General features: G+C 34.8%; 2 protein-coding genes across 2 annotated transcripts; one reads left to right on the forward strand and one right to left on the reverse strand.

The window, feature by feature from the left end:
* The first annotated feature begins 18,920 nt into the window (after nt 1-18,920).
* Nucleotides 18,921-48,892, forward strand: LOC123715377 (actin-histidine N-methyltransferase). The gene is made up of 9 exons (XM_045670363.1): nt 18,921-19,383; nt 20,008-20,229; nt 20,711-20,799; nt 21,311-21,450; nt 43,150-43,258; nt 44,160-44,287; nt 47,597-47,796; nt 48,222-48,405; nt 48,682-48,892. Exons 1-9 carry the CDS (start codon nt 19,098-19,100, stop codon nt 48,779-48,781), a joined length of 1,458 nt encoding a protein of 485 aa, XP_045526319.1. The 5' UTR covers nt 18,921-19,097; the 3' UTR covers nt 48,782-48,892.
* LOC123715376 lies at nt 21,662-31,829 on the reverse strand. The gene is made up of 5 exons (XM_045670362.1): nt 31,483-31,829; nt 25,017-25,751; nt 23,166-24,429; nt 22,539-23,093; nt 21,662-22,468 (listed from the first exon to the last, which is right to left on the reverse strand). The coding sequence occupies exons 1-5, from the start codon at nt 31,621-31,623 to the stop codon at nt 21,975-21,977; spliced, it is 3,189 nt and encodes a 1,062-aa protein (XP_045526318.1). The 5' UTR covers nt 31,624-31,829; the 3' UTR covers nt 21,662-21,974.
* Nucleotides 48,893-72,089: the final 23,197 nt, after the last annotated feature.

Genomic DNA, 72,089 nt, shown 5'->3' on the forward strand with positions numbered 1-72,089 from the left:
AATACGAGATTTAAGTTGACCTGGTAGATAGTATTGGTGACCCCAGAGTAATAATTTTTATTATTACTATTAAGTAAATTGTAAATACTGTATATTAGATTGTTATGTTTTAAACGAAATATTATTATTTGACGCCCAAAGTGTTCTACCGACATGAACAAATGAATTTTAGAAAAGATAGCTTATAACATACTGTACATACAGCATTATGTATGATGTGGTTAACTCCAATAAATACATAGCTTCTATTTCATATATATATATATAATTATAAATGTAATTATTATATTTTTCAATGTTTCTAACAACATTAAACTTTTCAACGACATGCAATTAGCCCTTTGTGGTGCCATACTAGTGTTATTTCTATGTAGCTATGACATAATGTCATCAGCAAAATGTCATTTGACACATTGACAAGACAAAGCTGCGCCATACAATTTATCTCAAAATGTGCGACAGAATAATGGAGATACGGCTTCTATTTAGACTATGAACTTTGCGTTTGAATTTTCTACTCTATCACATTTAATGAAGGTTTATTATTCATTGATTGTGTGGTTAAATGGCAATGATCATGCCACGCCCCTGAGGTCGTGACAATTCATTGATAATGTATGAATGATTTATAATTAAACAAGTTCTCTTATGAGGTAAGATTCGTGTTATAATCTTTACATTTAATACATGACTATATCCCGAAGAGATTAAAGCACATACACAGGAAATTCTGGATCCTATCTGTGCCTCCGAAGCGAAAAGTTATTCCCCTAAAAACTCTATTTTCGGAATCCCGTTGCTTCAATAAATTTTCGTGAATACTTGTTTCAATTGTTTTACATTCGCTTTTCCCATAAAACCTCCATCTTGCAAGCTACATACATTGTATATTGCGGTTACGCATGGAAACAATTGCTTGTGGTTGGAAAACAGTTGAAAAAACTTTGAAACGGACGGAGAAAGTTTGATATAATCTATGATTTAATTAAATTCCCCTATTGCTAAAAGCATACTCCTGGGAGGGCAACACCCAGAAGGAATCAACCCCCTGGACTATGTGGAACATGGTGTAATGGTTGCAGCTCCTTACAAACGTTGTGTTATACAAATAAAATCTTGGCGATTAAAAAGAGTGGCGGAGAGTTTATTGCCAGTTCTTCTCTTCCGTTCTACGCCCTTGATTTGAGAACTGGCAGAAAATGTAGAATTAGAAGCATTTAGTGTATATTTCTTCGTTGACTTTCATATGTATACATTGTGAATAAATGATTTTTGACTTCGGCTATTTGGTATTTACACATAAGTATTTATAATACATATATATCTTAATTACTAAATATTTATCGCTTCCGGTTGATAAGAATGTTATGATATTATTATTCATTTATCTTTGTATCGGATATTTGAAATCTTAATCCTATATAAAGGCATATATGCCAAACAATAATTATATTATATAGATTAACTACTAAAAAATTCTACTGATATAAAACAACTTACCAGTCTCTTTGTCTCAGTCTTCCCAAACCTGTCACAAATGTATCCAGTTCTGGTTCAGAACTGAGATTTACTTCATAGGCGGTATAGGTGACTCCTGACGGAAGACAGTTCGTATTATTTATAACAATATTATAGCGAATTTTAAAGATAGTATGTATAATCTGCATCATGGGCAAACACAGGATGTGTGTGACTGTGACACTTTCACCATGACACACACCCGAATTAGGTACCTATCTAAAGGTAAATCTTAGAAGCTTTTTGTAAATATTATGTACGTATTTTATCATTATTATATTTATTATTTTAGTTAGGTGTAATAAAAGAAGTAATAGAATAAAAATATTCATAGATAAATTAATAAATATAAATATTCACTATACTGTATTGTAGCCAAGGCTGTACATTTTGCTCATAGACGCTTTCTTAGTTTTATAAGCGTGGCGATTTCCTAAATCGTCGAAATTACGCCCCGAAAGTCGGCCAGGCGTAGGCAACTGTTACATTGCATTCTTTCGTTACATAGCAATTAACATTTGATTATTTGGATTATCTTCTGTGGTTGTACGCGAGTGATTAACATAGAGTAAAAGTCCTCTATGATTTAACCCCAGATGACCCAGGAACCGTACATGTGTTCCAAAATGAAAAATGTTCAAATAACTCCAGAAATTCCACAAATCCACACGAAGAAAACGATACAAAGAAACTCATAAAATTACTTGTCAAAATAATTGATGTCCTTTGTTCCCAACTGTAAATCTGCCGTAGACAGGGGGCGCTGTTGGCACCATTTATAACCGTCAGGTCACTGAAAACATACACGTGGCCGATAATGGGGCGACATTAGATAAATATATTTGACAAACGACTGCAGGAAGCATACAAATGGGCTTTAGAAACAAAGAAACTGTCTCTAGATTGGTTTTAAAATAGGTCGTGCTTAAACAATAAATTACATTGAATGACTTATACAGTATATTAGAAAAATAACTGAAATTAGGTTCCTAGGTAAGTGTAAGTATTTTTTATAAAACAGGCGGCAGAAGACTCACCTCATGTCAATTGATACAGCCCATAGACACACTGCCAGATATATTGTTACGCTCTTTTCCCTTCCCTGAGTCGAATTTGTTCGGAAATTGGTTTCACTGGTTGGTTTCACATAATGCTGCTTAAACACGTTATGGAGCGACGGACGTCGAGGTGACACGAGAGGAAATTCTGCCCCGACGTCTGAACTGATGGAACTCACCTGCAGGTATCATTCAGAACAAATCTGAACACTCTCAGTGGTATAAGATGCAGAGAGACCCCACATCTCTACACCGAAGGACCAAACCGCTCAGAAAGGGATTGGTCATTGACGATTCGGACCGCTCTTCGTTGAATACGGTCAAGTGAAACTTTATCACAGCCGTTGCAGTAAATATAATATACAGTTAATGACTTCCGTAAGTAAAAATTACATACGCCAGCTATCATTACTGAATCTCACCCTTCATAGGAACTTTTTGTTTTTGTCTGCTCGGATGTCCGCCTAATACTAAAATTATTATATATTTAGTTGAGACTTGGTAGCAAAAACTGCTACAATTAGAACAATGCAAAGAAGACAAAATTATAATATATTAAATTATATTGCATTTTGATTTTAGTATATTTTAGTGCGTTGGACTCGCGAGCCTTTGGTCATTGATAGTGTCCATGAGCGGTATCACTTACATCAGAGCGCCTCCTGCGTTCTATAAAATCTGGTATAAGCAATTGTTGAAGTGAAACTTCTTTAGAATCGTTGTGATTTCAAACCGGATGCAACGAAAAAACGACAGGTAAGAGACACAAATACAAAAATGTGTAGGATGAAGCCAGGGGAAAGAATGAGACAGAAATATACATACAATTTGTATATTATCGGTCTCTCCTCTTTGTGCCATACTTCGTAGCGTCCCCACTCCCGTCTTCTAAGCATAGTCGCCTGTAATTTGTGAGCCAGAGCGAGAGAGCAGATGTCAGTGTGTATGTATATTGCACACTGTTTAATACGTGCTTGTATTTGAGCATTTAACGTGTGTAGTGCATGTGAAAACTACGTGAGCTTACTGTACACTGTATGCGGCTGCGTATAACAGCGTTTTAGTAAGATAGCGTGGTGTGTTATTATTTAACTGTTTGTGAGTATTTTTTTCTAATAGGCAATGATCAGGCTTCTGTACTAATAGACAATTAAAGAAACACATAAAAAAACCTTAGATTCCTTGACTATTGAAAGCGATTGGAAGTGAAACTTATTTATCGGCGTTGGAAAAAAATTACCGTCTCATTTTTGAGTTACGCGTCACATATTTCCGTTACGTACTATCTTTTTCGTGTCCCTACCACGGTTGATTCATTAATAACAAAAATATATAATAACGATAACAACGATAGTAATAATTGTATTACAATTAATGAAATTCTGTAATAATCTTAGTAGTGATAAGGTAAAATGAGATAATTGTATTATTTGTATTCATGTCTATGATAATGAAAGCCTTTTGTTAAACTTTATCTAATTTAACTTTATTTAACCAATGTATATAAAGTTGCATATATTGGATCATTTTTCGAAAAATAAGGTCATAAAGACGTTTCACTTCTTACGTGTGTACACTAGTACACGCACACATTCTTTTTATTATTGTATACATTTAAATTGTTATTTTCAATAAATTCATATTATTGTATTCAGTTTATTTTTCGATTAAAATGCCGACAGACTTGCGGTCCCTTTGGTAAAGTGTCTATGGACGGAGGTATACCAAAACATCAAACTGTTACACTAAAAAAATCGATTTCTTAATAGCGTCTCGTTACAGTCTTTCATGAATGATACTGAACGGAAAATAGTTATTTCGTTAACAACCTTCGAGAAGCTTAAACTTTATCACAGTTACGGTTGGTTTTAAAACGCCGTATAAGTAATACAAAATATTTTGACAAGCGAATTGTTTGAGGAGAATAAATTGATTAAACAAACACTTTATCGCAACGGCCTAAAGCCTTAAAGGTGGTAATTAGTTAAGCACTGGTCAAGGTCCCTGTCAATTTTACGAAGCTCTTCGAAATTCAACAAGGTTCTATTAAATCGTATTGATTTTATGCTTTTGAATATAATTTGCTAATTTATGTTTATTCGTTATAAGCGTTTTTCTCGGCGATACAATACTTTTTCTATCAAAACACGCCATTTTGTACGTTAACTAGCCTTTGAAATTACTAAATTCATTCTTAGAATTTAATTGATAAATATAATAATATGAATAAGATTATTATAACCAAATTGTAGTTAAGAGCACTGTTTGCGTAATGGCTTCAGCGTGTGATTCTCACCTTGAGGTCGTAGGTTCGATTTCCGACTGTGCACCAATGGAGTTTCTTTAAGGAAAACATCGTAAGAAATCTCGCCTTTGACTCAAAAAGTCGACGGTGTGTGTGAGACTGATCACCTACTTGTCTATTAGATTATGAAACAGGTGCATAAATCTAAGGCCCAGACCTAAAAAGGTTGTATTGCCACCGATTCAAATTGTTGTTACAATAGCCTTATTTTTGTTATGTAAAGATTTGTTATGTAAAAAGAAGCGATATAAAAACTTGTTTCGTTATGAATATGTTAAATTAAACAAAAATGGGAGAAATTATTTCTTTCTGGGAAGATCAAAGCACAACGCGCTCTTACGCAGATAAAACCACAACGGATTACATTATAAAATGCGTCAATTGCTATTTATTGTGTGTCAGAAATGTTTACTTTATAACCTGAGCTAGGCTAAGCTCTGCCATCACGACCCACAGCTCTGCTGTACCATCCGCATTCATTCAGCGTAGCATGATATTCAAAAGCTCTTCACAAATTAATAAAAATGTGTTTATTCATTTTAAGTATGCATTACAATGTATGTAAGATTTGGGAACCCTTTTAAGTAAAAAATCTGTGTCGGGCTTCCCAGCTCTTCCATAACAAACTTAATTATACATTCCTTAAAATATATTTATATATAATTTAATTACATCTTTTATTTTATTTATTTTTGTTTTTGAATTTTCAACTGTTATGAACACGCTTGAGTGCATGAGTGAGTGTGTGGGTGCAAATGTGTGAGTGATTGAGTGACTGAGTGAGTGAGTCAGTGAGTGAATGAATAAAGTGTGTAACTGCATACTAGGTCTCAGAAGAAGCTCTAACACTGCGTAGGATGTGTTCATAAGGCAGTCCTTTAGTCGTATTTGATTTAGATTGTAGACAGTGGGCGGGTAGATGTTAAGCAGCCTATTTAGTTAGAAAATAGATGATTAAATGCTACTAATACTACTTGTGTGGACATCATCATTGCCCCATATCAACTTCTTCGGACAAGCACGAAACCTGGGGCGGCCGCAGAGCAGGCAGAAAATAATAAACGGCTCAAATATAAGAGTCTTTTCTCCAACTTCAATTTGTTCCCTTTGGGGTAGAGACTCTTGGGCCGTGGTGTGAAAATGCATAGGCACTTTCCTCGCTCAACAAGGAAATGTTGCCAGCATTAAAGGTACACTGCCACAGGGACCGAACTTTTAAAATTCGTTTTGATTTTATTTTTAATTATTGTAATTATTACTTTGTAGGTTAAAAAAAATAGTTAATACTATATACTTGATTGTAATCCATATAACTAATAAATGATACTGTTCGAAAAACATAATTTTAATTTAATAATTTTTGATGAGGGTGATCCCAAATATTTTTCCTCGGCCGATCGTCACATTTAGTCACATTAGTCTTTTTTTTAGTTTTAGTTTAGTTTATTTAGAATTTTATAGTTAGTTTTTTAGAAATATCGTGAGGCAAGATATTAGCATCAGTCTAACCTCTCTTTGTTCCAAATTATTAAATCTTACGGCTGATAATTTTGTGCCTTTCTTCCTGATAAGAAGATATTGTAACGAGGTATGTACTCAGGACTTATTATTCCACCGAACCGTTCTTTGTGGTACATAACATTCTTGAGACTATTAAATTTAAAAAAAAATATTGTTAGATTTGTTTTTATTAATGTCCCAATCAAACTGGAGTACATCATTTTGCTCTATTGTCAATATTTTCCACAACATACGCGATATTGGATTTTTTAATAGTATTTCACACCCTGGGTTACATTATCAAAGTTTTTATCCTGAAAGATTATACAGGTAATAAAATCAAATCAAATCTATATCAATTTATAATATAAGTGTAGATATACTAATATGTATTATATAATTTATGTAAACCATATTATCTCATTAATTTATAATCAAATTCACACGTTGTATATTTATTTCTAGCACATGAGCACGATTTTAATTATAACCTATCAATCTTAATGAATAACTCGAAGGCAGTATCGACTTCACAACAATATTCCCTTATAAATACGGCGCTTATATAAAGCTTTGCTAATAATCTACGGACAACTTTTTTTATTAATACAGGACTGGGGACAAAGCACCAGACTGTGACTTAGAAATGCCGCTCAATGCTGGAAAATGAGAACAGGGGACAAACGAGCAGGAGGCTCTAGGTGTGATATCGCCGTCCATGGTCTACTTCGTTTTATATACTAAGTCATCAGCCTTCTCAGTCTGTCTATGTAAACAAAAAAGCAGAACTTTTATTCCACAGTGACAGAAGTATATGAACATTCTAAACGTACTCTGAAGTTTAGGTGTCCCTTGGACAGGAAGATGGGCTCCCACGGCATTTGGCCATTTGGACATTGGTAAATGGTAAGACGGGCATTTGGGCCTGTTACATGTTTTACAATTACTGCTACGTTGAGCTTTATGCTTGCGATTCAAAATGTGAACGAGCGATTCATAGAACGCATTTATTTTTAAAAGCTTGTCAACGCTTGGCACATTGGTACAAGAAAATTAAAGAACAATATTCAATGAATTACAATTCACAAACATAACCAACACGAAAGGATAAAAAAAAATCAAGCAAATTGATATCAATGTGTGAGGAAGCAACTATGCATCTCCAGACCTAGCTCGTTTATCAGAATGCTGGATATCGCTGAGTTTTAGCCAAAACGCGTTCTTCTTTAAGGACAAATGGGAAGGTTAAAAGCATCTTTACTTTTCACATTTAATGTTTTTAATACTTTTTAATAATAATAAAAAAATACTAGAAACATTATATACGTAAACTCCTTTCAAATCAGGTAGATATTACGAAGACGGCATGTAGAGAAGGAAGGACCTTGGCATTTGATTCTATTTGACTCAGTGTTTTTATCCTAAAGATTACTTGAAAATATTGATTAATTCATCGTACTAATTTCTGCGTTCAATAGTCGTATATCTAAGTCATTGTTTAGTATAGCGTGGGAAATTAACTATATATTTTAACTTTATAAATTGTTTTTAATATATTTGTTATTAATGAATAATCTCTACACTGATTTTAAAAAAATCCGTTCACTATCAATGTTACATTTCTAAGTAACATATATACCTACTGGTGGATATAGTACCGGTAACTTTAGTGCTGGTGAGGCAGCCTTACCCATTGGTAGACTCCGGGTAGCAGGTCTTTACGAAGCCCATTGTCCTTTATGAAAAGTATGTGATGTGGAAGTAGGTCTAGTTGTTTGGTTTAGGTATTTGTCATGTTTGAGGAGGAATGATTAAGTTATACATATACATTACATTGAAATGTTTACAAAATTAGCAAAAACAAAATGATTTGTTGATGACATTTTAAAATTGGTGATTGCGGCTTTTCTTAAGGCTTCTTTAATTTAAGCACAATAATCTAACGAATGAGCAATACCATTCTTGATTGAAATCCGATCTTATGTCATCGAATTCCTCGGATATGTTTAAATAATTTGAAGCCTCGAAAAACTCATTTCTTCAGCAGACAGATAGCAATAACTCTCAGGATTATTACGATAGTGGGGTAAATTCAGTTAATTTTTATTAGTACCGAGATAATGTCCTCGTTTCGTTCATACACACGGATGAACATGTTCAGTTCTTCGTACAATTCATGTCCATCTATATCGTATGATTCTCCTACTGTCATAGATATTTGCAAGTCGCTGAATTGCTCCAAAAGTTCACTATCATTTTAACTTTTTTATATTTTACCTGAAACCAAATATGCTCTCATTCTGTTTAAGAGTCTCAAACCTGGGATGGCAGCTTGCGCTCACATTGTCAACAATAACATAAACATAGTTTATTTTGTAAATTTCTTCCCCATTATATTCATGAGTTTCATCTTTCCCTTCATAATCAAAATGTCTTTTTTTACGTCGTTTTCTGACTCCTTTGAACTGTCTGTCACTTATGATAATATCACTTTCCTCGGCAATTTCTCTCGCTGTTACAACAGATGACTGAAAACCATTTTCTCGATAATTATCGAGCCAATTAGTGAATCTGTCTAGGTGTTGTATAGCCACAGATAAGTGCATAGTTTCGCTTTGCCACATTTTATTTTTAACATTTATCTTTGTAAGAAGAAAATCTCAGGCCAATACAGTTTATATCTCAAGTTGATAAAGTTTTTATCTCAATCTAATAAAGTATATCTCAAGTTGATAAAGTTTGTATCTCAATTTAATACAGTTTATATCTCAATTTAATTAAGTTTATATCTCAGGGTAATAAAGTTTAGATCTCATGTTGATAAAGTTTATATCTCAGGGTAATAAAGTTTAGATCTCAAGTTGATAAAGTTTATATCTCAGGTCAATAAAATTTATATCTCAGGTCAATAAAGTTTATATCTCAGGTCAATAAAATTTATATCTCAATTTAATAAAGTTTATATCTCAGGTCAATAAAGTTTGTATCTCAATTTAATACAGTTTATATCTCAATTTAATTAAGTTTATTTCTCAGGGTAATAAAGTTTAGATCTCAAGTTGATAAAGTTTATATCTCAGGTCTATAAAATTTATATCTCAGGTCAATAAAGTTTATATCTCAGGTCAATAAAGTTTATATCTCAGGTCAATAAAGTTTATATCTCAAATGATAAAGTTTATGTCTCAGGTCAATAAAGTTTATATCTCAAGTTGATAAAGTTTTTATCTCAATCTAATAAAGTTTATATCTCAATTTGATAAAGTTTGTATCTCAATTTAATACAGTTAATATCTCAATTTAATTAAGTTTATATCTCAGGGTAATAAAGTTTAGATCTCATGTTGATAAAGTTTATATCTCAGGGTAATAAAGTTTAGATCTCAAGTTGATAAAGTTTATATCTCAGGTCAATAAAATTTATATCTCAGGTCAATAAAGTTTATATCTCAGGTCAATAAAATTTATATCTCAGGTCAATAAAGTTTATATCTCAGGTCAATAAAGTTTATATCTCAGTTTAATAAAGTTTATATGACATTTACCATATGACAAGTTCTATAGAATGGCATTCACTGACCAACTGACAATCTTTTGAATTTTTTGCTAAATCCATTGAAGCATCACATATTTTACTTAGTTGGTATTTAACGGCCTTAACTCTAACCAACCTAACCTAGGCTAACCTGCACTCTCGTCTTGTTTCAGATAGTAGTTTTAGCGATAAGGATTTTACATGAGCATTTAAAAATAGCCCACCTCTGACTCTGACTTGAGCTGGCAAACAGAGTGCAAAACCTTTGTATCAAACCAAAAAAAACATTTTGATGGACACAAGACGATGCTGCATCTCCTAGGATGAGATTCCAGCTATGACTCCCACGAGGTAAAAAAAATAAGAAAGTGGATTAATTTCAAGAATACGTTTTTGGACACTACTTTTTTCACCTCGCATATTGGCAACATTATCATATCTTTGGCATCTGCAGTTTTGCAATGATATACCTAACTGTTGTAATTCTGTGATTATATAATTAGTCAAACTCTCAGCAGTGGTTTTTTCGACGGCTAAGCAACCTATAATATGTTCTTCACTTTCAGCTGAATTTGTATTTAAAAAAAATCGTTTAATAATTGAAAGTTGCTCAACACGAGAAACGTCGCGAGTGCAATTAAGAATTATCGAGTTATATTTATATTTTTTTCAACAATTTGAGTGTTCACGTTACCTGCCATTAATTGTATGAGCTCATTTTTCGGATATTGTGGTCATTGATCGCCTTATCCTTTACTTGATTTAGGTGAAGTCGCAGAACGGGCTCAAATCGGGCTATTAACTTAACTAAATCTATAAAGTTGCCGCTTGTCTCACTCGAATCTGAGTCAGATGTTAACTTCTCTCTATGTCCCCTGAATGCCAAATTGTAAGATGTTACAAAATGTACAATTGCAAGCAATCATTCTAAAATATCTCTCCAACTTTGCCTTTCTTGTGACTGGGCCAAGAAGAAGAATAGTGCGACAGCTTTTTGATCCATTCTCTAAATTAATCCATTTCAACATACAATCTTTGTGCTGTCGACTTGATTCGTGAGACTTTAGTTAACTACCCAAGTGTTTCTAATAACACACTCCTTCAGTGGATCCAATCTTTGTATTTTCTAGCCCGAATATTTGACACGGAGAGCAGTAAATGATATCCTGTGTTTGTGAATAAATCATCCACCATCTATCAAGCTTTTCAATATTCCCTCAATCGCCGTCCATTGTCATTAACGGGAAATAAATCAACCCGGATTGGATCTCAGTTCGGTCTACATCAGTAATTGTTATGGGCCACAAACCGGGGTCATTTTGAGGATTCAGATTTTCCATTCCAGCAGCCGTGGATGTAGATATAGACTCGGGCTGAGATTCCTGTTCTTGACTGGATAGCGTTGACGGTGGCGCACGGTGGCATTATAATATAAAAAAATTGAACATAATTAAATCAAAAGGAAGGCAACTTATCGCTTTCGAGCAATCTCTTCGAGGCAACCACTGTGAGTAAAAAAAAAAAGTATTAAATTACATAAGATAGGCAAGAAGTGCAAAAATACATATATTTTTAAGTGAATGAATTAGTTAACTAACATTATTTTTAATTTGCTTGGGTTGTTGCGCGAGGCTCTAGGCGATTGCCCTGTTCGCAAGGTTTCGTTAGTCTCGAGTAACTGATCATAGTGTGTGTTGGAAATAAGATTTTTGTAGGCAAACAATGCAACATAGATAATCTTCAATACGACGCGTAACGTTATATTACGTACGTATAAGAATTCACACTATTTATCTCAATAAATGCCAGTAGGTTAAGTTATTGCGGTCAGCAGTTAGCATCATATGATGACTAAAAGGATCCAACCCACGGACGAAACTTGAAGGCAACAGGTTGGCCGTGACTCAATCCTTCGATGATGTAATTCCTCGTAATTGATTCAATGATTCGCTACTAATATTGTAGTGTTGCCAACTTTTACAGATTTGTCGATGATTCCGCTTTGGACGGCCAAATGTTTGAGTGTCGACTGTCAGGTGTAGAGCGTCGTAGGAAGTGTGCCTTTTTTATTAGATATAATTTAATGTTTATTATAATGGCTTATGGCTTCAGTGTGCGACTCTTATTACTAAAGTCATATGTTCGATCCCCGGCTGTGCACCAATTGGACAGTCTATGTGCGCGTTTAACATTCGCACGAACGGTAAAGGAAAACATCGTGAGGAAACTGGCTTGCCTTAGACCCATAAAGTCGACGGCGTTTATCAGGCACAGGAGGCTGATCAACAACTTACATATTAGATTGACAAGGAATCATAATATTAATAAAATTGTTAAACAAAAAAAATTAAGATTACGTAGTTAATTTCAATACAATACCCTCTCAATCCTCAAGCTTTAAGTGAAATACGAAACTCATTTGGACAAATCAATTATTTTACGGTTTGATACCTATAACATTTTTTAATATATTTTATTAATAACATAATATGTTTTATAAAGTATCGATTATCCATGGACATCGTTAGCTGTATCGTCACCAATCTTCGCGTCACTAAATTCGTGACGCAACGTATTTCGTAAGTCGATTCATTTACAAAGGACGAAGTCTTTCACGCAACTCCGTTTGTATCTAAAACACATTTACTACAAAGGGAGTGTTACATCACAGTTTTTGTAGCTTGTAGGAGATAATAAAAATAATAAATTCTGTAGCGGATATGAACGGGTATTTATTTCACAAAAATCGTTAAAGAAGTTACACTTAAAAATTAAAATGAATGCGTAGTACTCGGGGAAACCAAAGACAGACCTGACCACAGACTAGAATAAATTTAGGTGTCATATTTATGTCTGAAATATTTTGACAGGATGGAAATTGGTCTAGCGTAATGTTTATTTCCTTGAATTGAATGAGGAAAAGCGTATTGGACAGCCGCCTCACCCTCAGACCGGGCGACCATTGCGCTGACCAAAGACAATTTGAATTGTCTTTGGACAAAATAAATTCATCCGTCACAAGAGACTGTATTCCTTGTATCCGCTTCTGTACCTGATCCCATTTGTTCTGGTTATGGTGGGTTATGTGACTACGCCTCAAAAGAGAGCTTGCTTTGTCAGGATACTAACGGGTCCGGTTCATAATCTGGACATAATGGAGAGACTGGGACCACCAGTTCCAAGCAAGAACCTGAGGCGGAATTCTCAACTTTTGGAAGCACGAAGCGCACACTCCGTTGGTTAGCGAAGCACCATACACGCGAGCAATACAATATAATAAACAGAATTTCTACCGAGGTAGACCTATTTGTTTGTACGAGTACACTGGCTGAGTTCACAAGAGTTGCTTGCTATATTATTAGTTAAAAGATCTAGATATATTTATACTGTTACAATTAAAAAAAACATAATATTACATTTGAATATCGAATCTGTCATAATTATATAATTGTTCATTGTTATTTCTCATTTTGGCGCCAATTCATTGTACAATATTTTGTGATATTAAAATGGAGTGGGGTGGGTGATAAATAGAATCGAATTTGCATTAAACAAAGTAGGTATGGAGCCAAATGCCATTATTAAAACTCTCCGTACCATTGGTAAAATATTGATTAGTAAAATATTAGTGTACCAGGCTATTAATAGGTACAACCTCCTCTGTTTGTGACAGAAAAGATCTGGCTGTCCACATAGTGTTCGTACTAAAGGGGTGGTCAAAGCAGTAAGGGAAAGAATTCGAAGAAATCCTGTCCGAAATGTCGCGTATATGACTTAGGACTTGTAGGTTATAAGAGACGTACTGGTCATTTCTTAACTGGTATGATTTTTTTTCATTGTTTCAGTATTTATAGCAAGACTATGTAGGATTATCGATGAAGGTATTATTGTGTACTTCTATCGCATTAGTAGTAACTGTTAGATAGAAAAAATATGTCAAAATAAATTAATATATGTACGAGAAAAACCCTTACATGGCAATTTAAGTATTTGTAACGTAATTCTATTTATACCAATTCTTGAAAGAACTTGCGAGCCCTCTGGCATTAAGAGTGTCCATGGGCGGCGGTATCACCTAACATCAGGTGAGCCTCCTGCCCGTTTACCTCGTATTACATAAAAAGAAAATATCTACGATAGTTCGTCTTACACATATATGAAATAATTAATCCTACACAAGTATAAACTTTGCTTGCCCTTTCAAAGTACTTATCACTGGCTCGATAAATGTAAGCGGTATAATGACAGGGTCTTTAGAATATTGATTGAATATTGAATAAGGTTTTATATAGAAATTAGTACCGCTGCTCAAGAAATTCCTGTGCGACACGCCTCTATCATTATAATAACGTAGGCTAACACGACCAAAGGGTACTATGTATTAAATTCTCAACGAATGAACTTTGTCAGTTATTTTAATTGTTTGACAGACAGAACTTTGACACTTAACATAACAGTCCCTGTAGAATGTCGTGTCATTTTTTGTGTTTATTTCTGTGTAACAGTTTATCTTATGAATAAATAAAAAAATCTATTAATTTCTTGCTTTTTACATTATTTTGTTTATACATTTTCTATATATTATTACTTAATCTACTAATAAATAATCCTACCTGAGGACCACAATCTACTTCCTCTTTGGCAAGGACTTCATGTTGTGTTAAGGTTTCCTCCAAAGATGCTCACTTGTCACAATCGTGTGCTATTTGGCTCCAGTTTGGAACTATTCTTTTGACCTCTTCCCATCGAGTCAGTCAGCCTAGCTACGTGGCCTACCCATTTCCAATTAAGCCTTTGGACATAGGTCAAGGCGCAAAACGCATCTTGTCCCATTTTTTTTCGAGAATGTGTTGCACATTTCATTCTAGTATGAATAAATAAATATTTTAATCATATATTTATACTCTACGCTACTAATCATATTTTTGATCTCTGGGTCAACAAACCGTCTTAAATTAGTAGATCTCTAACGTAAATCATAAAACATAGAAACAACATATAAGTATCAACAGAAAAGTCTTAACTGTTTTCTACCATCATGTAGTAAGTACTTAAAATGCCTTTATTAATAGGCACTAGCTATTTTGGCTTATTGTGTTAGTAAAAAGTAGATTAAAATAGCAGCAGAACTGTATCTGTCCTGTGTGTTATTGACGGGATTTCCAAATTGCCCTTACGACTCTTATCATTATTAAGCCTTTATTGCTGGCAACCAGTTAATAAACCTTTAGTTACATATTCTAACTTAACCTTACAGATGTGCCAGTTTTGGTGATCAGCGTGTCCTGTATTCTCTTCATATCGTTTGCTCATCTGTTGCTCTGTCTTCCTTTTACCATCTCGTGGTTGCCATTTTATAAGTTCTCATCGCCAAGACAGCGAGTCTTACTTATTTTGTAATAACAGCGAAAAATGCTACAATTTTTTTAGATTTTGTTGCCAAGTACAGAGGATGACTAAAAGAAGTCGTGACTGAACAAAAAATAAAACATGTAAACATAGTAACGGCAGCAATAAAAAAACACATGAAATTAAATATAACAAATTGGTATTTTCGATCGAAAGTTATTAAATGAAATGGCTAGTCGCTGTCAATAAGCGTCGAATCCCGGATGTGAAAAAGTTCTTTTTAAAACCGGTCGCAATTGTTTTAAGTTTGTATTAGCTTCGGAGTCGCTTTAGTCCGATTACAGAGCATTTAAGTTGATTGAGAATTCTATTATAGGCTATGAGCTCAGCGCTCGTGGCATACATTAAGTATGCGTGAACTTTATGCAAAGCTCTCGCCGGATAACTATTAAAGCCTAGTGATTTCCTATGTTAATAATACCAGGAAATATGTATAAGGTTGGTTTAGCCGACGCATCCACTTTCATACCCATTTGGTTGCCCGTTATATAGATAGCGATGCTTATATTTGCTTTATGCTAGTTGTCGTGTATATATGTATTTATACAGTATCGTGAAATATGTACCGTAAAAATCGGTTAAAGGACTGGCTTGTGAACATACCTTAAGTAGAGTTACAGATGCCCCTGAGATCTAATATGTAGTTACACTTTACACTCACTCACTCACTCTCAAACACTCACGCGTGTTGTAAACAGTGTTTTTATTTATTTACACTTCGTTACACTACAAAATAAAAATAAAAATTAACATAATTAAATCAAAAGGAGGGCAACTGGCGGCCCTATCGCTTACGAGCGATCTCTTCCAGGCAACCACTGTGAGTAAAGAAAAAATAAATGTATTAAATAAGATAGGCAAGTAGTGCAAAATACATGTAATACACAGTTATTAAAACAAAAACTAAACAGGAATAAAATATTAAAGTTGTAAAGTTATATAAAATATTATGGAATTTACGATTAAATTTGTTATGGAAGAGCTGGGAAACCTGTGTAAGGGTTTTTTTTTACAATCTTTTAGGTCTGCACCTCAGATTTATAATACCCAAGTAGGTGATCAACCTTCTGTGACACATTCGACTTTTTGGGTCCAATGCATGTCAGTTTCCTGACGATCTTTTCCTTCATCGTTGCGAACGTGTTAAATGCTCTCATAAACAGAACAGACCAGTGGTACACAGTAGGGGATCGACTCCAGGGATGAGAGTCGCACCCTCAAGCCACTAGGCCAACAGTGCTCGTGATTTGATATGTAGGTATATATTTTATGGCATACCCTACGCGATCTCATAATAGGATGAGGGTAGGGAGAAAATGGGAGGCACCGGCGGTGATTGCCGTGTTTTCGACGCTTTTAAGACATTAATTTTATCTGGTGTGATGTATAATTTTGAATTATTTCGGAAATAACTGTGTTATGGGATATGTTTTCTAATTATTATTTTAAGATTTGGTTTTATTTTATTGTGATGAAATGTTTTCTTCCTTTTTGGCTTTGGGAAACGTCCTCAAATTAGATGTTCATTATTGAATGATAAATTAACAATTTTGTTTGTGGTAAACGCTACCACATAATAGGTTTGGTGGGATAAACCGAAATCCTTCTGGCGCACACTTTTATTTAGTTAAGTTAATTATAAGACTTAGTTTAATGTATTTTAGTTTTGTATTTTTCTAGTTTAATTGTTCGAAGTTACTTTTATAGATATCCTAATATGTGCTAATTTGTTTTATTTAATGTTAAAAAACCCATAACAATCTTAAGTATAGTTTTTGTTCAGTTCCAATATATGTGTAACTTTTTGCGACGGGCTTTGATGATTCATATAGACTCTTGGCCAGTTTAGATGATGACATTATACTAGTATCGCATATCTTTAAGTACCTCGGTTACATCTAGTTGTTGTAAAACATTCCTTTAAACCGGAAGTTGGCATAGGTACATACCATAGACAACTCTGCTAGTGTATTAATGGTATATAAAAATAAAGGGAACTATGTCACAAATATATTAGGCCATAATGAAAGATAGATGAATAGACTGATCACACATTTAAAGTTAAATCAAAATATCATCAGTTTGTTATGCATTTTTTAAACGTAGAGACCGTCGGGTTGACACATAGCAATGAATGAATGCAATATGTCGAATCCAATACATACTACATACACTGGGAAGCTCCTGTGTTGTGGGTGACCAGACCCTTCCGAGGTACAGTTAAATAGCAATCACTAAGTATGTTAAAATGAATAGCTAAATAAAACGAAAAATACAGTGAATCAAACCTTTGATTAATTTGTGTGCACATTTTCAGTCTCTGTATATTTTACCCACCTCGGTATTAGCTAAATGTATAATTTTGTTGTAAAGGAAGGGACTTCTGAACTGGAAGAAGCGTTGTCCAATATATGTATATGCAAATTATGTTACATTACGTTACGTATTTACTGTGTGTATGTATGTACTGATAGCACGTTCTTTGCGATATTTTTGCTAGAATTCATTAAAAGACATATATAGATTTTGTCATAAAGTTTGCTTTCGAGTCGATTACATTTTTTATCTGTTGTGTAATAAATTAAATCTAATTGCCTATAGGCTCTATATAATAATAAATAGAAGTAAAAAAAAATATTTCATGCATCTATATCAGAAACCATTATTATTATTTTTTCATTATTTTGTCGTTATTAAAATGTCATTTTCCACATAAGTATGTGCAACACCGATGATGGCAGTCTTTAATTATTTATTATTATATATTTTTAATTATTACGCTGTATACAGATATTTTTATACCATGCCGTCAAATCATACTTCGAAAAAATTATAAATCATTTGTCCGTAATGAGATCGACTTGTTCACAAAATTAAAAAACAATCAATCAATTGAACAATTATTTAACTGCAATTCTTCACTGATAAGTGGGGCGCTTTCAAATAACTTTTCTTGGAAGTTAGAATGCGTTTGCCAAGACTTCATAGCCAATGCCAGATATTTCGATGTCAATGTTCGCTCATAGTAATTAGGGCCCAAAGGTTTAATAAAATGAACATAACAACATAGGTATGCAGGGCTAAGATAGTCAATATCTTATTATAGTTAGATAAAAGTGGCGTTGAGAATCTAAGGCGATGAAAGGAATTTTTGATAAACCAAAAGCAGCTTTTTTACAAATTTAAATTATGTTACAATTTAATGTATTATGATTTATACTAATATTTCATTCCTTCCCATGACCTTTAAAAATGGTATTAGTTGTGTGAGGTCTTTAATACTACAAAGAAAAAGAATGCAGTATACATAGGTAAGCGCTTGCAATATTAACACGTGCGCTTAAGTGTAAAACAAAAAAAAAATATTTCTTATATAGTGAACATAAAATATACCTATGGTGATTTGCCTAATTATATATATATATATATATATATATATATATGCATATACTGTTAAAACCCTGTATTGTACTTTACGATATCTGCTTGATGTTTTGTTTATCTGTACTTTCGCTGAACAATAAATGTCAATTGTTACACAAATGCCTGTTGTCAAGTCTGTTAACTGATGACATATGTCAGATATCATTTTACATTGATAATTTTACTTTGTTATTTTTTACTTTTAATTTGTACGGTAGTCGAATGGCTCTCTATTTTTAGATTTTCAATCGTTTTCCCACGTTTTGTAAATTACTGAGTATAATTAAACTAATAAATTCAATACCTATTGTTCGGTGCCACATCATAAAGTCGGAATTATACAGGAATTATGGGCAGAAAACATCAAAGTAAGCATAATGAAAAAGAAAATAAAATACATCAACAAAAACGCAAAGAACTGACCAATTTAGTTCAAAAGTTATTAAATTTAACTACCGTTTTCTTCGGTGCGACTAATCAGAACAAATTATGGGATCATCATAAGGAAATTATACCCCTTACCAAAGAAATAATGAGCTATGAGCATAGCTCATATAAAGAGCAAAAAAAATCAAGAGATGAGAACATAGAAAAGTATGTCATGTGGTTAAAGGAGCATGAAGTAGAATTTGAAGGTATGTTTTAATGAGTATTAAAATTAGAAAGTAAAACTTTTCTTTATATTTAAATACATATAACTTTCTAATATTTAGGACATAGTTCTTCTATACAAATGAACTAGTCAGAATTTAGTACATACTTTTTTAGATAGCTAAATGTTACTTATAAACTCTTGGCTTCTATATTAAAAATTTATTTGAGTTGTTTAGTTTTTTATTTAGTTAGAAATTTATTTTGGTTTAGTTATTAGTCATTTTAGCTTAATTTGTCTAAATTTTTAATTTATTAAATAATGATACAACACACACTCCTAATACAATTCTTTGTTTATTTTTATGTACTGTATTATTATTTAATACACATTGTATTTAGGATAAGCCGAAATGAACTTATGTATTTATTTTTAAATGAATAAGATATTGAGGACAACATTATTACAAAGTTTATTCATTCCAAAGTGCTTCTGTGTATCCACTAAATTTTGAAAAAGTTCAATAAAGCTTTGGCATTATTTTTTGTTTTAGACAAAAGAGAACAGAAAAGGAAGACATAATTTAGTATTTTCACTACTTTTTTTGCCATCCTTTGTACATTTTCAATTATTTAATATTTAACTTCTTATTCTTTTTACATTTCAGGTTTGGAAATTGCATCATTTGAAGACTATGAATATGGACTCAAAGCTTTAAAGTCATTTCCAGAGGATTCTCTGCTTTTAACTATTCCCAAACAAGTTATGATGACTGAAATTGATGCTCAGAAGTCTGATTTATCAGAATTCATAAAAGATGATGTATTGATGCAAAACATGCCCAATGTGACCTTAGCACTTTTCTTGTTATTTGAAAAAAGTAAATCAGGTGGGTACGGTATTATAGACGCAAACACTACATGGTCCACAAGTAATGGCCATCAATTCATTCTTAATTACTCAGACAAATAGTTAAACAAGTTAACCAACATTTGTCATAATACAATAGGCACATTTGAACTTGTATTTAAGAACTACTATTTGTTTTTCATCTGTCTGACTCAAGAAGCCCACTAGGGTCAATAACTGTAACCAAGAAGCTTTGATAGGGAAGATCTTTATGGCTTTTATTTTCCTCTATCACCAAAGGCCTTGGAAAGCCTAGTTTAACATTATAGGCAATAAAGGAGTTGAGTTCATTATGATTATCAAAATGTAATCTGAAGGATTTTAAGACAGATATAATTATTGCTAAGTGCTCTAATTAGTTTTCTTTTAAATTTATTTAAAGTCTCATAAACTTAATGTTTCATATAACATTGTTATATTTCAAATGTATATTATTCTTATTAACCATCCTTTTATTACAGATTCATTTTGGAAACCCTACATTGACACTTTGCCGGAATCATACTCCACAGTATTATATTTTGATTTAGAAGAATTGGCAGAACTGAAGGTATATTATAAATTCTTTAATACATTAATAAAATAATTATTATTCACTTTTGTTATGAGTTAAACTATTTAAAACTCAAAATCCAATCAACACAAGTGTTGCAATCTTCTAATCTAAATATAAGGTATCAATTTCAATTTGAGTTAACATAAAACTTGCAACATCAGCATTATAAATATTTAAAAAACTGTTTCGTGATTATTGGTTTTGAATAATAGGCAATAGGCTTATAGCTTATAGCCTTCTATGCCTGGCACTCCGTCGCCTTTTTGGATTTAAGGCATGATGGTTTCCTCATCATGTTTTCCTTCACAATATGAATAAGTGTTAAATGCATAGAATACATAGAAAGTACATTGGTACATAAGGCAGGGTCAAACCATCAACCTCAGGAATGTCTTGCCATAACATCTGGCTGTGTTAGCACAAGTCAAATTAAGTTGCATTTATTATTTAGATGTTATTATTAAGTCTCATTTTAAAATTTAATTCAATATGAAAATGTTTTCAGCCATCACCAACTTTTGAGTCGTCAATGAAGCTATATACAAACATTGCTCGACAATATTCATATCTCTGGCTCAGGATAAATAAATCGAACCAACCTGGTTTAAAGAATTTAAAAGAAATTTTCACTTTTGAAAATTATAGGTAAGTAGAATATTTTTGTTATGATTGTAAGTTTAATAGGCAATTTGCTTTAGTAGTTAGTAGCTACCATCTTTTTATTATATATAGGTATTGTTAATATAACCTAAACCTATTTTAAATCACAATTGTTATTTTTAATATTTTTTGAAATGGCTATGTACATACAATAATAAAACAATTATTTCTACTTATTTATTAGATGAAGTCTGAAAATACATAGTATTTTATACAAATCTTAACTATTATTGCACTTGCCTCAATACTGAGTTTATAAATTGCCAATTACCATTAAATAATATTAACAACCCCATACTTTCTAACTATAATAAGAAAAATATACTTATTTTCCATAATAATAAATTATGCTTAAATCAGTCTAATCTTATGACAAATGCAACAATGATAACAATTCGGATGTCCACAAAGCTATAATGGGCTAAAGTTCACCGAAACATATATGAACTTTTCAATGGACCATAGATTTAAATTTGTGGTTTTCAGGTGTACTTGAAATGTTTTACCATTTATTGAAACGGTTTTCTTAAGGAATCCCACATGTACTCTGGCGACTCTGTTCCTGCATGAGTATCTAATGTATTAACAGAATAAATGTTTGATGTTAGCATAGGACTTTTACTACGAGTACTGCTTCTAATACCCTTTCGGTTCTCAAATATAGGCGAAGGAAGCCTATCGTCATTGTTGCATTGCTTATTTTCTATAATTTTACTTTGTTGCTTCCATTTAAATGCGGCATAGGTTAGCAAAAATAGCACTAATGCTAGACCTATAATACTTGCGGTTACAACAGTCACTGATCTCGTGTTACTTATTGAGTTATAAATTGGACGGGCATGCGTTTCTTCAATTTTATTTAACAATCTTAATTCAAAATCCTCTTTAGATGTATCTACATAATTTCCTTTTAATTTATCTAACTCTGCAAAGGCAATTATATCGTCGCCTTCCTCGTCGTCGTCAGGTAATATTTTCTGTAACGTTTCTGATTTTGTTGATACTGAAACAATATAAAACATCAGTTAGATCGAAACAGTACATATATTTGGTATTTATAAAATTTTACTTACTTCTTGGTTGAAGCACTTCCTGTTCTTGTGATTGATTGTGAAGAAGTTTAAATAGTTCATTCCAATTGACTAAGCCTTTTTCTGAACCCATGGTGCGACCTTCTCTAATTTGTTTTTGTTCATCTTTTGTATCAGTTGCCGGCGTAATATCTATATTTTTCTCTTGTTTTTCGTTTCCATCACTGTCATTTACACTTCCATTATTTTTGTTGAAAAGAGACATTATACCCATATTCTCACCGTTCTCATTCACGTTGTTACCAAAGTCCATGACAACAGGGATATTCATATAATTTGAAGGTTCACCAATTTCTTCCAAATTCATCTTTGGGTCATGAAGATTCGCTTCTAACAAAGCTATCAAAGGATATGTTTCCTTTGATATTGGTTCAATTAGTGATTTGGATAGGAAAGGCTCCGGTGGGTTCGGCTCCTTAGATGCATTGTGGAATATGTCAGCCAAGTGTACATGACTAGAACCACGCTCTCTGTGCTCTACTAATTCATTTAACGTCATGTTTCTTTCCTTAAGTATTCTTGATAGCCTAGCACGAGCTGAAAAAAACAATTAAATTTTTAATCAAGGTCAAATTAATTAATTAATTAAATTATACAGATAATATTTACTCATAGAGTCATTTAATATTTCTTCTATTTCGAATTTCGCTGTTTCTTCTGTTGCAGTTATATATGGTTGGATTTTAGGCAGTAATGACGATCTGACATTTGGAGACTTAGTGGTCCTCATCCGACTATGATGCCTAATGGCAGCCTCCGTCGGCAAAAAATCTTCTAAAGTAGTAAAATCAGTTTCAATATCGGTGTTACTTGTGCTGGGTTGTGTTTTGGCAATAAATTCAGATGATGTTTGCATATTGTTCGCGTTTAAGACATCTTTTTGTAACAGGCCATGGGATTCAGTAGACAAATTCTTTTCTCGCAACCGCTTCTTCTCCAATCTATTATTCAGGGCTTGTCTTCGAAGCTCAGACGCGTTAAGCATAGACCTTATATGTGGAATGATTTGTGGCTTTTGCGTAATTGTTACTACCTTTTCTGTTACAGGCACAGTGGTAAGTATGTCATCGGAATTGAAGGTGGTAGAAAACACTTCAGATTCAGGCGCGTCTGTTACTTTATGTTGTGTGAAAGAGTTTGAATCGCTTATTTCCCAGTCATTTGGGGAAGTTGGTACAGTGTCTTCTAGGTCTTGTGTGGGTTGAGTAGTTTCTTCAACTAAAACTGTTGTCATTGAAATTGAACTCTCTGTTTCGGAATTTTGTTTATTTTCTATTTTAGGCTTAAGTTTCCGTGACTTTGTATTCGATGGCATATATTCTACCCACTCTCTTGATCTGTGTATATTTCTATTCTTTTGATATTTTCTTGTTGTCAAAGCCATTAGATCACGACTTAATTGTCCTTTGTACGTGCCGTTAACAGGTCTTGTACGACGGCGTAGGTTAAATGGAAATCTACGTCTAACAAAGGTTTTCGGAGTAGTTGTAATATCCTCAGCGGTATCATTCAAAGACGAAACACTTTGATTTTCTATAGTGGATTTATATTCTGTGGTATAAATGACTTCTGTTGTTGTCGTAGTAGGTTCGGGATCATTAGTTTTCTTATATTCGTTTATTTGATTACTTTCTGAATGTGCAAATGTTGAGTCACTGTCATCTTTATTTTTGGGTATACCTTCGAAGTCGCCTACTTGATTTGTATTTTCACTGTTTTCTTCTCGTGATTTAAGCAACGACAATGCGTTTACTCTGCCTTGTAATAGATCGCTTAGTGACAAGTTGTTTTGTTGCAAAATCTCACTTAGACTTCTTCCGTTTGATCTTTTTAATATCGCCTTTAACGTCAATGGCGCCAACGGTTCATTATTCTGAAACATAATATTACTTATCATTTGTTGTTTTTCAAGTGTTGTGTGTAAAACACAAATATTACTCAAAACAACGATAATTGTTAATAAGTTTAATTATTTTTGTTACTTAGGTTTGTGTAGTATACATGAGATTTGTGATTTTTGTTATTCTAAATTATGAATTATATTCTTTATTCTGTAACTGGTCCGTTAGTTTGTTAATTACTACCAATATACCGTTTTTAATTCTTCCTCGATATATAAAGGTTTATTTTGTTTATACTCCTCTAATGATATTTTCTTGCAAAGTGGAATAATTTTATCCATACTCTTTGCTAACCTCCGCGCTTCCGTTTTACGTTTTGTTTTCAAATTAAAACGATTCTGAAGATTAATTAACACTAGATTAAAACACTATGAAAATAATTACAGCTGCAGTTGCGGTTAGGCTTTTGTAATGTATTAATGGACTTAAGTCTAAAGCTCTAGCTAAGTTCAAATTTGTAGCAATCAAACTCCTAACAAGCAAGGAAGTCACCTGTTCGCCAAATGATAAATCGTCATTTAATGAAGTGGAATTGAAATGATAATGTAAAACAAAATACCTGAGCTATCTTGATTAGGGCTTTATTTCTTTCACTTTGCGGTTTTTTGTTTTTTACTTCTGTAAATGACAAACCGTCCTCTGAACTCTTGATAAGACTTTCTAATGAGAATTCTGATAAAGATTTGTCATTCTGTAGCACAGGAGCATTGCTTTCTGGTGCATTCGTTTCAGAAACTACTTCTATTGGAACGTCTTGTGTATCGTCGTGATTTTCTTCCATATCTTCTTTATTTTCCTGTTCTATATTTGTGTCATCTTCGTTGTCAATGGGTTCACTATCCTTGTTCCATATATTTTCGTTGTGAATGGGTTCGGTTTCCTTGTTCCATACATTTTCTTCGGCTATAGCTTCGCTTGGTCTTAAATGGTCGAATTCGCTTAATCTTGGCCAAGAATCGATAGTGGGAGGTCGTTTTCGTCTATGTCCACGTCTTCTGACTGGTCGTTCGACATCAGATTCGTCTTCCCAATCTTTCTGATTATTCCTTGTATTTTTACGATTATGTTTTCTATGTCGCTTTGTGTCAGGGGGATCCACAGCGAATTCAGTGTTTCGAGACTGGGTATTGCTAGATATTTGTCTTTCTTGTGTTAAAAGGTCTGGCTCATCGATTTGTGGTCGTCGTTTTCGTTTCCGCATTCGTCTGCGTTTAGGTTCTGCTTCTGCATCCCGCCAAGTATCACCTTGGGGTATGTTTGGCAGCATTGGCTCTACTTCCATCGCTCTCCATGTCTGAAAAGATATTGAATATTTAATGAGAGTGGATAAATATATAAAGTATAGTATTGTTTTTTTTATTTTTCTTATTGCTTAATATATATAAACTAAAAAGACTACAAGTACAATAAACACCAAACATCCACTAAGGGGTCCTTAGTGTTCGAAGTGATACATCAGAGTACAATTTGAAATTCGTTATAAAGTAAAGAATTAAAAAAATACAATTAATACAAAAAACATTACAACACTATATCTGCATTGTATAATACAACTCAATTTATTGTCATAGACACCAGACCATTTGTATATATAAAATAGTGGGGCAAATAACTCTACTATAAGAGACAGCAGCCAAAAGAAACACATGCCGATTCCACAGCTCACTACGAACTAGCGAAAGTAAATAGACTGCTAAAATTTTAAATACATATTTTGACCTTTGTGAGATACCAATTCCCCCTTTTTTTATATCCGAGGTGGTAATGCATTTGCACATCTTCGGCCCCAATGTTGCAAAGGTATGTTGGAGTCGACCCACACCAGAATCTCTGCTATTCAGAGACTGGGTGAGAAATACCCACTAAAACCACCTCAAGTAGTTCCTACAAAGTCGCGTTACACACGCCCCAGTCGCTCTCGCATTCTACCCCCATGTTACACTCAAAAACCTTCGATGCAGCACACTACAGTAGGAGATCTTCTAACCCTAGTATGCGTCCTAAAGCGCTTCCTCTTTCATTCTCCGGCTCCTTCTGTAGCATGCTCACAGAAGGATACCACTGCATTCGATACCCCATCTCTGCCGACCATTTTTTGGACAACACAAGGCAGAGCAAGGATTATGACGTAGTTGAGACCAAGCCTTCCAACGTATGCTGTGTAAGATACCAAAACCCTAACAAGAAAAGGCAAAAAAGCATATTTAGTTACCATAATATATAAATGTTATATAAGTATTAAGAGAGATCGTGCACCAAATACTCTGGGTATTGTATGCTAATAATATTGTTTTGTTTGCTTATCTAACATCCGTTTTATAGACAAAAACATTCTTTATGCTACTTCATGTGGAGATGTAGAACTTTTTGAATTCATTTCAAGTTTCAACCATTTGAATAAGTGTTAGTAAAGTGCTAAACACAAGTAAAAAAATAGAACACAAGAACAGTTTCTTTCCCAGAAAAGGGACTGTAAGTAGTGCTGTTATTTATTTATTGAAGTTTACCAGATCATACATATATCTACGGTACATGTACAAATCTTATCTAAAATATGAAAAAAGATACATAATAAATAATTGCAATACCAGTTTATTGTTAAGCTAAAATAATGTTTCAAGAACTTTATGTCTCATTACAAAAAACAAAATATTTACATGAGAAACTTGATATGTATTTACGACCGAGATACCACCAGTCGTGCTAATTTTAGTCAACTATGCTCAATCTGATAAGTGTCTTTAATGCTAATATTACGAATTTTATACGGTAATTGATTAAATAATTGCACACCCTCATACTTAATAATAATAATAAAAGCCTATATTGCTGTAGTTTTTATACTAGTACATAAGAAATGAAAGACTAAAAAAAATATATACTAATAATTAATCGGCAAGCCGGTTAATTTTTGTTAAACAGCTTGTCCTTGGACATAGGCCTCCTCTAAGGGCTTCCACTCTTCTCTGGTTCTAGCTTTACGCATCCACATAGGACTCTTCGCACATCATCTTCCCATCTTTTTATTTGACTTCCTCGTTTTCTTTTGTTATAACGAGGAAACCATTCCGTCACCTTCTTCGTCCATTTATAGACTTCAAATAATTTGTACACTGCTTCGGCAAGATAGGCAAAGTCGCTCGACTTTGCGAGCGAGTATTGCGTATAGTCTTATACAAAGTTAAAGTAAGTAGCAAAATAGCGGATTAGGTATGAGATAGGCACTTAAAAATGCTTTTATTTCACTTCCGAATATATCCAACTCCGGATAAGTACTGTTTAATCCGTTGTCTTAAATATACTTTAAAAATTAGGTTAGATTTAAATTACTTATTAGACAAGATCGTATGGTCCATGATGTATCAGTAGAGACACATTTATAAAAAAATTAAGTTTAGTTTCAGCTGAAGTTAATCGAAATTAGAATTAATAATTACGTCGTACAACGGGCCAATTAGTGTGAATCCTAAAAAATGTGTATTTGTTATAGTTGTATATTAATTGACTGAAAAATAAAAAATATTGTCGCAAAATGTTTTAGCAAAATACGTGAGATCCTAGCCGGCGATGATCCGGACGGAAGTTATGATAAAAACGCCAAAATTTTATGTTATTATCTCATCGAAGAAATCCGTTATAAAACATATTTAACATGTAATACGAAAGTTGAAAGTGGCTTGACCAGTTTGGCGCGAGCTTGCGAGTTTATGATAATTATACGTAATACTTTGTAAGTCGAGTCGATAAGTTCCGTACGAATTATAGAAGCTGTTGAGGAACAATATTGTTGTTTGTTCATTGGTTAACTTATATATTGGATTTTATATTTGGCTTGGTTATATAATATACTTTACAGAAAATAAATAAAAAAGTTAAACTTAATAATCTTGTCTCTAGAGTAAAAAGTTGTGGGTCATTGACGCTAGTTGACATTTGAGGCGCCTGAATCTTTGTCTACCTATATTTTCTCTATAGATACAAGGCCTCAACCACAATCCATAAAATTGTACAAGATATAAAGCAAAAACTTCAAAATAATTGATCATCAAAATTACTTTAAGAAGTATAAAGGTTCCATATTTTGTTACTACAATGAAATTCTAAGTTGTAAAATCCTTTGGTTTGGCTATAATTATCAAATAAATGTATAAAATAACATCGTCAGAGTAAAATCAATTTAACTTTCAAAGAACGGCTGAACTTTCTCGAGTAATGTTTCGCTGCATAATCTCGATTTATTATAACGCTGTATTATAACGCATTTGTAGTGTACATGGTATCGTTGATAAAATTAATAAAATATTGATGAATTTTAATGATCTTCCAATTACTTGTACATATAATTCTATAAGAAAACATCACAAGTAAAAGATGTCTAAAAAAATATATACAAGTAATGATATAGAAGTGTCCTTAAACTGTTTAACATATATAGCTTATTTTATTTAAAAGTATGATTATGTAAGTATAATTAAAAATAAAAAAACAGGCACGAAAATGTTAATAGCATTTTACTATACATACACATAAAGACATAACAATTACAATTTTAAAAGGCGCTTGAAAGCAGTAGGAAGTGACTGTTATAGAAATTACAGATAAGTATCTTTAAAAATAATTAATTTATTAATCAGTTTGTGCGTCAAAATAAATATATGCACAGATTATAAATAGCTAGTAATGCAAATTCCATTTTGCTTTTAACTACAAAACATTTTCTAAATTGTGCTTACGTCATACGTGTAATATTGCTACTTTGCTAAAATTTAAACGTAGAAAATCTTTTTCATTCATAAAATCCGACACTAAGTAGTTCAAATCAGTTGTTTACAGTCGAGTTACGTAAATAGAAAACACTGATTTGCAATTAAATGCCTTAATCAACTTTGGTAAGCTTCAAATACCGTACGATTAATAGATTTCTATAGTCTGGTGTAGTAGTATTATAAAGTTTTTGTAACGAATAACTGGAAAAGTACTGGATCGATTTGAGAAAAAAATTCACAGTGTTCAAATATACATTTCAACGTAAAACGACAGCTTTTAATTCCGTTAAATCAAGTATTTTATGAGTTTGGTAAAATTAATATCATTGGAAAGGTTTAGATTTCATTGATTTGCGTTTACTTCCGCTTGGTTTCCATTTATGTATGATAATAATATAGCCTTTATATTACGATACTCTGTAATCTGTGATATTTAATATATTTACACTACAGTATATCTCGTACTTCGGTGTGCCTTGCTCAAGAACTCCAAAAACCCTTTCCACTGACTGCTCTCTAGCCTTTACGACTCTTCTCCAGTTGTAGCCCACTGTCAGTTTGAGTTCCATTTATTTCATTAATTCATAAAAATGAACAGTGTAGGTTAAAAGTAGAGCTAGTGACAAAGATACTAAAGCGAAAGGTTAGGTGGTTTGGCTATTTAGGTGGAAGCGGTTAGGTTAGGTTAGGTTAGGTTAGACAACAAACAAATAAGACATACAAGACAACAGTGAATGGTGAAGTGGGTTTGAGTTGGTCCTGTCGTACATTTATTAACCGCCGCTACATCCTCTTCAGGTCTGACCCTCGGACTTCTGTATATGCTTCGTCATTTGTCAATCAAATAGCCAACCTCTGTACCTGACACACTCCGTCTACTTTTTGGGTCTAAGGCAAGCCGTTTCCTCACAATATATCCTTTACGGTACGAGACACATAGACACATAGACAGAAAGTCCATTAGTGCACAGCCGGGATTCAATCGATCTCAGGGATAAAAGTCGCGCGGTGAAACCACTAGGCCAACACTGCATATTGTGTCTTGTCGTACATACCTGGACCAAATCCATAACGAAAGTATATGTATGGTCAATCATACGAACTTTAGCACACTTTTAGTTATGACTAAGAGTCAAAGATGTTATGAACGTCAAAAAAAATGAAATACACTAAATGCTTCTAATTCTACATTTACTGGCAGCTCTCAAATCAAGAGCGTAGAACGGAAGAGAAGAACTGGCAATAAACTCTCCGCAACTCTTTTTAATTGCCAAGTTTTTTGTTAAACACAAAGTTTGTAAAGTTGCAACAATTACATTAGAAGTCTAAAAACGTCTTACTCGTTTAACAGTATACAGTTCGAACTAGATTTAAAGTAAGTTTTTTAGAATATTTAAATTTTACATTAGTCAACTTATCCATAAATAATGAATTCTAGTTGCATCGTTTCAACTTAGAATCTGTCTTTTATACGGCGTAAATACAATTTGACATAAATAGACAAAAGGGTTTGTAATTGAGGAGTTATTTAGTTTTATTAATGGGAATTGTTCGCGAGTCTTAATGATTATTTATTTATTAACACTTCGTTGCATACAGAAATATATACCGTGTCGCTTTCGAGCAAACTCTCCAACCAATATGATTATGTTAATTTGTATGGATATGCTTCCATGTCTTACAAGTATTCACTGCGATAACGAGCTTCATCTATAGCTTTATAAATTCCTAAAAAACGCTTGCGTTATCGAAACTTCCGATATTAATATTTATAAAAATTTTCATTTGCAAAATGATGTATTTGGTTTGATAATTTCCGTATAACACATGTTTTTTTAATATTTAAAAAAAAACAGTTTGTATCAGAAACCGTAGGTCGAATTGAAAAATTATTTGTTTTAAATAATCTATTTAGAATGGTGTAACGAATTAACACGGATTTCATACACGATATATATTTTATGTTTATTTGGTAAAGTTAACCAAAATTAATTCAATTTGTAAGTGTGCAGTACTTTGTTACCTAATAAAAATAGTGAATGTATAAAATAATTAAAAGTCTATAAATTGGAGGTTATTATTATATAAAATATACATCGAAACACGAGTGGAAAGACCATATTAGATCACGTAGCTAATGAGTTCTTTGGAATCAACTATTATATTTGTGAAACAAATGGTTGTTGATACAACAAGTTGATGTTACTTAGAATTCATGAGAAATCCTATTGAAATTAAAAGCAAAAAAATAGCTCTTACCTGTTCATATCCAGGTGATCCGACATCCATGGACCTGGCTCTCAGCCCCCTCTGACTCCTCTCATACTCCTCTTCAGCGGTATGCACTATAATAACCAACGCAGCCAACGTACTAAGTAGCGTCATTGCGGCTCTACCCATATTCCAACACTGCACAAACCACAAAGGAAAGAAGGATAGAAGAAAGAAAAGAAGCAAATTGGTGTACACTTATCAATTGTTTATGTTAACTTGTAGTGTCTGTCAATAGGCTGATTAGTAGGGAAAAATTCGAGATTTCTCACGCGCGTTTCCCCCCTTTTTTTATTTTATTCGAGCGTGAAAGTGTATGCGTCCGCACGCGGCTAACCGATGCGTATGAGTGGCGGACCTGAGCCTGCGCAGCTATGTAATTGCTTAGATTTGGTTTTCTTTTGTAATCAATAGGCGTTAGAACAAGAACAATAAGGCTTAACAATTCAACTTACCGTATGAGTAATTGTAACTGTGTTAATAAACGCAGGTATTTTAAATCAATCGACAATCTTTTTTATATATAATAGGATTTTAAACTAGATTTGAGGTCTTACTGTATTATTGATTCTTAGATAACTTTAATGCTTACGTATCGGACTTTAGTTATAGTGTATAACACTAGAAACCAAGTTATCTAAATTTTGATTTCATATTAAGTGGTGTAGTATTCGCCCCACTATTTAGTATGTGAAAGATTTTAAAAAGAAATATTTAGCAATAGAAGCACTGAAAACGCATCTAAATCATCACAGCAAATTTAAAAATAAATATTACTATTAATATTATATGAACGAAAAAGTGTTTGGCCACCCACAACACAGGCATGTCCCTGGGAACTGCGTTTGTCTGATTATGTTCGTAGTCTAGTCATTGGTAGAAACATTAAATGTATCTACTAATGATTATCATCAAAAAACTATAAAATATTTAAAGAAAAACAAAAGAAAAGCTTTATTATACACAATATACAGGATATTTAGGTAATTCCCTGTGTTGTTGCCAGTCTCTTCCTTTTAACATATAAACTGTATTTACCTTTATGATTCCTACATAAAACAAATGTATAAATAAACAATATTTGCAATTTTTTTTAGTAAATGTATGTAATGTGAGTTTTGAAATGTTAGTGATAGTTTTGTTTTAAAGGAAGTGGAATGGTAAGGGCCTCGGAAGGAGTAAAACCTTTGGGCGAAGAAAGTGCGTTTCTGTATAATTTGTCTAACATTTATTATCCATTATTACAGTAACTTAATACTAACAATAGAAAACTTATTAATATAAAAATAAAACTAAGAACATAATATAAACTATAACATATAATTTATAACTTAACTAAAGTATCTCATAAGAAACTCGCAAAACTGCATTAAAATAAAAACATCATTTCCATATGTTGTCTATGAGCATTCCGCATGGGAGACGACGCGTCAAACATTCCGTTTCACAATACACTGATCAACGTGGTTGTGATAAGTTATCTCGGAAGAAAGTATTTTTAAACGACTTGTGAATTAATGGCTCTATAGTTGTTGCTTAATTGGGATTACCATAATATAAATATAGGATAGAAAGTGTTGAGTGGCTACAGTTTTATCATGACGGCAAAAGATAAAAAAACAGGACAAAGTTGGTTGGTTGGCTACCTTTCAGACGGGAGCCACTTTTAGAATAATACAATTATATATCTCTCTTTTTGTATATTGTATGTTAACTACAATGGATGTAGAGTGGAGCTTATTTTATACAACTCTAGTTTTATGGCGTTATAATTTTTTATTTAATAAGTAGACCAAAAAATCTGGTCAGGAAAACGATGGTCTCAACTGGAGGACTCTAAAGTAACCCAATATAGCACATACAGCTTTTTAAAGTATAATTTTAAAAAATGTGTGTGTGTGTCAGCTACGACGCACGATTGGAGTTTACTCCTTACGAACGATAATTATGATATTTATCGAATAGAAAAAAAGGGTAAATGAACGCATCTGCTAAAATGATAAGAGAAACAAACATATATCTGTAATTCGGATTATTTATATTACTTCAATAAAGCGTATTACATAAAGTATGTTACAAAACAATATAAATAATAATAATAACAATAATATATGTGTTCAATTTATACAAATCCAATTTTAGAGAGAGAATGAGTTCAATCCTATAGACATATATGTTTGTCTCTTTCTACGTAACGCCTCAACTTTTCGTGTTACACTTGATTTTACTCCTCATAAAATTTCCGTACCGGGCCTTATAACTCAAATCGTTTCTTAAGGAGTAAACTCCAAAAAGTGTCAACATCACATCAGAATACCTTACTTCTGATCTGTTCAAGTCTAGAGTCCTGTCAAAGGGTTATAAGCCTTGTTAAACAAGGCGAGCGACTAACGAGGTCGTATGTTCAAACCCCGGCTATGTCCTAATGGTTTTATAGTTATTTTAATATGTGATAGAGCGAAGGAAATCATAGGAAATACATCTTCAGACCTAGTCGTATGCAAGGAAGCTTTGCCTTTATATATCAATAAAACGTATTTTGAGCGAAAAAGCAACAACTGTAGGTTCAGAAAAGGTTATTTAATATAAAATTATCTACACTAATATTATAAAGAGATTTAATTATTTTTATTGATTGATTATTATTGATTATAAAGATTTGTACCTATTTTTGTATGTTCGTAATGAATAGGCTCAAAAAGTACTGGGACGATTTAAAAAATTCTTTCACCAATAGAATGCTACATTCTTCCAATTTGACATAGGCTACATTTCATTTTGAAAAAAATTAGCGATACTTAGTAAAATTGGAACAATGTAACCGAAGGTGTAGAAAAATTTGTCTTAAAATGTCTTTCGTCGAATGCGCTGCCGAAACTATTAGCGATAGAACAAAATAATGTACAACAATACTGAATAACATCATAATGTCTACAAAAAACTCCGGGGTAGCATATGTCCAACTATTGTAGTTATGTCACTACAACAACTTTTTTCTACAAATAAATAATGGTCTACCCCGTGCGAAGCCGGGACGGGCTGCTAGTTTAATATAAAATTATAAATGCAATTGTTTTAAAAGCAAATATTTTCGTACGTAATATGAAATACTTTTTGTATAGTCTAATATTACGTGAGTAATGGAAAGTGAAGTAAATAATATATATATAATGAGTGTTATTAGTATTACGCACATTAATCACATCGAAAATTATGTTTGTCGCGTATTTTCGTACGATTTCCGCGTTTTGGTTATTATCGTAACAATTTTATGATCTTTTATTTGTTTAGGTACTGATACATTGCTACAAGAAATATTGAATGTGACAAGGCAAACACGAATAGATTAAAAAAAAAATAATTTATAAAAAACCAAAGGAAAATGGTGACTTCTGGTGACTTCGACTTAGGGATCCTAGAAATGTACTAATCCCGTAACGCACTTGCGAGCATTCTAGCAATGTCCAGTGGAGGTCCAGAGTGTCCATGGGCGGCGGTATCACTTAACATCAGAAGAGCCTCCTGCCCGTTTGCCTCCTATTACATAAAAAATATCTATTAAAATTAATATGAAAAAGTATTTGTATCATCACAATCGAAGATTTAAAGTAGTCTCAATCTTTGGTTTACAATTTTAATCAAAATTTTATTATATAACATCATGTACATATCACGTCTTTTTGTTTTACAGCTGGACCAGTTAAGTTAATGAAAATAATATAAATTAAATATTAATTAAATTTTTAGAGTCGCTTTGATAAACAAGCCCGTATATAATACGAATGGCGTATTTAAGTTGAAAAAGTCATTATTATTAAGACTTCATTGCCAATACTGGAATTGTGAATCTTTTTATGAAGTCGGATAATAAATTAACGTAATGATGATTCCAATGTATATTTTTTGTCACATCGCGTTGCGCAAGCGTTCTCGTTATGTAGAATGTGTGGCTTTTACCAGTTTTTTGTCATTATAAACAGACTTGTTGATCAATCTGTGTTGTATCAGTTGAATATAGTTATTTTTCTTCTATCTTGAAACCAACCACTTGGAAATAATATATGAGTTATTCAGCTTGTTCTTACAACGTTAATATGCTATATGTGATGAACACAAACTATCATAAGTATTTGAAACGTGATTTTTTTCGTTTAAAAAGTACTGAAATTATTTAAAAATTCTAATCTATGACAATTTACGCTTAACGTGTGGTCAAAATATGTTTACTCATAACTTGGTCGTAATTTTTACTATTATAAAAATTAACACCACCAATACCTACAGTCAAAATCTGCTATAACGACATCGAAAAGACTACTCATATTTGGTCGTAAAAACCGATAGTCGTAAAAGCCGATGAGGTTGTAAGGAAATAGAATTCAGTTGGGACCTTTGATTTTGGTCAATATAACTGGTATGTCGTCGTAAACGGGTTTAACTGCGTTTACTGCATATAATGTTATATATATAAAATAAATATATATTCGGTCTAATAAACACATACGTGTTACAGTTTTTTCAGCCAAAACTTGATACGCCTGACCGATTTTTCTGTTTCTGTAATTTCAGTATACCCATTTTTAAAGTATATTATATAATTCTTAATTTTCGTCTTTTTACGACAAACTCGTTTGTCAATAGCGGTTTTAGTAATACAGCACTATAAATAATCTTTATACAGCAAAACTTTTTCCGGGTCAGCTAGTTTATTTATATTTTTCTATTTGCTTTAAAAAATACAAACAAAACGCAACAATGCACAGAATTTCACATTAAATACTATGAACTGTGAAAACAAGTAGTTTAGTAATGAATTATGTAAAATTATTACATAATTATCTACATTTGTAGCTCCGCGATTGTTTGTCGTTTTTATTTAGTGATCTAGTAAGCTCTTGAGCGAAAATAGGGTTGGCATTCTTATTAATAGTGGCTTTCGACGTAATACTAATAACAATTTATTTGCAAGAATATGATAGGATCTCAACTGTGATATTCGGCCACACATGCGAGCCAATTTGTCTTACACAATTAAAAGGTAAAATTATACAAAATACTCACGTGCTATGCAAGACATGAATCCATTGGTCCCAGACATAATCCCGTTGCCAGTTGACTGGATAGTATATGCAGCAGTACTGCCGTCATTTAGGTCAAAAAATTATCTGCAGGTCTTGTTTTTGTTAAAATTCATGTCGCGCTTTCGAGATATTGTCTCGTATCGATTGTCAATAATCAGTCTCTTTCTCGGTCTCCCCCGTCCTTCCTGCCGCTAGAAGACGATAAATTCGTGATAGTCAGTTCCTACCTCTGACTTTCTTACCTTCTTTTCTCCACGCGTAAACCTTGATATATGATAATACCTTCTTGTACAATTATCTATGTGTTGCCCACGTTCGTTTCTCGTTCCTGTCACTACTCTCTCCGTCATGTTGTACTGTTTCTTCTCTATGGCAAGCGTAGAAGTGTGAAAGCAATTTTCCATTTGCCCGTCAACAATAGAAAGTCCTTTGAACCAAGGACAATTTTAACAATTTGTTTCTTGATGTGGTGACGTTATTAGGCTCATTTAAGAAAAATATAATTGGCCTCATCTTTCACGTCAATCAATTAGACAATGTCTTATTTAAATATCACCCTTGCTTTTCTTCTTCGAAGTCCTCATTAGTGACGATCGTGCCGGCCTTGAAAAGCCCTAACCGATACGTCGACCTGCTGCCTCCACACCACTATCCTCAGCTTGTTTTGCATTAGGGATGTTAATTGACTTCATTTGGTCACTACGAGTCCAGCTTGTCGAGACTATTCGGATCTCTGGAAGGAGCTACACGTTTCATAATGATAGTTGACAGTCTTGTGGTCTTTTGGTTGTAAATGGATTTACCAACAGTATTATCACCTTCGATACGAGATGCTTTGACGAATACCTTGTTTTATTAAAAGTACAAGTGATACACATTCGGTAGCCCTACGTATTAACAATTCTGTGTTAGCTAGCTCAGGTCATTGTTGGCGTTTCACACGAACTCTTACTTTCCTTAAAGAATACATAATAGATTGTTGGAAAAAGCTTGTTATCTAGAATGACATGTACAATCAATGTGGAACATTTTCATCTAAGTTTCACTAAACTTTCGTGTAAGTGACAAGAAGGGTGCCGGAGAGTTTCTTGCCAGTTCTTGCCCGCTCTACGCCCTTGACTTGCGAACTGGTTGTAAATGTAAATTTAGATGCAATTTAACATCTGTTGATATAAGTGTATTTGTTTATCCATATGAATATAGTTATTTTTGAGTTTAAGTTAGAAACTCTTAGGTGAGACTTGGAGGTAATGCAATGAAAAAAAAAACATGTTTTACATATGTCTCTTCGTCGTAAAACCATGACACAGAAGGAAGCAAAAGTGTTATTAGTGCCATTAACGAAAAAGGTAGATTAAACGTTTAGTTTATGTTATAACTACGTCTAATTAAGATCAATAAATGTCTTATGACGTAACCCAATTTCGTTATAATTAAAGAGAAAGAACGACAATTATCTTTTATAAAAACACGAAAAAAGGAAAGTTAAATAAACGCTTATTAAACTACATTTTAATAGCTTGGTTATGGTTTCAGTCCGTATTTAAATATAAAATTAAATTTGGGTCGATTTTCCAAGTCTATAGACTTAGGTCTAAGCTAAATAAAGTAATTTTATTAATGTAATAAGATTTTAAATGAAAACAATAATTTTAGTGTGAACTGATTGACTCCACTGATTTCTATCATACGCTATATTGCACTAGTCCAGTCATTCATGACTGTTGGTTAAAGCATTTTTTTTACCACGGCCAGAAGGCTTTTTGCGCGTCCCGAAAGCTCGTTTGCTCCCCTTTTTATAAAAATATAACGATAAATTGCTTTCTGAATAACAGAAAATATTGCCAGAAATTCCTTTAACTGTTAATACCTTCTAACATAGGATAGAATGAAGCCCTATAACTGTAATAGTAAGATTATGATAGTCAAGACTTGAGACTAGACGAATGTCAAAATCCGTTATGTGTTTGACATACAAGAGCCTTACTCCAGACTCTGAAGTGCCAAAAACTGTCACAGACACAGCCCACGCTTATAACAACACTCAACTACACTCTCTAATACATGCACACACGCACCCATTCACACACTCACACATTCCCATATCTATACATAATGCCTTATAAGACCTGTGTTTGATTAGTTGTCATTGGGGCACTCCCTAATGTGGGAACTAGCGATATATGAATTTTGTCACAACCTAAATAAAGTTTTTATTATTTATTTTATTTTATTACATGGCGAAATGACTGAATCAAAGTCAAGCCGGCTTCTCTATGTTGACTTTTACCCAAGATATAATTGCTCACAATGAGGGAAAATACATTTGTGCATAACTACGGTTCGAAGGTCTGATAATTTTACCTCGATGTTGATCTAGTGCCTTGATAGTGCACTACTCTGCTGTAGTATGTTCGAATCACGCTTGTTTACCAATGGCCTGTAGTCCACTCGCTCGTACCGTGAAGGAAAACATCGCGATGAAAGCTCTTTGACCCCCAAATCGACGGCGTGTATCACAGAATCCCGATCCTACTTGCCTATTAAGAAAACTCATACAATAGATATAGTATTGTGAGGCTTAGAGGTTGAAGCGCCACTGTTTTTTTTTACATCTAATTATTTACTGTATATTATGCAATTTTGAGGAAGTATTTTATAAGTGGTTATAATTCGCAACCACGTTTTAAATTTGCGATTATCGTTTCACATTTATTAGTTTCTTGAGTCAAAACACCTTGCCTTACCTCAGCCCATATTAGTTTCTTGCAAGTTAAAATTGAACCATAAATGTTGCTATATGCCATCGATCTTAGTAGATGTGTTCCATTCCGTAATATAATATTAAATGGTTATCTAGAGCGCTGTTATAGTGGCTTGGCTGGCATAGTGGCTTCATCGTGCTACTCTCATCCCTGAGGTCGTAGGTTCGAGCCCCAATGGACTTTCTTTGTATGTGCCCATTTAGCATTCGTACGAAGGAAAGAATTGTGAGGAAACCGGCTTGCCTTAGACCCAAAAATTCGAAGGCGTGTGACAAGCACAGGAGGCTGATCCTAGTCCGCCTATTAGATTGACAAATGATAATGAAACACGTACATAAATGTTAGGCCCTGACCTAAAAAGGTTGTAGCACCATTCATTTTTTTTTATTTTTTTTTAGTTATCTATAAATCATATATATCATGATATAGCAGTCACTGGTAGACCACAATTTTTAGGAAGCCCTTGAAATCTTTCTGATGATATGATGTAGTCAGTTCCATAGACTAAAATAATAGTCACACAACCGTTCACAACAACAATTGTTCCGCTGGGAAAATACGATGCTTAATGGTAGTCAGTTAATCCGGCTAACGTTAAACTTGGTATTAATATTAATAAGTTTACGAATATATTTCTGCAATTTATTATGAAATGTGAAATTTGTAACTGTTCTTTTAAATAGAAATGTGAATGTTTCGGTTTCAATATAAACTTGAAGATGAATTCTTGAAGCACTATTTTTCTTTATCGCTTTCATGTTTCAAATAAAACATTTTGTAAATGATACTGATATTTATCAATGGATCTACTTCCATCATATATCATCAGAAAGATTTCAAGGGCTTCCTAAAAATTGTGGTCTACCAGTGACTGCTATATCATGATATATATGATTCATAGATAACTAAAAAAAAATAAAAAAAAATGAATGGTGCTACAACCTTTTTAGGTCTGGGCCTAACATTTATGTACGTGTTTCATTATCATTTGTCAATCTAATAGGAGGAATAGGATCAGCCTCCTGTGCTTGTCACACGCCTTCGAATTTTTGGGTCTAAGGCAAGCCGGTTTCCTCACGATATTTTCTTTCAACGATCGAGCAAATGTTAAATGGTGTACAGCCGGGGCTCGAATGTTGACAGTAGCACGCTCAAACCACTAGGCCAGCACTGCTCTAGATTACTATTTAATGGGAAATTTCTACTAATATCGATGGCGTATACCAATATTTATAGTTCAATTTTAACATGGCCTGAGGTAAGGTAAGGTGTCTTGACTCGAGTAGAAACTTATAAATGTGAAAGGATAATCGCAAATTTAAAACGTGATTGAAAGCCATAATAACATTATAAAATACTTCCTTGGAATTGCATAATTTACAGTAAATTGCTTTGCGGTCGGTGCTTTGCTATAAATGATAGGGATTTGGACAAATAGCTTATGTCAGAGACACGAGCAGAAAATATATTTTTTAAACACGAATGTATTACGTTATTTACAGTTAGAGTGATCATTAACTGACATTTAAATAACTGAAGAAGGAAGTTATCATTTCGATGTGTATGTTCAAACTCTCCGTTCTGTATTCGAATACCAGCTGTTTAGTTCCAGAATAGAAAAATTACCTAGATGTAGCGCCATCTGCCGGGCTGATTTGTGAATCTAAAGCATCCAGGGCGCCGCCCAAACGCATACAAAAACTTCATTCAAATTCGTCCAGCCATTTAAAACGAAGTTCAGTGAGATACATGCGCACAGTAGAATTATATATATAACTACTTCACTGACCTAAACCGTTGCGTAAGTCAATGTCAACCATGTAAACATATATCGGTTTAAGGTTATAATTATCTTTCTATTAAATAGTTAATATATTCGAAGTATATCTTTATATATATATAATTCTACTGTACGCGTGTATGTCACTGAACTCCTAAACAGCTGGACCGATTTGAATGAATTTTTTATATGCGTTTGGGCGGCGCCCTACATGGTTTAGATTCACAAATCAGCCCGACAGATGACGCTGTATCTAGGTAATTTTTCTATTCTGTAACTAAACAGCTGGTATATATATAAATCCTCTATGCATGTGTTCGTAATTAAACCCGTAAACGGCTGGACAGATTTTGATGAATTTTTTTGTGTGTTCAAGTGAAGTCGATAATTATTTACAGTATTTTTTTATGTGTAAGACGTGTACAGGACCGCGTCTGTCGGATCCCCTAGTAATATTATAAAAAGTAATTTGATGCAATGGCTTCTTAATGCCAAGGCTGCATATTATATATGCATGAGGCTCACTCAGGCTTTCTTAGTGTTATAAGCGTGGCCATTACGTAAATCGTCAGGCTGAAGCTCCGAGGGTATAGCCCACTCCCTTAAGCATTTCTAATAGCATTTATTATTTTGTTGTACGTGAGTAGTAAATATAGAACGTAAACAATATAATCAACTAGTTAAAGGGTCCTATTGAATCAGGAACCGTACATTAAATGACTTTTTTTAACTGCTAACACCAGTGGGTAACAGAAAAAAAAATCCGCTATAAAATTATCAAATATCGCAGTAAGATAAATAGCAAAAGACGAAGCAGGGCTGCCGGCCAGCAGGCTCCTACTCGGCCATAAATATCATGAGGTTATTTCCGGAGTAGTTGTCGCCCGGTCCTATAGGCAGGATATAAAAATGAAAATGACGTTTCATTTCAAATTAACTAATTAATTTTATTAATGGCGTTCTCGAGTCTACATGGTATATAGAAAATGAGTGTACAAATATATTTAATTATGTTCTAATTGTAGCCCGGTTCGTCGTTGACTATCTTCATTCATACAATTTTGAAAACATTCATTAACAATACGCGTGTTTGATAAATATCGGTGTATCCTTTACAAAGTATCCGGCATTTTTGCTGCCACAACTGAAGTATGGAATACCGCCGTAGGGCGTATTTACCAACGGCAAAGTAGAACTAAGACTTCTCTCCTGGACAGGCGTGATCCAATAGGCTCACTCAACATCAGGTGGGATTTTGGCCTATCTTCTGTCCAGCTCCGTATAAAATAAGCTTCATTATATCTAATGTAATGTAGTGTGGATTCATTTGTTTAGTAACCAAGGTTGTCTTAGGTAGCCAGCGTAAAATCCTGGCTAATTTAGATCCTTCCAGAGGGTCAGAAATTTCCTAGGCACTTGCAGGGCTCAGGGAGCGACCTCACGATTAATTATGTATGTCTAAATTTCTTGCTCTGTGTTATATCAAGATACGCAATTACATAGACCTTCGTGGGTATGATTATCTCAGTGCCTGCCAGGCAAGTGGTTGAGCAATTTCTAAGAACGTTTCAAGTCGTTCAATTTGTTAGATAATTCATAATAATTTTGTATCTAGGTAGGCTACTACTACTACTTATCTACTAGACATTAGAATAATTAAATTCTTGATATTGGTCATATAAGTTTTATCTGTGATACTGATATAACAAAGAACAGAAAAGAATGCATCGCAATACCTTATTGATATTTTTACGGACCACCTATCCGATTATAGGAAATGCATTCTCTTATTAGCTTAGGTTTCTTTGTGATATTTTTTTAGTTTTTGTATTTTTTTGTAATATTCATCTATGTACAATTACTTACATATACTATAAACATTATTGTGCGGCCGGATCTAATACCTAGGCTACACATAGATTTTAGTTACAACTTTTCAGTTTTGCTTACCTTTGTTGTTTTTTAGGTGCGACTGCAAATAAATTATACGTATATGAGTACATTTTTATATATATATTGTCATTTACAGATGGGCAGTGTCAACGGTGATGACTCGGCAGAACCACATTCAGCTGACGGACTTCACCACAACAGCCTTCATACCTTTGTGGGACATGTGCAATCACGAGCAAGGCAAGGTAGAGTTGTACTTCCCTACGACTTAGCAAGCTTTAACATTAACAAAAAAACACTTTTCATTTGTTTCTATTTCACTATAGTAGTGTTGACTTAAATTAACTTGCGACTACTACTGATGTCTGAAATCGCAGCTTGGATAGGGATTGGTCTATTGGTCTTTCTACGTATGTGCGCATTTAACACTAGCGTGTCCTAAATCTAATCGACATGTCAAACAGAAGGAAGAGTTGTTGCTGAGGATTATCTTTTAAAACTATTTTTAGGCATTTATTAGTAATTCAAATGTTTTTAAATATTTTTTTTAAGATTATAGTTAAGCTAAAAGTATATACATTATTTAGTAACAGTGATAAAAATATTGATTATGAGCACTGTTGGCCTAGTGGCTTCAGCATGCGACTCTCATCCCTGAGGCCGTAGGTTCGATTCCCGGCTGTGCACCAATGGATTTTCTTTCTATGTGCGCATTTAGCATTAGCTCGAACGGTGAAGGAAAACATCGTGAGGAATCCGGCTTGTCTTAGCCCTAAAAAAAGTCGACGGCGGTGGTCAGGCACAGAAGGCTGATCACCTACTTGCCTATTCGATTAACAAATGATCATGAAACAGATACAGAAATCTGAGGCCCAGACCTAAAAAGGTTGTAGTGCCATTGATTATTATTATTATAAATATATTTTATAACATACTTCCAACTTACCGTAAGTTTGTTTATCAAGGTCCTTATTAGATTTAAATCTTATTTTAGTTATAATTTATTTGGTAAGCATTATTCATAGTTAGAACATAGCCGTGCAAGTGTTTTATTGATAATTAATAATCCTTGCGTAAGAAAATTTCGCTTAGATTTTATCCCAAAGCGGTATAAATAAATTTCCTAATAAATGTATGCAATTTCAGATCAGTACGGACTTCAACAAAGACGGGAACAGAGGTGAATGTTATGCCAAACGCGACTTTAAGCCCGGTGAACAAGTATTCATTTTCTATGGCGCTCGACCCAACGCAGACCTCTTCGTTCACAATGGGTAATTATATTTGTTTTATCATTATGTCTATTAATCAATATACAGGTTGTATCGTAATGAATGGATAATATAGTACCTGCTGGTAGTAACCGTTGTGGCAGTTCAGAATAATATATTTTGTGTTTTGTAAGTCGTCTTTCGACTTTTACGAAAATTAAATAACGTACAACTGACAATGGGTGTCAATATTTTTTCTGCTGCAACTGCAATGCATTAGCTATACACTAGTTCCAATCCTCAAATACATTTAATCTACGAAGATTGTGATATCAGCAATCGAGCTGCAGCACTCTATCATATTCCTTACCCTGTATAACGTTTGCAATTGTGAACCTCTACATAATAAAATCGGGCTTGATTCGGAAGCGTAAAGATTGTCAAACGAATGATGAATTTATATACAGTTAGAATGATATGTACAACATGTTATGTACTTTATACATTGACATAAATAAATAAATATCGTTTGATACATTGCAAGCTATCACTAAAAAAATAAAGCAGCAGTTAAATAGACATCTGTTGGATAGGCGGCCACTCCAATAGGTTATGGGATTGTGGCCAAACACCTTCCCAGTTCTGTATAGAAAAAATGTTTTTTATAATTTTGTATAAATGGCTCGTTCTATATTTTTTAAATTTTGTATTAATGGCTCGTTACATTTTTTTAAATTTTGCATTAATGGCTCGTTACATTTTTTGAAATTTTGAATTAATGGCTCGTTCCATTTTTTTAAATTTTGTATTAATGGCTCGTTACATTTTTTAAATCTTGTATTAATGGCTCGTTCCATATTTTTAAAATTTTGTATTAATGGCTCGTTCCATATTTTTTAAATTTTGCATTAATGGCTCGTTACTTTTTTTCAAATTTTGTATCAATGCCTAGTTTACTTTTGTATCGAATCTTCTTTTTAAGTTTTGTATTGGATTATGGCAATTTTTTTGTTCCTATTCACTGTGTCTATTCTCTGATAAAGCTGATTTCATTGAAGGGTTTTGTACGGTTTTAAACAAAGTGCTTTAAATAATAGAGTTGTTTTTACTCTATATTAACCACTTGCGTACAATAATGGAATAAAGCAAAATATCGAAGTGTTTCGTTATGTAACGAACGAATGCAATATACCAGTCGAAGAGAGTGCCTACGTCTATACTCTTGGTGTGTAACTCCGGCGATTTAGATAATCCACGCCACGCATAAAAACTAAGAAATCCTGATCCTAATTTACAGCCTTGGCTCGTACAGGTTTAATAATCGTCTTTTAGTATAGATAAACATACTGTTGACGTTAGTAAACAATTTCCTTTGTAATACTATGATATAATAATCGCGTAACTGATTACGCATGTTGCATCACTGTGCGGACTGTTATATCGATTATTGCCAAATAATTGCCTTAATTACGTACTTTATAGAAGAAATGTGTATTATATAACATTTATCATATGGTAAGTGTAAAGGGAGAAATGTTGGCCTAGTGGCTGTAGCGACCCTCATCCCTGAGGTCGTAGGTTGGATATCCCAGGCTGTCCACCAAAGGACTTTCGGTCTATCTGCGCATTCAACATTCGCTCGAACGGTGATGGAAAACATCGTGAGGAAACCGGCTAGCCTTAGACCCAAAGAGTCGACGTGTGTGTCAGGCACAGGTGGCTGATGACCTCTTGCCTATTAGATTGACAAAAGATCATGTACCGATTCTCAGGCCGGCATGGCATTTGCTTGCTTACTGGTATTGCGTGTCCATGGGCGGCGGTGTCACTTAACTTCAGTTGAGCCTCCAGCCCGTTTCTCCCATGTTATATATAAACATATAACACAACGCACACACAGAAACACACAAAATAATAACAACAATCAAAACATTAAATAACAAAAAAATATCGAAAGAAAATAAATAAATAATACATTAAGAAAAACACTTATTGAACGGATTAAGGCTATGTATTATTTTTAAAACTTATAGGTTATTTACATAATTCTATTTTTTTTCCGACGTTTCGCGTACTTTTCAGCGTGCGTGGTCACGGTGACTGAAGACGACAGGTGTTAAATGTCAAAAGTATCACAGCTGCAGAGAAAGTTGTTTTATCTGTATTTCTTGCCCCGAAGTTGATATCGACTAAAAGATGATGGGTTTTTGCAAAAATGACTCACGGTGTCCTCTGTTTTCGCGGATCGTTTGTCTTGGGGTTTTAATTTGGATATTATTGTAGCCCAGGTGTTTGATAATTTTAGGCCGTCTTCTCTATTGAAATTGGGGCGTTTTTTTTTTCAATGGCTTCGCGTACCAATCTTGGGAAGAATCTTTCTTTCGCAAGTACTTTCGGTTGGTCAAAGCGTATCTAATGATTACGCCTATGTAGCGTGTGTTCACAGACTGCTGATTTTGTGTGTCGTCTATGGCTTATGTCGGCAATGTGTTCTTTGAGTCTGCTGGACATATTGCGTTTAGTTTGCCCTATGTGAGACCTAGCACCTGTTTTACATGCTGTAGCTCCTCCTCAAGGTGGGCAGCATCACAAAGACGTGACCACGCACAAAGAAAAGTACGCGAAACGTCGGAAAAAATTTAGAATTATGTAAATAACCTATAAGTTTTAAAAATAATACATAGCTTTAATCCGTTCAAAAAGTGTTTTTCTTAATGTGTAAAAGCTATTTTAACAATAGACAATACTAAATAAGGTACATTTTATGTGTGTAATGTGTGTGTGGTAGATACTGACCCTGACTCAGTATTATGCTATGGGGCAGACAGTTCAACAGCGCTGGTCGTTCTGCTAGAGACCACAACAGTTTGCGCCTCAGACGCGAAAAAAGAAAAGTAGTAAAAATTTACATTGTAAGTAAAGAGTCTTGGAAGATTTGTGTAAAAGTGATGTAAATAAGAAAATAAGAATAGTTGTTATACCCGCAAACATTTTGAACAAAATATGTACGCGCGCAGAAGCGATTTTTAGGTATCACTAGGGTGGTGTAGAGTTTGACGTTTGCGTCCCGTGCTGTGTACGATGCGCAAATATTCCCCCACTCCCTTGTTTAATGCTCAAGAAGTTTGCCGGTATCTGTACTAAAACAATTATTTTTATAAGAATATATGGTTGGAGAACACATCTTGAGGGTGTTGAGGACCTCACAATTCATTATTAAAATGACAATCCAAGACCCATACAGAGTTGCAGCCCACTGGATTGCTATTCTTTGTAAATTATCCATAGGTTCATGGGTTTGAACGCACGACCGCAGGGTCAAAGCACGCATAGTTGAAGGCTGAGTTTGTTACAAATGATATTTCATTTCAGTTTCGTCTACCCGAACAACGATTATGATTATATAACTCTAACAATGGGAGTGAGTTCAAGTGATGCGTTACGAGAGTTGAAAATGTCGCTTTTGACAAAGCTGGGGCTAAATAATGTCACCCAATACCGACTTTACAAAAAGGGGACAATTATTATGCCCGAATTACTAGCATTTATACGGATATTCAATATGAATAAGGGTAAGTTTTACTAATATCTGACATTTTATATATATATATACAATAATGCAAATAATTCTCCACTCCAATTGAACACACAAAACTTTATCAAATTCTGTCCAGTCGTTTAGGAGTTTAATTACGAACACATGCGCAGAAGATTTATATATACCAGCTGTTTGTTTTCTGTTTACATACATAACCAAGATACCAACTGCAGCACCATCTGCCGGGCTGAATTGAAACCATCCAGGGCGCCACCTAAACGCATAACAAAAAAATTCATTCAAATCAGTCCACCCATTTAAGAGGAGTACAGGGACATACACACATACAGTAGAATTAATTATTTAACAATGTTACACTAAGAGTACTTATAGCAGTGTTGGCCCAGTGGCTTCAGCGTGCGATTCTAATTTGAACACTTGTTGAAATGTTTTTTTTAGATGAATTAGAAAAATGGAGCAAATCCGGTCTCCCTAGTGATTTGGTGTCGTCAGATGAATCCAGCGCGAAGGAAGTGGGTTGTGATATCGACGCACGCGCATACAATTATTTATTGACGCGATGTAATATTTTGATCTCAGCGTACAAAAAGTTGGAGGTAAAGGATGCGGATACTCAAAATAGGTGAATAATTGTTATTAAATATTAGTCTATTGTTATTTTCACATGTGTATATCCTTTGTGTAACATATTTCCATAAGTATCTGTCTGTTCCCATGTTATATGTGTGATGTTGTTGAGAGCAAAAATAAAAAAAAATTATGTAGTTTTACCGATTACTTATAAATCTTTTTCTGAAGTTTTATTGAAGAATTGCTTAAATAAGTCGTAATTTTTACGTTCTAAATTCAGAATTATCAATTAACGCACTTCAAAGTAAAATATGCATTTTTTTTTCAGAAAAAATATCAAACTCCTAAAGGAATGTGAAGTACAAATACTAGAAGATGCCATCGAATATATAAACAAGACAATAGAACAATTTAAACCTATCGCATAATACCAAAGCTATTTGTATTTGTGTGTTTGTGATGATGCAGTGCATTTTTGTGTATTTATAAATCAAATTTATTAAAATATATTGTATATATATATATGTCGCAGATTCAACGCGATTAATAATTGCAAAATTGGAGTTACTACCGTCGTCCGACATTATAACACAGTCAGTGCGCACGTCCGGCGCAGGCGACGTTCGAAACTCAAGTGACTAAAGAATTCACTTACTGCCACGAAACAGTCGCGCCACTGACATTTGGTAGATCACACAGACTAGGCATTGTCAATTGTCAACGTTGACAATCAACCTTACCATACCACACCGCATTCTACGACTAACTTCATAGTGGCGGGAATTTTAAAATATTAATTCTCCGACATATAGTATTTAAATCATTATGTCGTGAAACAGCCATTTAGAGATGTTTTGTCAACAGCGCAATTAGAGTAAAAATTCTCAATTAGATATTAAAATGAATGTGTCCCTAAAGTTACCTGTCAATTGTCATTTTGACAATTTACTTATAAAGTTTAAAAAAATATTGGGTGTATACTATCGTATCAGGCTTAGACGGCTGATGAAACAATAATCAATTAGATTATTACGTCAGTTGTCATTTTGACAATTTGATGGAATTCTTTTCACTTGAATTTAGTAATGACAACTGTCATCTGTCAAATCAGAAGCCAATTCGCGCCTCGTTGTTAAACCTAAAACATGACAGAAGGTTACTTTAGTTAATGTGTGATTATTTATGTAATAAGTATACAACACTACCAAACTTAACGTATTTTTTATTTATATTTGCGATAATCGAATTTATTTTTTTAATTACATGCGCACAATGTGTTTATTTTTATTCAAAAAATTAATTAAAATGTTATATTTCGATTTACGCCCGGGTTCTTAACGGTTCGTTAATTCTACCACACGTTACGACAATCCAAAATTTAATGACGTAAATCCTGATATATTAGAATATTTATTATGGTAAAGTGCAATATTAAAACGAATTATAAAATAAAACAGTATTTTTACGTTAGCTTTTACTAAAAACTATGTTTTAATATACGTGTTTTTTTATTATAGTGTCTTATTTCTTCACTTCGTTCAAGTATTACGTCACACAATTTTTGAAGATTCGTTCCCCGTAACGTTATCTGTATCCAATAGTTAAACGTTTCATGACCACAACAATGACTTTTTTTTACTTAAAACTTACCATAATGTGGTGTAAATTATTGGAAAGTGGAAAATAATATTAACAATAACGCGTAATTCAATCCCCATCCCGCATCGTAACCTTAAACAAGAGGACGAAAATTCGATACATAATACTAGAACGCTAGAATATTAAGGAAACATATATACTAGCGGATCCAATAGACGTTATTCTGTACACACGTCTTACAAATTATTCTCGATTTCACTTGAACACACAGAAAAGTTCATCAAAATGTGTCCAGTCCAGCAAGCTTTATATATTAGGTTTTAGTAGTGGTTAGATTGAATGATTGATTACCTATTGAGATGCAACGCCATCTGCCAGGCAGATTTGTGAATCTAAACCATCCAGGGCGCCACCCCAACAAATTCTTTTAAATCGGTCCAGCCGTTCAAGACGCGATTAGTAACATACACACGTACAGTAGAATTATATATATATAAAGATAATAGTAACCCAAACTTTAAAAGGTGACAATATAATTAAGAAGTGAGGAATTAAAATGGCAAAAGATGATTAAATGAAAGTAGTTGGGATTCCCGACGACTGCCTCACATCAAAGTTCCCCAAAAACGTAAAAATCATGGTTGGCCAAACCTAAAAAAAAAAAAAAAAAACAAGTTTGTACTCTACCCCCACTAAACAGGCCGTGTGGAGTCGAATGCACCGTTCCAGAGATAGCTTTCCCAAAACCCTTGCTAATTACTTACTAATCACCACCTTATCAGCTACGAATGCGTCGTTATCTACTTTCCTACATTCACTAACCCGATCTATGGCTCTAAAAGAAAAATAGAATAAACTATGTCTAACCTAACCTAATCTACGGGTCTAAGCAAACAACAATAAATATACCTAACCTACATTAACACCATTATCTATAATAAAATTAGATGTAAGGGTTACATATTTAAATAAAACATTTTTATTCCAGGTATTATTCTTTTATTTATATGTCCATTATATTTCTATACAAATTTACTAGCACCGTATCATTGTTCTCTGAGTCACACGTAAAATTTCTAAGGAAGTCTTCTAATCTCATCCCCCTGAACTTGTAATATATGTATCCCAAACAGTACTCTCCGCACACCGCCGATAGGTAATCCTGAACCGTAAGGCTATTGTATCTCCACATGCAACAATTCCTCCTTAAAAATCCTTCTATTGCTTCAATCGGTTTACGTCCAAACGAATCAAAGTATTCCCCAACTCTTTCAACGTTTATATGAATAGCCACCCAATGAGACCCCGGCTGTGAATCAGGGTCAAGATTGCATATGATAAGTGCTGGCACCTGAGCATACATCGGCAATCGATTTGAAGGATATACGTTGCTCTGGAGGCTGGGATGTATTCTACGAAGACTCATTTGCACTTCTAGTGTGTTCATACTTTAATATGCGTTTACTCCCCTACTCTTTCACTCTTTTACTGACTACATTTATTACTATCAATTCATATTTGTACCAATGTATTTAAACACACATAATATGATCTCAACATAAGTAATGAGTCTCTTTGTAAAAAAAGTAATGAAGGTAAATAAAAACCATGTCATATTCGATTACATTATATTTTATTATTCTTAATATCATAATAATTACATAAGTGATTGCTTAACTACTATAATCCACACATACATTTCTGTTCTTATCTATTTCTATAATATTTGAAAACTCTGCGTAAACTACACAGTTAATTGTTTCAGGCAATGCGCTCTCGAATCTTACTTCCATTCTTACACTACCATGGCGTACAAGATTCCAATGCACATTAGAGTTAGCCGACAAGTCAGGTGTTAAATCAAAAGCTAGTAAACAGTACCGATTTGAATATTGCTCCTTCGATATTCCATTACCTTCGTTAAGAAAATGTATACCGGTGCCTGAGTACAGGGTGTGGTATGCGCTAGTAAATACATCGTTTGGAAATGATGGTTGTAACGCTTTTGAAGGTATCTGTTGACCATCTATATATAGGCTAAATGAGGAAATACCAAAATTTTCAAAGTTGAAAGGATTTTTACCATAACTACCGTTGAATGCTGTATTATTCACAAAACCTATAATACATCTCTTAGGAATTCTTCAAACTTCAAAAGTAATGAAGGTTAATAAAAACCTGATAAGGTTATTCGTTTATATTTTCATATTCGTAAATATATTTTATTGTTCTTAATATTATAATAATTATACGTATACACACATTTCTGTTCTTATCTATTTCAAAAATATTTTAAAAATGCAATGACTATTAAGATTGCAAAGGGTATTTAGAGTGCCCTTTGTATTTATTATCCACATTTTACTGATAGGTATGGATACTTGTTCAAACATGCAGTCGAGTTGAATATCGTAACTAGATAATGATATCCATTACCAGTCTATATAACCCAATACTTGTAGAAAGATTTAGTATTGTGCTCTAAGTTTGACAAAAGTGAAGTGGTTGAAAGTTTGAAATAATAAACAACAATGGAGGTAAGTTATTTATATTTTTTAAATTTGGTTTCAGTAAATTCTTTAATAATTCCTATTTATTTTTTGAAACGCATTTTGATTTGTTTATGTTATATTTCAGTCTTCATACAACCTGAAAGATGTGGAAAAATGTTTCAGACCATATAATTATTATAATTTATCTGATGATGAAGAAGAGGTTTTAAACATAACAGAAAATAAAAATAAGAAGACCAATCGTTTAGATGACTTTTTTCTTCAAGAACCTGACCGGAAGAAGAAAAAAACTAAACTTTCTTCAAGTGTTGGCCGTGCAGGGAAGGAGGGAAGCATATCATATATATCGACTGATAAAGATGATGGAATGGACGCTGACATACTTGTGAAAATGGAATTATATAGTTTAAAAAAGTTGAAAGAAATCCCAGTGGCACAACATTGGAAAAATGCAGATATTCGTGTTAAATATTACATGAAAAACGATTCCAACATTGATGTTCAGATAAAGGATATTGTATACAACATAACAAAGGGGATATCCGAGGAAGATAGTGTAAAACGTTACAGTTTTAAAAATGAGTTTCATTTAGTTTCTTCATGCTTCAGATTTTAATACCATATGTTTATATAATTAAGTAATGTTTCAGTTTTCCACTAGTATAAATACTGTTACATTGTACAAAGTCAATCATTGTGCTTTTTGTTGAAGACCTTTGTGCATTAAGGTTAAAAGTGTGAGACAAAAAACAGTTGTGAAACGAATACATATATACAATGTCTCAAGAATGTGTTAGTGTTTTTTTTTAATGAAATGGATCATGAATTTGAAAGCTTATCCATTGATACAAATGAACTTTTCAACGTTTGTGATGAAATAGAAAGAAATGATTTAAATCACCTATTCTATGATCAAAGAATGATGGTGCTATGTGATGAATTCGATGGGAAACTGTGAGTATATTTAATAATCATATTATATATATATTATTATTTTTTTGATTTCTCTATTCGCATTTCTAAGAGTTAAATATAATAAAATTTGTATTCGATAGGGTTGATCAAATGGGTCGTGGAACCAAAAGGAAAGCAGCTGTTGATATTAACTCTGCTGACATCAAAAGAATAAAATCTGGATCGAACATGCATGCATGCATGCAACATCTTTCACGGTCTTCACAAGAGCAATCAACATCGAATGAAGGTAATAATTTTAACATGAAATTTTGCTGTATTTGTAATAGAAATGTTTCCAAAAAATATTTCGCTAATCATCTAAGGAGCAATGCACATAAAAATAATGTAAATAAAATACAACATTCAATAAAACCCAATGTTAAGATAATTGAGACTGCGTTCGGTAATAGAATAATAACCTATAGAGTAACTTCAGAAAATCAAAATGATTTACAGTTTGAGACACCAGAGTTATTTCTTGCATCAGTCAAAGATACAATATTTACAATAATAAATAAATCTATAGAAGATCATACAATTTTAAAAATAAATTTCATTTTATATGGTGACTTTGTTCAGGAAACAAAAAACATTAACAACACTTTTGATTTCCAATCAATGAATTTTATTGTTTGTATTGGTGATGATTTAAATATATTTTATACAACTCTCACGAAATCTCTAATAAACTATATAAATTCATTCGAGAGAAAGGATAGTGGGTGGAGTCTGAAAAAATTTTTACATTTGGATATGAACTTAAATCAATTTAACCCTTTAAGAGGAAAATCCTTTATTGAGTTACCACATGATATAAAAATAAAAAAAGCTGTGATCAATGTTAAAAACACTGATGACGCATGTTTTAAGTGGGCACTGTTATCTGCTTTATTTCCAATTCATAAGAATTCGGATAGAGTATCATCATACACCAAATTCAGTCATAAATTAAAGTTCGGTAATATTAAATTTCCAGTTAAATTAAACGATATACACAAAATTGAAAGTCTTAATAATATAAGCATTAATGTTTTTGGGTTAGAATATAATGAACAAAGAAAAAAACATTGTATTGTTGGGCCATTGTATTTTACAAAGAATAAAATGCAGACTCATATAAATTTACTATATTTGACACAGGGTAAAATCGGTCATTATTGTTATATAAAAAATATGTCACGATTAATAAGTAGTCAAGTTTCGAAATCCAAGGAAGCTATATATCTATGTGACTTTTGTTTACAATATTTTTCAACATCTGAACGTTTAAATAACCATCAAATAAATGATTGCAGACATATTTGTACACAAATACCAAGCTTAGATAAAAATAAAAGAAATTGGTGGGGTGATATTGTTTCTGAATGTAAATTAAGTTTTGATAAATTTCAACGTAAATTGATGTTACCTTTTGTTATATATGCGGATTTTGAGGCTTTTTTAAGTCCCTTAGCATCATGTTCAAACGATCCTTCAAAATCACATACAATAAATGTACAAAAACATAATGTGTATAGTTTCGTATACTACATTAAATGCTCATACGATGATAAATTGTCTAAATATGTAACATATACTGGTGAAAACTGTGCTTTAAAATTTATGGAAACACTGAAAGATAATATGACAACAATTGTTAAAAAAATTGGTTTCCAAAAAGTTGCTAATAAAATATCACCAATACAGCAAGATATACTTAGCAAATCTAATCATTGTTATATTTGTGATAAAATTTTGTGTGGGAATTCAATGATTTACTACGATTGGTTTACTGGGGAATTTGTTGGGGTCATACATAAAGTTTGTTCAGAAAAATTTAGAGTACCTTAAACTATACCAGTCTTCTTGCACAATTTAAGTCATTATGATGCACATTTTATCGTACATGCCTTAAACTTTGATGAAGGTCAGGTAGAAGTTCTCCCACAAAATAAAGAAAAATACATATCATTTTCAAAGGTTCTTAAAATCAATAACAGTAATGTAACTTTACGTTTTGTGGATTCCCTAAAGCTTAGCATAGCTTAGATACCCTTTAGCAAAAAATTTAACAAAGAATAATTTTAATGAATTATCAAAATGCTTTCCCAATTCAGAAGACTTTAAACGGCTGACTAAAAAAGGTGTATTTCCATATGAATTCATTAAAGATTTTGATACTTTAAACTACAATCAACTTCCAGATCTTCCACACTTTTACAGTACTCTTACAGATTCCATTATTTCTAATGAAGATTACAACCATGCCAAAGATGTTTGGAATCATTTCAATTGTAAAAATATGTTGGATTATTCAAATCTTTATTTAAAAACTGATGTTTTATTGTTAGCAGATATTTTTGAAAATTTTAGGTGTTTGCATTAAAACGTACGATTTAGACCCGGCTCATTACTATACAGCACCTGGATTAAGTTGGGATGCTATGTTAAAACATACTAAAACAGAAATTGAATTACTTTCTGATATAGATATGATTGCTTTTATTAAATCAGGAATTCGTGGTGGTGTTTCGCAATGTAGCACTCGCTATGCAAAAGCAAATAATGTTTACATGTCTGACTATAATGCGAAAGATAAAGAGTCATTCTTAATGTATTTCGATGCCAATAATCTATATGGTTGGGCAATGTCACAATATCTACCTACAGGTGGTTTTGAGTGGGTTAGTGTTGATACAGATTTTAATGTTAGTTGTTCATCGGATATAGGTTTTATCTTAGAAGTAGATCTAGAGTATCCGGTGGATTTACATGATAAACATTCAGATTTACCTCTTTGTCCAGAAAATATACCAGTTGGGGACGCTAAGGAAATTAGATTGATTCCAAACTTAAAAAATAAATCCAAATATATTATTCACTATCGAAATTTAATTCAATGTTTGAAAATGGGTTTAAAATTATTAAAAGTTTATAGAATATTAAAATTTAAGCAGAGTCCATGGTTAAAGAAATATATAGACCTTAATACACAATTAAGAACTCGAGCTAATTCCGATTTTGAGAAAGATTTCTATAAACTCATGAACAACGCTGTTTTTGGTAAGACTATGGAAAATATTGAGAAACGAGTTAACGTTAAACTGTTAACCCACTGGGAAAATAGGGGCAGAGTATTGGGAGCTGGGGATCTAATTGCTCAACCACATTTTCACAGTGTTTCAATATTTTCTGATAGTCTTGTTGCAATTCAATTAAACAAAATGAAATTAATTTATAATAAACCTATTTATCTCGGATTTTGTATATTAGATATATCTAAAACGCTGATGTATGATTTCCACTATAATTACATGAAAGAGAAATTTACTTCAAATCTGAAACTACTGTATACAGATACTGACAGTCTCATTTATCAAATATTTACTAGTAACTTTTATAATGATATAAAGCCAGACATTTGTACACATTTCGATACATCAGATTATGATCCAAACAATGTTTTTAATTTTCCTCAAGTAAATAAGAAAAAATTAGGTTATTTTAAAGATGAAAATTGTGGTAAAATCTTTACAGAATTTGTGGGTTTGCGATCAAAAATGTATGCATTACAGGTAGATGATAAAATTATTACTAAGGCGAAGGGTGTTAACAAATGTGTCACTAAAAAATTAACGTTGGATAATTATAAGTCGTGTTTGTTTAATAAAAACGTACAGCATTGTAAAATGTATCGGTTTAGATCATTAAAACATACAATTTTTACACAGGAAATAAATAAGGTGTGTTTATCTTTTAATGACACTAAGCGGTACATTTTACGAAACAAAATCGATACGTTACCTATAGGTCATTACCAAATCATTAGTATGTAATTAAGTTAATCATTATTGTAAATATAACAAATTGTAAATTTTTATGTAAAATAAATTTGTTTTGTACATATATAATGTATAAACGTGTACATTAATATTGTGATATAACACTTACATTTTTTGTATATTTCATATAAATAAATTGTTTTTAAAATATCAACTTAGTTTTATTCCTTTCCCTGAAGAAGACAGAAGTTAAAAAAATAATGATTCATTTTATTCATCCCTTTGCTGCCATCGTAGCAGGACCTAGTGGGTGTGGAAAATCTAACTTTGTTGTAAATTTCATTAAGCATAAAAGTAGTATATGTAATGAGATTTTTTTAGAAATAACATGGTGTTATGATGAAATGCAGCCGCTACATAATATACCCGGAGTAAATTACCACGAAGGACTACCGGAATTGCATATGTTTGATGGTAAAAATCCACATTTGATTATAATAGATGACTTAATGAGGGAATCTGATGGTCGAGTTGTTGATATATTTACAAAAGGTAGTCACCATAGAAATTTGAGTGTTTTTTACATAACCCAAAACTTATTTCATCAAGGAAGAGGACAGCGCGACATTTCACTTAATTCAAGTTATATTATTTATTTTAAAAATCCCCGTGACAAAACACAAATACGATTTCTAGCTAGACAAGTTTCACCGGAAGATACCAAGTTTATTGAAGATTCATATACCGATGCTACTAAAGAAGCTCATGGTTATTTAATGATTGATTTGAAACAAAACACTGATGATGCTCGCCGCATAAAATCTAAAATATTTGAATCTAGTAATTTTTGTACAATATATGTTCCTATGAAAAGGTATAAGTATCTTTGTAAACAGCCACTCTAAGTCAGTAATGAGCCATGTATCAACGAATAACAACGCATAAGGAATTGTTATCAGCTTTACATAAATTAAAACCCAAACATCGTAGGATATTATTGAAGTCTTGTAATAATCAAGAAATTAACTGTCTATGTGAATGTATTCACAATGTTTTACATGGAAAAGTACCTTTAAAAGAGAATACAAAAACAAAATTAAAAAAAGTTAAAAATCTCTTACGTAATCTGATCAGTAAGGGGAAAAGTTTTGAATACAGGAAAAATATATTAATACAAAAAGGAGGGTCCTTTCTTCCAATAATTTTGGGTACAATTCTAAGCACCCTTGTAAGTTGTTTTAATAAATCACAATGAACACAAAAAAAATGCTTCTTGTTGAGCAAGACTTTATTGATAAACTGAAACATCACAATGAAAATAAAGCAACACCGCAAAGTAGATTGGATTTAGAAATGGAAAAAATTATATCAAGTAAATTGGATGATCGCGAAAAATGGGCGCTTTATCTACAAATTTTACAAAGATACTTACATTACTCCATGGAAGAACGTCAACCTCAAGAAATAACAATAACTGAAAAGGTAATAAATGATAATACTAACGAAAACCGTAACATCAATAATATAACTACTAGTGAAAATGAAAAAATGCTAAATGTTAAACAACCCCCAACGGGTGAAGACATCACATATGGGTTACAACCAAAAGAAATATTAAAATTAATTCCTAAAACTTATATGAGGAGGGGTGAATTATTGATGGATACAATAGTAAATAAAACAGATCAATTGCAATGGAATAAAATTGGAACAGTTTTCATTAGTGGACAAGAGATACCGGGGAGTAATATTATAGATTTAGTGAATGACATCTTACGACCCTCGAAGAGATCCGATCCAATCGGTTGGGAAATATTCGCCAAGTTTTTAAATGATATAAATACACCGCTAACATACATTGGTAATCTGAAAAGAATCAAATATATATCTGACCTTAATAGTAAAGATAAAACATTGATTCAAGAATCACCACCTGTGGTTTCTTCAACTCCAACACAATCTAAACACATCAACAAATTGAGAAACAAAAGTGATTGGGAGAAATGGACCCCGTATTAGAGTTACATCGCATCTATTATGATATATCACATCCAGCCGGTTACAGCAGTGTCAATAAGTTAACAAAGGCAATGAATGGAAAAATCTCAAAAAGTGATGTTTCGAAATGGTTGCAGTCTCAAGAAACATATACATTACATAAACCGGTTATAAAAAAATTCCCGCGTAATAAATATATTTTATCAAATATTAATGAATTGTGGCAAGCTGATTTAAGTGATTTAAGAACTTACATACAATATAATAATGGATATAAATATATTTTGTGTGTTATTGACGCCTTTAGTAAGTATGCTTATGTTAGAGCCATGAAAAAGAAGGATTCATGCACAATAAAAACGTGTTTTACTAGCATCTTTGATTAAGCTAAAACTGTTCCTAGACATATTCAATCAGATAAGGGTACGGAATTTGTATCTAAGGATGTCCAAACTTATTTAAAACGTAAAAATATAAATTATTACACTACAAATAATCCAGATATAAAGGCAAGTATAGTAGAACGATTTCAGAGAACATTGAAAATGAAAATGTGGCGTTATTTTACACATAAGAATACTTATCGCTATACAGATATTTTACAAGATTTGGTTAGTTCTTATAATCACAGTGTGCACTCTAGTATCAAGATGAGACCATGTGATGTTAAAATGGAAAACATTATGGAAGTTTGGCGGAATTTATATTATGATGAAAAGACTTATATTTCAAGTTTAAACAAAGTACCTAAGTTTAACGTTGGTGACTATGTAAGAATTACAAAATACAAACATGTTTTTCAAAAAGGTTATGAAAGTAATTGGAGTAATGAAATTTTTATCATTACTTCCATTATAGATCGTTCCCCTTGGGTTGTATACACTTTAAACGATTTAGAAAATGAATCAATAACAGGAACTTTTTATGAGAAAGAACTACAAAAAATAACTTTTTCCCCCACTTCCGAATATAAAATTGATAAAATCATCAGATCACGTAAAAGCGGTATTAGAAAGGAAGTATTAGTGAAATGGAAAGGATATCCTAACAAATTTAATTCTTGGGTCTTACTGTCGAATATTAAAAATCTACAATGAAGGAAAGTTTCTATTTAACTTTACTCAGCAATAGTTCCACACAATATTTCCCGGGAAATATGACATCAAATTTTTCTACAAAACTACCTAAAGCCATTACATTAGAAGGAGAATGGATGGTAGGTATAGTTGAGTTTCAATATCCCTCTACTATGTTCTCCGTGCAAGATCATGAAAATATCATATACATAAGTAAAAAAACTACCATCAATAACGAAGAGACCACACTAATGTATAAGAACCATATACCAGCCACCAACTATGATAATATACAAAATATTCTTATTGCTTTAAATTCGAAAGAGAAAGTTAGTTTTCGCCAGGACACCGTGTCAAAGTTTGTCTCTGTAAAGGATCCATCAATAATTTCACTATCTCTATCACCTAATTTGAGCTTTCAACTTGTATTTGAGCCAGATACCAATTTAGTAAATCATAATATCGGTAAACGCCCTGCTAATCTACATTTGGGGTTACCATCACAATTATTTGTGTATTGCGATATTATAGAACCACAAATTGTTGGTGATGTCATGACACCCCTATTGAGTATTATACCCTTAGATCCTGCTAAATACATATATGGTTCAAATAAAATGCATATATTTTCACCACCACATTATTTACCGGTAATGAGAAGAGAATTTGATGTTATTGAGATAGATATAAGAACAACCACGGGAAATGTGGTACCATTTCAATACGGTACATCGTGTGTGAAACTTCATTTTAAAAAAATATAATCTACATTTCCTTTTTAAAATGTATACACCTCAAGAAACTTTTATATGTCCTTATGAACATTATTATTCGCAACAAGCTGGGTCTGGTATAAATGTAATCTACAAAGGAGCCTTACATCAACGTGGTCATGGTATCGGAAGTTTTCTTGGGGGGTTATTTCGAAGTGTGCTACCTTTACTCACTAGTGGTGCTAAGGTGATTGGAAAAGAAGCACTTAACAGCGGTATTGGGCTTTTGTCAGATGTTGTAGCTAGTCGACCTATTAAAGAATCCATTAAAAATCGATTGAAAGAGGCTAGTTCTAATCTTAAACGCAAAGTTGATACCAAAATTGATAAACTTATGACTGGATCGGGTGTTAATAAGAGACGAAAATATTGTAATGAGCTCATTCGAGTTTCACCCCTCAAAGTGAAAGGCGCTTCAAAGAAAACAAGGAACAAAGATATTAATATTTCCAAGGATATATTTTCAAACTAATCATAATGTCATTTATTCATAATCATTCATGTGAGTGTGTTAAATCTGAATTGGATCTGTTTGCTCTTCCTTCCACACAAACAAGTATCGAATATGGACACTGGATACATTACAAACCAATTTCTTCATTAAGTGATGATGGACCCATCGAATTCCAAGTACCTGGTACAGGAGATGATTACATAGACCTTTCGCATACACTACTCCATCTCAAGGCTCAAATTAAAAATCAAGACGATTCTGCAGTTAATGCAGCTAATGTAGTGGCACCAGTCAATAATTGGTTACATTCTTTATTTAACCAATTGGATGTTTACCTAAACCAAAAACTTGTGTCACCCCCAAATAATACTTATGCATATCGTGCTTTCATAGAAACTCTATTAAATTATTCATCATCCGCCAAACAATCACATTTGACATGTGGTTTGTGGTACGAGGATACAGCTGGTAAAATGAATGAAACTAATGAGGCAAACAAGGGCTTTTACAAAAGACAACAACTTTCAAAGGATGGTAAGGATGTTGAAATGATTGGGCATTTACATGGGGATATATTCAATCAAGATAAATTCCTCATTAACGGGGTCGAATTTTCTATAAAATTAGTAAGATCGAGAGAAACATTTAACCTCATGTCACAGAATGCAGATAGTAAGTACAAAGTCTGTATAACAGATGCAACTTTATTAATACGCAGAGCAAAAATTAATCCATCAATACTAATAGCTCATCAAAAGGTTCTTGCTACTACTACGGCTAAATATCCTATAACAAGAGGTGAAGTGAAAGTCCTGACCATACCATCTGGTGTGCAGGGTAAAACACTGGACAATATATTTTAAGGACAGGTTCCTAAGAGATGTATTATAGGTTTTGTGAATAATACAGCATTCAACGGTAGTTATAGTAAAAATCCTTTCAACTTTGAAAATTTTGGTATTTGCTCATTTAGCCTATATATAGATGGTCAACAGATACCTTCAAAAGCGTTACAACCATCATTTCCCAACGATGTATTTACTAGCGCATACCACACCCTGTACTCAGGCACCGGTATACATTTTCTTAACGAAGGTAATGGAATATCGAAGGAGCAATATTCAAATGGGTACTGTTTACTAGCTTTTGATTTAACACCTGACTTGTCGGCTAACTCTAATGTGCATTGGAATCTTGTACGCCATGGTAGTGTAAGAATGGAAGTAAGATTCGAGAGCGCATTGACTGAAACAATTAACTGTGTAGTTTACGCAGAGTTTTCAAATATTATAGAAATAGATAAGAACAGAAATGTATGTGTGGATTATAGTAGTTAAGCAATCACTTATGTAATTATTATGATATTAAGAATAATAAAATATAATGTAATCGAATATGACATGGTTTTTATTTACCTTCATTACTTTTTTTACAAAGAGACTCATTACATATGTTGAGATCATATTATGTGTGTTTAAATACATTGGTACAAATATGAATTTATAGTAATAAATGTAGTCAGTAAAAGAGTGAAAGAGTAGGGGAGTAAACGCATTAACGCATTAAAGTATGAACACACTAGAAGTGCAAATGAGTCTTCGTAGAATACATCCCAGCCTCCAGAGCAACGTATATCCTTCAAATCGATTGCCGATGTATGCTCAGGTGCCAGCACTTATCATATGCAATCTTGACCCTGATTCACAGCCGGGGTCTCATTGGGTGGCTATTCATATAAACGTTGAAAGAGTTGGGGAATACTTTGATTCGTTTGGACGTAAACCTATTGAAGCAATAGAAGGATTTTTAAGAAGGAATTGTTGCATGTGGAGATACAATAGCCTTACGGTTCAGGATTACCTATCGGCGGTGTGCAGAGAGTACTGTTTGGTATACATATATTACAAGTTCAGGGGGATGAGATTAGAACACTTCCTTAGAAATTTTACGTGTGACTCAGAGATCAATGATACTGTTGAATGCCAACCTCCACGACAAGAGAATTTTGCGTAGATCTCGCCGAGCTTAAGTACTCGAACAGTATACCGCGACGAGAGCTATGCGACCCTTTTGTTCGGCGAAGCATTTTATTCGTTTATTTATTAACCATTTTTCATTCTTAAATTATTTACATATTTTAATTAACTTATAACTCATACTTAATTTTTACTTATGAGCTATCAACAATATTCTCATCAAACATAACTCATAGTTAATTTCTACTTATGAGCTGCCAAAAATATTCTTATTTATCTTATAATTATAGAGTCGCTAAAACTAACGTATAATCTATCTCTATTTATATTTACGAGTCGCCATCATTCTCCCCCTCGTGCGTAGCACCGTCGTTCCTGCACGGCAACTTCGCAGGCACCAAGATCACTATCCTCGACGATGGTCTTCGTAGCACTCCACCTTTGGTTGTGACGTCCACGATCCTGGTTCTTCCGTCGGGCCCGGGGTACGTAATTTTGATAATGCCCCTCGGCCACGTGCATCGTGGTAGCGTGCGGTCCACGATAAGAACCACGTCGCCTGGTTGTAGCTGCTCACCTTCCCGTCGTCCTGTCATTTTCCTGGGCAGTAGCGTGGGCAAGTACTCTCGCAGCCATCTCCTCCAAAAGTGATCAGAGAGTCGTTGGACGGTCTTCCAATCTTCTCTGCCCACTAGCTTCGCATCAGGAAAATGCCCTACGCGCGCAGCTCCACTGGATCGTTCAATGAGGAAGTGATTTGGGGTTAGCGCCTCCTCTTCTAAATTGTCAGCGAGGTTAGTTATAGGAATAAATTTCCACTTTATGCCAACCTTCTCCGCTTCCGTGACGATTTCCTCTCTTTTAAGCCCTTCAATGGCGGTTTGGAGTTATTTATTAGCCTTAACGAAATTAGTTCCATTATCGGAATAAATTACTTTTGGCATTCCTCTTCGTGAGGCGAATCTCCTTAACGCCATTATTGTAGAGTCCGTCGTCAGGCTGGGCGCTATTTCGATGTGTACTGCCCTCGTGGTCAGGCAGGTAAACAAGGCTCCCCATCTCTTCTCTCTTCGTCTGCCAATCGCCACGAGCATTGGACCGAAGTAGTCTACACCTGTTCACGTGAAGGGGGGCTCACCATGTCGGAGTCTTTCTTGAGGTAAGTCGCCCGCCGGATATTCCGCTGGTTTACCTTTTTTTAGCTTACAATGTTGGCAGTTTTGCTATATACTGCGCAGTACTGATCTCAAACCCAACATCCAGTATTTTTGGCGGATTTCGTTCATTACCGTGGCTTGATTACCATGGTTGAACTTTTCATGATAGTGTTTGATAATCAATCGCCTGATAGCGCTCCTGCCATCCAGTACTATGGGCGTTAAATAGTTGTTGTCAACGCCCGCTACGTTCCTTACTCTGCCTTGAAGTCTTATGAATTGGTCTTTCATAGTGACATCTAGCCTGTTCAATTGGCTTCTATTATCTGTCTTGCGCCCTTGTTTAAGGTTTTTGATATCCTGGTCGAAACTGCGTTTCTGACACTGGGCGATTAGAACCTCCTCCGCTCTCAGTAGATGCGTTTCATCTAATGGAAGGAAGTGTCGCCTCATTTTTGCAGTTTTATTGCAGCGTTCGTGGTTCGACGGCCTCTTTTCTTTAGACAGATTGATGAATTGTAGTACCCTGGCAGTGGATCTCCACAATTTCGTCCACGATGAACAGTTTTCAGGAACCGGTGTTACTTCGGTCTTCCTCGCATTTTTCCTTTTTAAAGCTTCGTGGAGCTGGCCATTCTGTTTCGCCTTTCGACAGGAAATCTGGACCCTTGAACCATCGATGTTCCGCATTAAACTCTTCGGGTGGACTTCTGGTTGCATCGTCGGCAGGATTCTCCGCTGTTGGCACCCACCTCCAGTCCTGTGCATTCGTCAGATCCTCTATCTCCGCAATTCGATGCGCTACGAAGGTCTTAAATGTTCTGGGATCTGCCTTTATCCAGGACAGGACCACACTTGAATCCGACCAAAAGGTTTTCTTTGTAACTTGTAGGTCGAGCTCTCTTGCCACTGAATCTGCTAGTCTACTACCTAACAGAGCTGCCTGTAGTTCAAGTCTCGGCATAGAGACTGGTTTTAAAGGCGTTACTCGCGACTTGGCTGCGACGAGGTTTATTAAGTATTTTCCTTTATCTCCGGTTCGCCAGTATACTGCGGCTGCATACGCTGTCTCGCTCGCGTCAGTGAAAGTATGCAGCTCCCCCTCAGTGCAGAATAGTGACATGCATCGCGGCAGCCGGATGTCTTGTATTCTACTGATATGCTCTAGGTAGCTTTTCCAAGCCTCGGTATCATCTTCAGTTATTTGGTCATCCCATCCAACACCACTGCGCCATATCTTTTGGATGAGCTTCTTCCCTTGGATGAGAATGGGTGACAGCAGTCCGAGTGGGTCGAAGGTAGACATCACAGCTCCCGTGACTTCTCGTTTTGTTGGAGTCTGCATGCCTCGTGCCACCTCGTCAGGGATTCTTCTAAACTGGCTTCTAAATCCAAGACAATCCTCTGACGTCAGCCATCTCAGTCCCAGGGTCTTTTCTTCGTTTTCCCCTAGGTGCACTTCCTGTTTGCCGCCGGCATCTACGATTTATTTTTTATTCGACGCCCATCCTCGTAGCTCGAAGTGCGCCTTCTTGTGAATGAAGTCAACTTGCTGCATTACTCGTTTGCAATCGTCAATACTATGGAAACTTTCCAAATAGTCATCCATATAGTGATATAGTGATATAGTGATAGCAAATAGTGATTCCGCTCTATTGCTTGCGCCGCTTCCGGATATTTATGTATGAAGGCCTTTGCATTCTTGTTTTTTTATATAAATCGCGGTGCGAGGCGACGACGCAGCTCCAAAAATCACCGATGACATTCTATATTCCTTCACTGGCGCTTCCTTGTCTTTCCGCCATAGAAACCTGAGACTGTCTCTATCTTCTGCAGATATTTTCACCTGCAGAAACATTTCTTTTATATCGGCCGCTACCGCTACGGGACCTTGACGGAAGCGAAGTAGCACTCCAAATATTGACTGCAGTAAGTCCGGACCGGTCAGCAGAACGTCGTTGAGGCTGACTCCATTGTATTTAGCCGCGGCGTCGAAGACAATTCTCAGCTTCTTTTTAAGGGGGTGAACCACTGGAAAATGAGGCAGGTACCACTTTTTGTTGGATGTGCAGTCATCTGGTGCTTCTTCAGCGTAGTTACTTTTCAACAGATTCTCTATCTGCGCGCTATATTCATTTTTTTAATTTAGCGTCCTTACGCAGTTTTTTTTCTATTCCTTGAAATCTGTTGAAAGCTGCTGCGTAATTGTTTGGAAGTTGTATGTCGTCCGTTTTCCACAATAGTCCGACCTCGTATCTGCCATCTTCCAATTGTCGACTGGTACTATCCAATATTTCAAGCGCTCGCTGTTCTATATCCGTTGAAGGCCTCTTCGGCTGAACCCCCAAGGACTCAATACTAAAATGTTCCCTCACCAGCTGATCTGTTTTATCGACGACGCTTGCGTGTGCACATGTGTTCACATAATTGATCGGTGACACGCCGCTGCTGTCGGAACCGTGAAGAACCCATCCTAACTTTGTTCGTGACGCCACCGGCTGCCCTGGCTTCCCACGTCGTATTTGTAACGAGACAATGTATTCCCAATTGTCTTGGCCAATGAGCAGCTTCGGCGCCTCAGCTTCATAGCACACCTCTTGTAGTAAACCCCGCAAGTGATGATACTTCTTTAGCCGGGATTTATCTATGAGTTGTGGGGTTAATTTGAGCTCCTTGATAGTTCTTGCCCGTTTGAGTGTGCACTTCTCGCTTTGCTTGATCCCTTTCACTTCGATATCTAAAATCATGGAGTTATGGTTTTGCATTTGCCCTCCGCCGATAGTTTCTATGTTAAGGATTTCGCGAGGGCCTTGGATGCCGATGCTCGAAGCCACGTTTTCGTCAAGCAGTGTAACCGTTGAGCCTTCATCTAGCAGCGCCAGTACTTGTTTGCTCCCAGCCGGTCAATATATCTCCACCTTAAGCATCTTTAGAATAGCTTTCGGTGTGCTTATTGTGTTGACCGTCGCTGTCTCGGGCGCTACCTCATCGTGACATCGTTCGCTTTCCGACGTCACGTGTAATAGGCTATGGTGCCATCTTCGACAAATCTTGCACGGTGGTCTTCGGCATGTTTCCTTTCGGTGCTTCCCAGTGAGGCACTTGAAGCAGACCTTAAGCCTCTTAACTGTTTCCCATCTCTCGTTGACTGCCGCCTTCAGGAATCTTTCACAGTCTTTGAGTTTATGGGTGCCTTCACAGTCTGGGCACTTGATTTCTTCTGGTGTACTCCTTTCAGTGACATTATAAGTAGCTTGCTTCACTGGCCTTCTTATCACTGCGCTCGGTCGTACACTTTTGTTGTCTTCGAGTGCCGCGAATGCGCCGCATTTATCCGCATCTGAATTGAGGAAGTTGCTTATTGTTTGGATATCAGAGAATGATTCCTCTTCCCTCGCAGCCGTGAAATCGTACCACCTGAATCTAAGTATTGGAGGCATCTTCTCTATTATAAGTTTCACGATTTCGGGTGAGTAGAGGTATTGCGGTCTCTTCAATCCCTTTATGGCGACCACGCTATTGTTGATTTGGCTAGCGAATACGCACATGTCCCTCGGATTTTCCGTCGTTCTAGGAAGCGCCATTAATTTTTCCAGTTCAGCTAACACCAGCGCGTCCGGTCTACCAAATCTTCGGCGTAAAGCGTTAATTACTTCTTCTGGCATTGCCTCTGAGTACAAGAGGCTCTTAATGCTTTCTCTCGCCGTGCCTTTAATCGCTTTACGTAGCCGCGCCATATTCTGAATGCCAGTGAACATCGGAGAAGTGTCTTCGTATACGACCCGGAACGCCGTCCATTCGGAGCTGTCCCCTTCAAATATTGGCAGCTCTTGAATGTACTTCGAATGTGTCGTCATGGCTTCCTTTATTGCGTCAGCTATTGCTTGAATGTCGCTTTTTGTTTCTAATTCTTCTGGCCTTTGTGCTGATGTGCGCATCCAGTTTTTAACCTTTTCATTATGGTTATCACTGACATCTTCTATAACGGAGTCTTTCTCTTCCGTTGCTGCTTCTAACCGTATTCTGGCCAGGCGTGCTGCTGCCTGCGCTTCCCGGAGCTCGCAGCGAGCCAGCTCTTCTCTGGCCTCGGCTTGTCTTCTTGAGCTGGCTTTGGATACGGCTCTCGATGCGGACCCGCCGGGTGGAACCCGCTGGTGCCAGAGTCAATGCTTGATCTGGCTGGCTGGCTGCGCTCGTCGACGTGGACTGCTCTATCGTTATCTCTCCGCTTGTAATCCGAGTGGCTTCGGACGTAGTAGCGGAGGTAGCAGTTAACGTCGATTCCCCTCGCTGCATCCCATTCTGTGACCTTGTGACTGGCATTTTCTTTTCGCAATATTCACTTCTTGATGACAATCGGTGCAGAATCCGGCTCGAAGGACCACTTGTTGAATGCCAACCTCCACGACGCCTCAGAGACTCAAGCCTGCACGGGATAATACCTTTATGTGTTCGTTTGAAAACACCCGTGCAGTAACCAAAGTTCCTCGGCGCGGCTTTGAATACCGGTGGGGATTGACTTCGTACGTACCGCTATTGTTGCCAATCCCTACGACACCTCAGGTACTCGGGCCTGCACGGGATATTACGTTTATGTCGTCGTTACGTTTATGTCGTTTGAATACGCCCGTGCAGTAACCAAAGTTCCTCGGCGCGGTTTTGTATACCGGTGGGGATTGACTTCGTACGTTTTGTCAAGACGGTTTGACGTAGTGCTGGCACCGCTGCTGCTGCTGGCACGCACCCCTGCTTCACACTTCGCTTCCGACCGTGTTGCGCGTAGCCATGACCGGCCATCAGCCGATTATTATCGCGTCGGTGTACCTCCCTCCCGCCAAGGACATACTAGAAAGCGATCTCAGAACCCTGTTTGCGATGGGCCCCTCGGTCTTATTAGTCGGGGGTCTCAATAGCAAACACGGGGACTGGAATAGCTCAAAACAGAACCCTAATGGGTTAGCCCTCAATAGGCTTATAGACGTGCTCAATTTCAACGTCATTGCCCCCATACAACCGACTCGCCGTGGCATAACAGGCAACGGCCTTCTCTCAACGGACGTCATAGACGTAGCGGTTTTACGTAACGTGGCACTACAGCCGCGAAGCGTAGAGACGTTACACGAGTTAGACTCGGATCACTTCCCGGTTCACTTTGAATTCGGCCCTAACACTCGAGAGAAGAGGTTCAAGTCCATTGTCGACTGGCAGAAGTTAGACGAGGCCCTCAAGCCCGCCGACACCTCTGCCCTCCCAAATGTCCCCGACAATTTAGTCTCGTCCGCTCACGCGTTAGACGCGATCTCCTCGGTCACTAATCACATTCAGACCAAGGTCGCCGAGTCGTAGAACGCGGCGACTCGCGCCTTCGCCAGAGCCCCGACCGACGAAAACCGCAGAGCACTCCGCGCCTCGCAGCGCCGAGTCAAAAAGCGCATGCGGGAAATTAGAAACGAACGCTGGGACCGTCTTACCAGCGCATTGTCACCTTCGCACACGGCCTATTGGTCTCTCGCGCGTTCCCTTAAAACCGACACGGTGGCGTCCATGCCCCCTCTCAAGCGTCCAAATCTGCCTGACGCATTCGACGACGACGAAAAAGCCGAGTGCTTAGCCGTCAACCTAGTGGAGCAGTGCACTCTTCTTCGACATAGCGAAAGCTTTCGACAAGGTCTGGCACAACGGCTTGGTTTACAAGCTCTACCACCTTAATGTGCCACTAAGACTCGTGCGTATCGTACACGACTTCTTGTCCGACCGCTCAATGCGCTATCGCGTAGAAGGAACGCTATCGTCTCCTCGCCCCATCATGGCCGGAGTCCCTCAGGGCTCGGTCCTCTCGCCCCTTCTGTTCACGCTGTATACCGGCGACATCCCTAGAGCTCCCAATGTGGAGCTAGCCCTCTATGCCGATGACACCGCTCTCTATACCACCCACAAAGATAGAGGTGTCATTGTGGACAGACTCCAGACCGCTACCACGTCGTTAGGCGAATGGTTTCGGAAATGGGGCTTCCAAATAAATCCCGAGAAAAGCGTAGCACTTCTCTTTGCCAGGGGCAACCCCGGAGCTATCGCTAGGGATAAATTTCACCTCAAGACAGAGGTAACCCTATACGGGCAAGCCATCCCTTGGCAAAAGTCCGTCAAATATCTAGGAGTCACGCTCGATAGCGGCATGTCTTTCCGTAAGCACATAGCCGCCGTTCGCAAGAAGGCCTATTTTGTCCTCTCTCGCCTCCATTTCCTCCTAAATAAAAGGAGTCAAATGTCTCTCAGACACAAGGTGACCCTGTACAAGGCATGCATCCGACCGTGCATGACATACGCTAGCGTAGTCTTTGCGCATTGTGCCCCCTCCTATATTCACCGGCTACAGGTGCTTCAGTCGCGATTCATGAGAATCGCGACCGGTGCGCCCTTCTATGTGAGAAACGTCGATCTCCACCACGACCTGGAGCTCCCTACCATAGCCCAATGGATGAAGTTGGCGTCCACACGCCACTTTGACAAGGCTAAACACCATCCCAATCCGCTGGTGCGTAATAGCATCAACTATTACCCCTTCCCGACAAAAAAGGCTCGTAGGAGGCCTCGACACATACTAACGGATCCGGATGATCCAATTACCGTAGCAAACGATAAATTAAAAGCCGCCCGCGCGGCCAAAAATAATAAAAATAGCCAATCACAGATTAGGGTAAAAAACCGCCTTCACCGGAAGGCGAGGACCTTTACTTCGCACTTCGCTCACTCCAGTGAGCTTCCGTCCTGCCCTTCAGGCGATTGACCGCCCCGCGACGGCCCAAGCCGAGGTTCGAGTCTCACAGGAGACGCCCTTGCGCTAGTCGCGGGACAAAACGCCATTCTGGCCGAGCTACGCTCGCCAAAACAGCCCGAGCTGAGCTGTAAAGGCCCTTAAGGCCAACAGCGAGATTCCTTCTTCAAAAAAAAATAATAATAATAATTGTGCGTAATTGTTTGACGTTGTCTTGAAATGAAACTGCGCCTTGATCTTGTTTCTTGCTTCGCCGATTATTCGTGGGTCCCAGTTCGTAGTCAGAGGAAAGAGGAAAGAGAATTTTGCGTAGACCTCGCCGAGTTTAAGTACTCGAACAGTATACCGCGACGAGAGCTGCGCTTACAAACATCTGCGCCGGTATACCGCGACGAGAGCTATGCGACCCTTTTGTTCGGCGAAGCATTTTATTCGTTTATTTATTAACCATTTTTCATTCTTAAATTATTTACATATTTTAATTAACTTATAACTCATACTTAATTTTTACTTATGAGCTATCAACAATATTCTCATCAAACATAACTCATAGTTAATTTCTACTTATGAGCTGCCAAAAATATTCTTATTTATCTTATAATTATAGAGTCGCTAAAATTAACGTATAATCTATCTCTATTTATATTTACGAGTCGCCAACAGATACGGTGCTAGTAAATTTGTATAGAAATATAAT

The sequence above is a fragment of the Pieris brassicae genome, chromosome 10 (genome assembly GCF_905147105.1).
Source record: "Pieris brassicae chromosome 10, ilPieBrab1.1, whole genome shotgun sequence".
NCBI lineage: Eukaryota > Metazoa > Arthropoda > Insecta > Lepidoptera > Pieridae > Pieris > Pieris brassicae.

What these genes read in the sequence shown, in the direction of transcription:
- LOC123715376 (XM_045670362.1), bottom strand. Translation starts at nt 31,623, where the DNA reads ATGGGTAGAGCCGCAATGACGCTACTTAGTACGTTGGCTGCGTTGGTT. An exon ending in GATCACCTGGATATGAACAG is followed by an intron (nt 25,752 to 31,482) that starts GTAAGAGCTATT and finishes ATATCTTTTCAG; the next exon opens with ACATGGAGAGCGATGGAAGT. An exon ending in AATATTAAATGACTCTATGA is followed by an intron (nt 23,094 to 23,165) that starts GTAAATATTATC and finishes TGTTTTTTTCAG; the next exon opens with CTCGTGCTAGGCTATCAAGA.
- LOC123715377 (XM_045670363.1), top strand. Translation starts at nt 19,098, where the DNA reads ATGGGCAGAAAACATCAAAGTAAGCATAATGAAAAAGAAAATAAAATA. An exon ending in AAGAATTGGCAGAACTGAAG is followed by an intron (nt 20,800 to 21,310) that starts GTATATTATAAA and finishes AAATGTTTTCAG; the next exon opens with CCATCACCAACTTTTGAGTC. An exon ending in GATATTCAATATGAATAAGG is followed by an intron (nt 47,797 to 48,221) that starts GTAAGTTTTACT and finishes TGTTTTTTTTAG; the next exon opens with ATGAATTAGAAAAATGGAGC.